General features: G+C 33.2%; 4 protein-coding genes, 1 non-coding gene and 1 pseudogene across 6 annotated transcripts; 4 read left to right on the forward strand and 2 right to left on the reverse strand.

Annotated features, from left to right (window-relative positions):
* The first annotated feature begins 1,502 nt into the window (after window positions 1-1,502).
* On the forward strand, window positions 1,503-2,580 carry LOC110667340 (fasciclin-like arabinogalactan protein 12). The gene has a single exon (XM_021828148.2). It carries the CDS (start codon window positions 1,594-1,596, stop codon window positions 2,401-2,403), a length of 810 nt encoding a protein of 269 aa, XP_021683840.2. The 5' UTR covers window positions 1,503-1,593; the 3' UTR covers window positions 2,404-2,580.
* Window positions 2,581-4,055: 1,475 nt separating this feature from the next.
* LOC110667341 (fasciclin-like arabinogalactan protein 12) lies at window positions 4,056-5,305 on the forward strand. Its single transcript, XM_021828149.2, has one exon. The coding sequence runs from the start codon at window positions 4,154-4,156 to the stop codon at window positions 4,961-4,963; it is 810 nt and encodes a 269-aa protein (XP_021683841.2). The 5' UTR covers window positions 4,056-4,153; the 3' UTR covers window positions 4,964-5,305.
* Window positions 5,306-8,331: 3,026 nt separating this feature from the next.
* Window positions 8,332-9,358, forward strand: LOC110667344 (fasciclin-like arabinogalactan protein 12). Its single transcript, XM_021828152.2, has one exon. The coding sequence runs from the start codon at window positions 8,440-8,442 to the stop codon at window positions 9,193-9,195; it is 756 nt and encodes a 251-aa protein (XP_021683844.2). The 5' UTR covers window positions 8,332-8,439; the 3' UTR covers window positions 9,196-9,358.
* A 2,212-nt stretch (window positions 9,359-11,570) lies between these two features.
* Window positions 11,571-12,698, forward strand: LOC110667342 (fasciclin-like arabinogalactan protein 12; annotated as a pseudogene).
* Window positions 12,699-19,635: 6,937 nt separating this feature from the next.
* Window positions 19,636-22,884, reverse strand: LOC110667323 (zinc finger protein BALDIBIS). Of its 2 annotated transcripts, XM_021828131.2 has the most exons (4): window positions 21,925-22,884; window positions 21,433-21,829; window positions 20,109-21,185; window positions 19,636-20,020 (listed from the first exon to the last, which is right to left on the reverse strand). In XM_021828131.2, the coding sequence occupies exons 1-3, from the start codon at window positions 22,055-22,057 to the stop codon at window positions 20,123-20,125; spliced, it is 1,593 nt and encodes a 530-aa protein (XP_021683823.2). In that variant the 5' UTR covers window positions 22,058-22,884; the 3' UTR covers window positions 19,636-20,020; window positions 20,109-20,122. The 2 variants fall into 2 exon arrangements, with proteins under 2 accessions (XP_021683823.2, XP_057998503.1); XM_058142520.1 differs by having other exon boundaries at window positions 19,636-21,185; window positions 21,925-22,883.
* A 33,683-nt stretch (window positions 22,885-56,567) lies between these two features.
* LOC131169856 (small nucleolar RNA R71) lies at window positions 56,568-56,673 on the reverse strand. Its single transcript, XR_009140787.1, has one exon. It is a non-coding gene; the product is annotated as a small nucleolar RNA R71 (small nucleolar RNA).
* Window positions 56,674-72,089: the final 15,416 nt, after the last annotated feature.

Raw genomic sequence — 72,089 nt, forward strand, 5'->3', positions numbered from 1 at the left:
TTATAAATTCTATATTTTTTTAAATGATTTATGAATATTTAAATGTGTATTTTTCCTTATTTTATACAAGCATGAAAATTATTTTTGTTTGTATATTGTACTTTTATTATGTTAGTACACCACTAAATAGAAATGCTTAACATGATAGTTTCTCCTCGCGTAGGTTCAGGCGATAGGACCTAGTAGACTTTGGACAAGGATTTTAAACTGATCTGCAATAGTAGTCATTGTCACCTCCGCACATCATTCTGATAGAGATTATTGGCCCACAGTAGTGCAAGATCATGCGTATTGTAATTAAACACAAAGTTTGTAATTAAATTTTGAGATGTATGTAAATGTGCACACTTGGTAAATGAATGTAACGAAGGAAATTGATGTATAGAAATGGATGAGAATAGATAAGGAGATATAAGTTGTGATTTTTGAAATTGTTATAAATTTGAGATTTTTCAATATGGATAATTTTAACAAGACAATTCTTTAATAGGTAGAATATTAAAAATACAGGGAAACTCTTATAGTTTCCATTTAAAATTTCCTTAATCTAAATTATGATAGAATTAAATTGATCACCAATTGAATAAGATAAAATTAGGTGTTTTGGCACATAATATGACATTCCTTTGCTCGGCTACATTGTAGATTGGATAAGGGGGTGTTATATGTCTGGTAAAAATAGCAATTGGTTTAGCTATTAAATGTAAAAATATTTATATCATTTTGTTAATCCTGGTCAAAACTCTTTCTCAATATCTAAATACTACTATAAATACTATGTCATTAAATATTATAAATAAGAGAAGTAGTGTTTTGACTATGATAAAAACACTAAACATTACCTTAAAAAGCCATTGCCAAACAAAGCCTTAAATTAAAAGAAAAAAAATTAACTTTCAATAATGAATTCACATATCTGTTGTTAGTATGTTGCTAACAACTTTTAGTGATAATATTTTTAATAATTTTAAAATTTTAATTTTGAACATTATAATTAATTTATCACTATCGTTAAAAGTTTTAACGATGAATTTATAATTATTCTATCGCTAATTAAAATTATTACTGGCAAAATTTTGATTTGAATTTAACTAAGATTTGACATATTTCATTTGCCATCAACATTAAAGTTGCCCACTACCTTTTTTTTTCCTTTATTCTATTTATGAAAACGAAATTTGACTACTAAAAAAAATAAAAATAAAAATAAAAAAGCATGTATGTACTTCCGCTGAAGTGTCATAAGAGGCTCAATCAGTGATGGAGCCATCCTTCCAATTTGATGCATACAAATCCCATTGGCTTTATATTTACAGAGTTATTTGCTTTGGATAATTAAATTAAAACCCAACTGATTTTTTTTTTCGTGCTTTTGAAGCCAATTATAAAAATTAGTTGCAGGCAGCTCTATATTATGGGTACCTTCTACCTTTCCATGGCTGATTAAGGCAATGGATAGTAATGTAACTAATACATCTTCTCTCCATCACTATAAATAAAACCCCCCTTAAACCCCTCTCTGCACATCAAACCTCTCTTCACTTAACTTCCAAGCGATTTAAGCTTCATTCCCTAGCTAAAAACACTAGGAAAATGAAGCCACAATCCCTCTTTTCATTTTCACTTCTCATTCTCTTTTTCCACTCCAAAACTTTTGCCCAATCACCAGCTGCTGCTCCAGTACAAGCACCACCAGTAGCCCCGGTAAAGGCACCACCTGCACCCCCAGCACAATCACCATCCGGAGTACAAGTAGCCGCATCACCTGGCCCCCTTGACGTTGTAAAGATTCTTGGAAAGGCTAGCCACTTCACTGTGTTCGTCCGCTTATTGAAATCTACCCAAGTTGATAGAGAGTTATTCTTGCAGCTCAACAACACCAACAATGGAGCAACCATCTTCGCACCAAGTGATGGTGCATTTTCAGGCCTCAAAGGAGGCACCCTCAATTCCCTAACCGATGGAGACAAGATAGAGTTAGTGAAGTTTCACATAGTACCTACGTTCATATCAACTTCCCAATTCCAGACTGTGAGTAACCCTGTAAGGACATTGGCCGGAGCAGGTAACCGGTTTGCGCTTAATGTGACCACCGCAGGGAATTTAGTGAACATAACTACAGGACTCACCAATACAACGATATCTGGAACTGTGTACACTGATTCCCGGCTTGCTATTTATCAGGTTGACAGGGTGCTACTTCCTCTGGACATGTTCACTCCTAAGCCTCCATCTCCAGCTCCATCACCTGCACCGGCTCCAGAAAAGCCTACGAAGGCTCCCATTGTAGAGAGTCCTGTTGCTCCTAAGGATCTTTCTGGTGCAGTAAGCTTGATAGTGTATGATTATCTATTGTTCGAACACTTTGCAGTTGGTTTGGTTACTGCAATGGTTTCCCTCTGATCGAAGCTGGCCGGCTTGCATGGTTTCCTTTTTTCTGTGTTTCATGATTCTGGGGAATTGGGTGATTGAGTGAGTGTTTTTGAATAATTGCAATTTTGCTCTGGAGTTCTTGTAGAATCCTTCATAAATGAAAAATCGATCATGATATTATTTTTATCGTGGAAAAAAATATATAAATTTTGATTTAACAGTGTTAAAATTATTTAATTTAAATTTTAATAATAAAATCAAAATAAATAACAAAATAAAATCCAATATAAATAAATTTTTATCTAAGCTCGTATCTCACTGCTTGGAAAATGATTTCAGTATAATATTGAATTAAATTAAAATTTATTAGTAATTAAATAAAAAAAATGTGGGGATTTAAGCTGCGAAACTCAATCAAGTTATAAAAGTTGGGTCTCTCTCACATCAAATGAATGGAAGATTTGTGCCTAAATAAATTAACTTTTCGAAAGAAAAATGTAACATCATTTCTTATGGATTGATGGCTAAGAGGAAAATGCATGAGACGCACAAGTGCGAGCTGCTGAATGTGATTGCCCACGACAACAAGCCTTTATATAAAATTAATATCGACTAACCAAAAATGGAAAATTCTAAACATTTTACAAAAATAAAAATTCATAGGAATATGTTTTCAATTATTTAGCCAAATGCGCAATTCATCATAGTTGTTTTGAATTACATAATTAAGCATCTGTAAATTATATATATATATATATATATATAAAATTAAAAGACCTAACATCATTGATTCAATTATATGAATCACAAATCTATATTCATGCAAAATACTCTAAGATCTCCACTATAATTATTTCACTAATTTACTATATAATCACTTAATTAATATGAACTATATAGATTATTCGCAGTTTAAATGTATACTTTATTTATAGAAATAAATTATTACAAAAATATATTGCAGTTAAATTTGCACATATATAAATGCACCTACTTGTCCTTTTGTTACGCCTTATAAAAGACTTGTAATACTCTTATATCAAAGTTTTGACTAAAATATGAATGTATTCGTGTACGTAACTTTTAAGAAAAGTTGCATAATATTTTAATTTTAACATTTCATAAGATAATTTTTATCAATAAATTATATTTAGGAAGGAGAAGTTGATAAATATGCCTAGTTTTACTCAACTAGATAAAATAAAAAGAGTAATTTTGATCAATTGAATAAATTCAAAATTTATTTAATTTGAATTGTCAAAATTGAAATTCTTGAATTAAATTATGATTTCCCTAAAAGGTTCGGATATTTTGTAATTAGGCCTTAAAACAATGAACATAATCGTTACTAATGATTGGATTAATGGCACTTTCTTTAGTTAAGCCATCACAGAAGAAGGCTCAATGATTAACAAATAATGCATTTCTCCTCCACAATCTTTTAGATTTTCATTTACCCTACACACACCCACTTGTAAAATCTCTCAGGCCTATTGGTTTTTCCTGCCTTTTCAAGCAAAATCACTACTGCAGCATATGTAACTCTCTCTCCATTGATACCCCACCTTTTTGCTCTCAGACAAGGTACTAGCTATAGCAACCAAGTACCTGTAACTACAAATTATGCATTGCACCTAATTAACTTCACCCATCTTCCCTGCCATTATATAAACCTCCTCTATCTCCATTTCCCACATCAAGAATTTTTCAAGCAGAACTAGAAATTACAGTTTAGCATAGCTAGTTCACAGCAACAGCACAGCCCAAAAGCACCTCAAACATGAAGGAACAGTCCCTCTTCTCATTTTCATTGCTCCTTCTCTTCCTCCACTGCTCCAAAATCCTAGCCCAATCACCTGCTGCAGCTCCTGCCCCAGCAAAAGCACCTGCTGCAACCCCTCCTCCTCCACCACCTGCAGCTGCTGCGCCTGCACCCGCTCTAGTCCCGGTAATGCCATCAAAAGGCCCTCTCAACGTTGTCAAAGTCCTTCAAAAGGCTGGTCACTTCAACTTCTTCGTCCGCCTCATAAAAACCACCCAGGAAGATATCCAGTTATTTTCCCAGCTCAACGACTCAAGTGATGGGGTAACCATCTTTGCGCCAACTGATGGCGCATTTTCAAGCATCATCAAATCAGGCACACTTAACTCCCTATCTGATCAAGAAAAGATCGAGTTAGTGCAGTTTCATATAATTCCAAGATTCCTGTCGACTTCCCAGTTCCAGACTGTGAGTAACCCTTTAAAAACACTTTCAGGATCTGGCAATCGATATGCCCTCAATGTGACAACCACTGAAAATTTAGTGAATATAAGCACAGGACTTACCAATACAAGTGTATCAGCAATTGTGTACACAGATGGGAAGGTTGCCATTTACCAGGTTGACAAGGTGCTGCTCCCTCTAGACCTTTTCGCCCCTAAGCCTCCTGCTCCGGCACCAGCACCCCCAAAGGCTAAAAAAGATGGAGGAGCAGAGAGTCCTGTGGTTCCTAAGGATATTTCTGGTGCAGTACTAAGCTGTATTGTGCACGATAATTTGGTGATCCTAGGGGTAATTGGCGTGGTTGGTGCAATATTTTCTTTGTGACACAAAAGAATTCTAGCGAGGTACCAACGGGCGGGTTCAGTTCTTCAATGGTGTCTAATTTTGCTGGGGTTGGGATGAACGGTGGTGGTGATCAACAGGGTGAGTGTGCTTTGAATAATTGCCATTTCCTTTTTTTTTTTTTTTTTTCCTCAACCACATTTGTATCCTTCTGAGTTTGTGAATAATTTTGGGGGATTTTTTTTTTTTTTTTGTTTCCTTGCTTTCCCCTTTGGCTTTTGTGTATTTTGTGAATTTTGTAACACAATTCGAAATTTTCATGTATTGATGTATTTTGCCATTAATATTCATGATTATATATATACCATTGTTTATTTCTCTATAGATGGTTGTTAAATATCATCTTCCAATTCTTATTAATCAAAAAAATATTCCAAAAAAGTTAAGTGGTTGAGATATGATAGTATAGATGTTTATATTATTATATAAAAATTAAAAGAAATATTCAAAAAATATTCCAATTGTTATTTATGTTAATATGTCTCGTAGATACTACCACATTAGGGAAATGTGTTACATTATTAATCGGAATTCAAATATACAAGATATGTAGTATGATCTATCTATTAAATATATTAATTTTACATATTTATGTTTTAAATATACGGTGGATTAAGTCTAAGAAAAAAATATCATTTCATATATATATTTTTAGAAGAACACAGTCACTAATTTTATTAATTACTTTAATTATAAAATATAGAATTAATTTATAAAATATTATGAAAATATAGAGATAATATTTTCTGTCTTTTTTTATGGATTCATCATTAATTCATTTTATATAGAGATAGATATGATAGTAGAGATGTTTATATTATTATATAAAAATTAAAACAAATATAACGATGGAATGTCCATTGTTAATTTAGTATGATACCATATATATGTATTTTGCAATTCCTAATGACTAATTATAGTTCTTTTTAGCGCAATTCAATCAACTCACTCGGCATGTATAATTTTATTTGTCAGAATTTCTGCTTATTCATAAATTTTTATTAAAAAAATATTAGCATATATCAATATTTTTGTATTATATTAAATAATACACTTTAAAAAATTATGAGATCCCGAATTCAAAAAGTAATTAAAACTAATTATAAAAATAAAAGAAAAATTAGTACGCTTAAAAGACCAATAAACAATAACATGGGTCAAATATCAAAACCCAATTCTTATGGGCTTTAATCTTTTGAGTTCATCAATCCAAATTTTCTGCGAAATTGGCCCCTAGGCTTTTTTGTGAGGGTAAGCTTGTAGGCTGGGCTTTATTGCTGCAGAATTTTTTTTTATTCAGATTATATCTACGGTGAATAAAAGTTTATAGAGATATAAATGAATCGAGTTGAGTAAGTTTTAAAGAGTTCAAATTTGATTCATCAAATTTTTCAAACTTGAACCGAATATTTATAAGTTCAAGGTTGACTTGTTTAGAAAACGAGCTCTAAACTAATTGAGCCAAATTGAGTTTTTTTTTATCGAATTGAATCTTGAATAGCTCGACTCATTTATAAAGTAAATTTTAGATTTATGATTATAAAGTGTAATTTTGATTAGCTTATATTAAAAAAAAAACTTAATTTTCATAAAAATTAAATTTAAATTATAAATAATTATATTTAATAAATACATTTTATATATTAATTATATCATAATTTTAAATAATATATTATTTTTAAAATATTTTTAAATAAAATAATAAATATTTATAATATAATGAAATATAATAATTAATATAAATATTTTTATAAATTAATATGTTCACGGGCCTATTTAATGAGCTCGCTCGTGAGCTAGCTCACGAACCTATAAATGAGTTAACTCATGAGTTTTAACGAGTCGAATACTACTAAATTCGAACTCGGCTCATTCATTAAGTGAATCTAAAGATTGAGATTAAACTCCACTTATTTTCTAAACAAGTCAAACCGAGCCAAGTTCAAACAGTTCACAAATGGCTTGCTTTGTTTAATCCCTAGCCCTAAAAAAGTATGTTACCAAATCTTAAATTTCATGTTTTTGTTTCCTGAATCCCCATCATTTACTTCTCTCAACAGTTGGCTTATTAGTTGTCCCCGAATCACATATTTCTATTGATTGGATTATCTGATGTTGACAATGGAAGGAACCTTGCACTTTTACTAGCACAAGTTCCAATTTTATTCATACAAATCTTTGCTCCTGCAACAAACTTCAAATTCATCCCCTGTGTTTCCCTGCTTTTTGAAGCAAACAAGTTGCTGCAACAGTATCATATTGTACCCCTTTCTCCATTAATGCCCTTCACCTTTTGAAAGAAAGATTAAGGTAACAACAACTATGTTTTCTGCAGCCAGCATTGCACATTACACCCCACTTCATAACCAAGTTGCTTCAACTCTGTTTCTTTTTTCTTTTTTCCTAATATTTATAACAAATGTATCAATAATTAATTTATAACAACATTTACCGAAAATCTTATTTTATTCTTTTTTATAACAATTATAAATATTGCTATAAACAAATTTATATTAATATTTACCATATATATAATAAAAAATACTGGGATAAATATCACATGTACTTACTCAACTTTATAAGCATTTTCATAAAAATTATTGAATTTTAATTTTTTTTCCCAAAATTCACTAAATTTTAATTTTTTTATAAAATTCACTAAATTTTAATTTTTTTTATAAAATTCACTAAATTTTAATTTGATTTTATAAAAATTACTATGATCAGAAATTAAAGGTTTCTAAATTTACCTGCTGACCTATCAATTATTTTATAAATAAAGTTACTTTATTTTATTAGTTTCTTTAAAAAAAAAAGTAAGATGGATAAAATGCATCTAGTTATCCCTTTTGCTGTCAAACTCCTTATTTTTTTTTTTCGTTTATTCTCCACTAGCAACAACTAATTAGGTAATTTTATTGGTAAAATAGTAAAAAAGTTGGTAGATTAACTTGAAACCTTTAATTTTTTGTTACGATGACTTTTATGAAATTAAATTAAAAGAAATTAAAATTTAATGGCATTTATAAAAAAATACTCATAAAATTGAATAATCGTATATGATAATTACCTAAAAATATCACAAGAATAAAAAATAGAGTAACTTATAGAGTTATTTAACCTTGGGTTTTCTTTTTTTTTTCAACATATGCATAAAATGTTACCTTGAAAATGCCACTATATCTTGTTTTTGTTGTAGTGTATATGCTCCACCTTTTGAAGTAAGACAAGTTGCCAGCATCTATAGTTTTTTTGCAAACTATTAAAGATGGAAAAGGTACTACTAGCAATGTGTTATTCTAACCAAAAATTGCACATAACACCTAATTTCATCCTCATAAAAACCCTCCCTAACCCCTCTTTACACATCAAACACTTGTGCAATTGAGCAATTTAGGCCACACGTTCTCCAATTTTGCACACTTTCTTCAAGCAATTTAGGCCGCCGCCACCAAAAAATGCAGCAATCTATTTTCTCACTCACACTTCTCCTTCTCTTCTTCCATTGCACCAACACACTTTCCCAATCACCAGCCTCTGCACCAGTAGCTGCTCCAGCACAGGCACCATCACACCATCCATCACACCGCCCACACAGCTCCTCGCCGCCGCCTGGCCCGACAGACGTCATCCAAATCCTCCTGAAGGCCGGCCACTTCATAACCTTCATCCGCCTAATAAAGGCTACACATGTGGATTTTCAGTTAACTTCCCAACTCAACAGCTCAACTGATGGTATCACCGTTTTTGCCCCAACTGATACTGCATTTACAAACCTTAAAGCAGGTGCTCTGGACTCTCTGAACGACAAAGAAAAGTTGGCGTTTGTGCAGTTTCATATATTACCAAGATTTCTCTCAATTTCTGACTTCCAGACTCTGAGTAACCCAGTAAAGACACTGGCTGGATCCGATGATCGTTACCCAGTGAACATATCCACTACTGATAGTTCAGTGAGTATAAGCACAGGACTCACAAAAACAAGCATAGCTAACACCGTATACACTGATAAACAAGTTGCTATTTATGAGATTGACAAGGTTCTACTCCCTAAACTCCTTTTTCCTCCGGCAACGGCTCCAGCGCCGGCGAAGTCAGCAGAGACTCCGGAAATTAATCCTAAGGATGCATCTAGTGCAATGAGCTCTGTTTTACATTATAATGGGGCGCTGGTACTTGGAGTTGTCTTAGCTGCTGCAATGTTATTTCTTTGACACTTAAAGAATCGTGGGGTGGGAGAGGGTGTTTAATTTTCTCTTGGTATATTATATTGAGCGATGGTGGTCATCGACGACGTGAGTTCGTGCTTTTCCAATAATTTCTCTTATGTATCATTGCTGTTTCTGATTAAGATTGAATCGGAAGCTTTGAACTTTCTCTTCTTCTTTTTTTTTCTCTCTTTTGCAACATTTAAAGAAAAAAAAATATAAATAGAACACGATAGATCACTATTAAAATTATGATAATTTTAATAAAATTTTTATAATAATAAAATAACACGCATACTCCACGATACATATGAGATGATCGAAAGAAATGATAATTTTAATAAAATTTTTATAATAATAAAATAACACGCATACTCCACAATACATATGAGATGATCGAAAGAAATCAGAATTGTAGGAATGATTATAATGCATGTAACAGAGCTTTTCATTTTGAAAGCGAAAGAAGAAATTAAGAAATACACAATCTGAAATTCAAATGTCTTCACTTACTATAAATCAAATTAGAATGTGCTGAACATTGTCATTTTCTTTCACTTTTTATTTATTTTTAACTTATTTTTTTAGAATGTTTTTAAAATTTACATTTAAAATATAATTTTCTAAATTCCTATAGCATTAAGTCAGCTTAATTATTTTCAAAATTCGAATGGACTATAAAAAAAATTAAATTGATTTTCAAGCAAACTCCAATATTGATATGATGTAATAAAAACTTTTAAAATAATTTTATAGTACTCACTAATAACATTAAATTCCAATAAAAATTAATACTCTCATCTTTATTAATCGTTGAAATCCTATCAAAAATCAAGCACTAGCTAGAGAAATCACCGAATGGGTTTTGTATCCGAAGAAAATTTTGTTGTATGAACATGTAAAAGAACTAAATACAGGGCCATATGGCATTATTTGGAAGATGGTAGAGGCCCAAGAGAGATGGGCCGCGAGAGGTCAGTTGGATTTGGATGTTTAAGGCCATTTTTCAATTTTTTTAACCGACTTTCAATGAAATTTAAGCCTTATTTAATTTAAAATACTCTATTTTTCATAAATATATTTTTAAGAAATACACTTATAAGAAATCTTTCTTGAGAAATATATATATATATATATATATATATATATATATATATATATTTTTAATATATAAATTAATTTTTCATAAAATAATTTACTTTTAAATTATAAAAAATAATAATATCCGTAAAATAATTTAAAATATAATAAATTAAAAAATAAATTAATAAATCTATTACACTTAATTAAAAAATTACAACTTATTAAATTTTACATAAATAAATTATTTTTTTTGCATAATAGAAATACACTACGTTATTTTTCACACAGTTGATTTGATAATATAAATAAATAAGACTAATTTTCACACTTTTCAAAAAATTTTACGAGTTTACGGAGCTTGAATTTCAAGATTCAGTAATATTAAGCTATAAAGCTAATTGGTTGATTTTTGTCTCTTACCTTTCTTGAGGACAAAAAGAAAAGCAGCTCTCAACACCGACCATACATGTTAAAGTAAGCTGCCACCTTCATTGTAACCAATGGATATTGTGATGTTTCGCAGAATTAATGGGACAGCAAAGTTAGACCCCCACCAACATTTATCCCTTATATGGAAAAATTTTATCTACTTTATCAAAATTGTGAATTAAAAAAGTCGGTTTTAATTTAATAATATTGAAAAATTATATTTAATATTATAATTTTAAATTTAAATTCTAATAAAAAATCAAATATATATATACATATCACAGTTTCAAATTTGGATGAATATCATATAAATAAAAATGTAAAGAGATACCCTTCACCTTTCTGGTTAAAAAATTAAAATTTCTATATATTAACGTGCATATTGTAATATGATGTAATCGTTTACATTGTTCAAGGTGGATCCATCTTTTTAATCAATAATTTTAGGAGTTTCAACTTAATTTATGATCTCTTTGCAATTAATGTTGTTTATCTAATGTTGTTTATCTACTTCTTATTTAAGTTTTTTTTAAGCAAGAAATATTATTATTTAACTTTGTAGAGAAAGCTAAGTTAAACCCTAACCAATAGGTCTTCTTTAAAAAATCAACTTAAGGTGAAAAAAATCTGACAAAAATATAAACACCAAAAACAACAAACAAAACAGAAAACAAATTAAAAAGTCTTAAAGATCCATTAGTCTTAATTCTTATTAAGTTTTTATTCAGGATTTTCATATTAATTATATTAATTATCATTTAGAAGTGGAATTATAACCATTAGTCTTAATTATTATTCAAATTAAGATTGAAGTTGTCCAACAGTTATGTGTACTAGCGCGCCCATACCTAGGAGCATCATTACTACTGAATTCCACAGATGGGGCATGTGAGAGAGTTGAGAAATTTTTTTCATGGGCAGCATTTAGCTATGATTTCTCTGCTACTGCAAAGCATCGTGAGAATAACGCTATTGCAAGTTTTGTCAGTTATGGTAAAGGCATATTGAAATCTTTACCTTTCTTGTCCCTGCTACTCTAAGCAAACTAGTTGCTACTCTATCTCTCTCTCTCCCATTGATTCTTCACTTGTTCTTTAATAAAAAAAAATTAGGGAACTATCCACCAAATTTTTCCTTATAATTTTGCATATTATACCTAACTCATCCCTCCCAACATAATAAAAACCATCCCTACCCATGAAAATACACTTGTGCAAAGTCTATTTCTCAAGAAATTAAACACTGCAAAGATGAAGCAACAATTTCTCTTCTCATTGTCACTTTTTATTTTCTTCTTGTTCTATTGCACTACTACCCTAGCTCAGTCACCTTCTCCGGCTCCGGGGCCGCCACGAGGCCCTACTAATGTCATAAAAATCCTCAAGAAGGCCGGCCAGTTCAAGTCCTTCATCCGTCTCTTGAAAACCACCCAACTGGATAGCAACTTAAACTCAAATAGTGGAGTTGGTGCAGTTTCACATTGTCCCAACATTTATCTCTACTTCCCAGTCCGATACTGTGACTAACCATTTGAAGACGCATGCTGGATCAGGTGGTAGGTTTCAGCTTAACGTGACAACAAGTGGGAATTTAGTGAATATAACTACAGGGCTCATCAATACAACCATCTCTGACACTGTGTACACAGATGACCATCTCGCTATATATAAAGTGGATAAGGTGCTACTTCCTTTGGACATATTTACCCCTAAGCCTCCGGCACCAGCGCCAGCGCTGGCAACAACAAAGACTAAGGCAGAGAGTCCTGATGAGGAAGATGATGATGATATCCATCATAAGAATACTTCTGGTACAGTAAGTTCTGTTACTAGGAGTAATTTGTGTAGTTTCTGCAACATTTTCTTTGTGACAAGTTTGGCGTGGTGTATGATTTTGCTTAGTTGGAATGGAGGGTGGTGATGTGATGAAAGATGATTAAGAGGTTTTGAAGAAAAAGCAATTTGTATGATTAATCAAAGGTTGTGATTGAGATTGAATTTCAAAGTTATAAAATCTGATTCGCATTATTGTTAGAATTTCTATTAAAAAAATATCTTATTATGAATTATTAATTATTAAAAATTAATTTAAAGTTAAATTTAATTTTAAAATAATTAAATAATCTTTTTTAAAATTACCTTTTTTAATAAAATTTAAAATTATATTTTTTAAAAAATATTTTTTATATTTTTCAACCTCAATTCCAAACAGGTCTATAATTATTTTTTATTTTGTATTCTTTGTGGTATGTGAACATAAATTAATTATTCCAACAAAAGATCTAATATAGTGTGGATAATATAGATGGTCAATCATTTTTTCCACTTTTCAAATCAGTTTCCTATTGCACCACTTGATGCACAACATTTAAACAACTTGTTGCTTTTCAAATTCTAAGTGGGGAACAGACAAAGACGTACATTGTGCTCAACAGTAGTGCAAGATACATGAAAAGAAAAAAAATAATTGAGCTAATTAATAAAAAAAAATCCAATGTACCTCTCACGGCCCATCTTACACATCTTGTTGAATATAAAATCAAATGGGAATCTTCTGAGTTAATTTAGAAAAAAAAAAAATTAAAACTGCCCTTCTTTATTATTGGCTGCAAAGCAATTTTTTGTCCATCAAGAGTGAGTGACAAGGAAAAGAGAGAGAGAGAGAGGAAAAAAAGAAAGAGAAAAGTCTTCTCTGGGCCAATATGAAAGCTATAAGGTGGCAAATTTTATCCACACAAGCCACCTATGAGATTAATTTAGAAAGAAATTTAGTTTCCGGCACTTTACGAAAAATGTGTAATGAGAAGTTGATTTTTGAAGACAATTTTAGCTGTGATTTGCTTTGAATAAGACATTATAAAGTGGGAAGGTGCTTTTCATGTGGTACCATTTAATTTCATTCAAATTTGATGAATGGAACATTTTTAACCTACTAATTGATTAAATTTGACATAATCATTTATATTGAAGCTATTTTTCATTATAATTATTAGGTTAATCCAATTCATAAATATATAATCTTCTTTTCCTCTTATATATAATTTGATTTTTGATTAATTATCCTGAAGATTATCTTGAAGTTTCTAGGATTTTTCATTGAAAAAAAAAAGAAATAAATTTCTTTATTTTTAGTCAAGAATTAAATAAATTTAAAATTAATTTTTGGGTCAAATAAGAATAGAAATTTCAAATTAAAGCCAAATAGAGTTGGTTAATCCAAAGTGGTAGGAAGAGAAATATAGATAAGAGAGACAAAATTAAGAAGAGAGAGAGAGAGAGATAAGGGGAGCTAGAGAGAAGGAGACAAATGATCAAGGATATTATAAGCCTCCAAAATGGTTTAACAAGAGTGTGTTGCCTAATTTAATAAAAAGATTTTAAAAATTGCCATGAGGCTTACTCTTTGTTTCATCTTTATTTTAATATTTTTATGTAAATAAATTAATTTATCTTATTAAAATCAACATTTTATTGAAATATTTTTGAATTTAAATTAATAAAATTTTATTTTATACTTAAAAAATTTATGAAAAAATAATATTTTTTTAATTAAATTTTGAATTAGATTAGAAAAAGGAGAATTATTTTTTTTAAAAAAAATTATTTTACATAGATAATTATTCATTAGAAAATTTTTTATGAAATTAAGACATTTATTTTTAAAAATATTTCTTATATTTAAAATTTAAGAATTTTAACAATAATAATTTTGAAATTGGCATATGATATATGCGTTTTTTTTTTTACTTTATTTATCGTTTTATTAATATATGACAATTAATTTAAAAAATAATAAAAAACAATCTATTAAAACTCACTTCACAATTTTTAATTAAATAAAACTATATCGATGACTATTAAAAATATTATATATTAACATTTAAAATAAAATTAACTTTTATTTAAATATTTTTGAATTTCAACTATTAATTCTTATCTTATACTAAACAAATATAATTATCAAAAAATAATTTTTTTATTTAAATTTTCAATTAGATTACAAAATGGATGAATTATTTTATAAAAAACATTATATTAATATATATATATGTGACAATTAATTTAAAAAAATAAAAAATAATCTATTAATCAACTTATTTTAAAATTGAATGATATATTATTAAATATAAATTATATTAATTATTATTAAAAAATTTATATATTAATATTTAAAAATTTTATATTAATAAAATTTTATAATATATATATATATAATCATGTTATTACAATAAAATAATAAATAACTCGCACAATACATGGAGAAAACAATTAATTTTTCAAAGATTGACTAACCATAAAAGGCTTTAAAAATGGACAAAAGAACTACTTAATAAACGAAATGAAATTTTAGGGTCACCATTTGATTTTATTAGAGAATATTCTGTTTTAAACATAAAATATTAATGTGAATAATACACATTTATAATTATTCAAAAAGAAGAAGTTATGCATAAAATTGTTCATATATTTCTAAATACTACTACTACTACTACTACTAATAATAATAATAATAATAATAATAATAATAATAATAATAATAATAATAATAATAATAAAATTATTATTTAGTTCTTTTATTTTAATAAAATTAATTATTTAATTTTTTATTTAGAAAAATACAGTAGCTAATCTTTATATTTTTATTCTGTCTACTCTTTAGTCTTTTTATTCATTTTAAATTAAGTTTTCTGTTAATTAATGTATTCTAAAAGATAAAGAAATTACCATTATAGAGACTAAAAAGTTTGATGCATAAAAAATAGATGAACTATACAATTATATTTTTCAAATTACAATAAATAAATAAAATTCAAATTAAAGTCTAAAATGATCAAAGGAGTAAAGAGTGAATGCTGAACAAAAATATAGGAACTAATCAATACACTTTTCAAAATAGGATAATCAAATATTAAATAATAATTTTTTAATAATTATTAATATTAATAATGCATTACTAACTTCAAAAGTCTGAAATAAGAAAATTATTTTCTAAAGAGAAAATTAAATGTGGAATCTTTGATATAAAAATGATTAAGCTATATGAAAATGAAATTCTTCAATCAAATCATAAAGTCATAATCTCAAATTATTGAGAATACCTTTTTGAATTAGCAATAGAAACGAATCAAATTAATAATGTAACTAACACTAATACTAAATTTAAAAAGCCATTCAAATACCTAAAATTAATTGCACTTTTAATGAAAATTCTATAATAATAATATAAAAGGCGAAAATAATACTAATGGCAAATTCAGAAATTACTCCTTATGCTAATCATATCATCCCAGTTAACCCATGATAAGCTTTGGATTCACCCATTTTTCTTCTTTGGATTGACACTTGACAAGAATTCATCATGGCAAAAAAATCAGCTTAGTAGAAAAAATCAGGTAATTTCCAAAAAGAAAGATTATCAATCGGGTCAATGATAATATATAGTAATTCAGATATTAAAATTGCAATCACTTAATTTCACTTAGTGTTGATGGTAGTGATGTTGTGTCTTAAAAACCAAAGCGATCTCTAGTGGGTCGAATCCCTTTGATCCAATCCACTGGAGATCGGATCTAACAAGGAGATTTGATACTAACTATAATGTGTGAAATCCGAATATAGGGAGACTAGAGGGACTACTTGGATGAACTAATTTAAATGGATTTCGGACAAGTAAGAATGAGTTTGGAAAAATATGGACAAGAAAGGCTGTTAAAACAATAAGAGGAATATTCGTTGGGAATCACGTTGATAAGGTATGTTTTTACAGCGTATGAAAGCATACAACTTGGCACTAATTATCAGAATCTCAAGAATCATGATAGTATGTCTACTATCATCATATAAATAGGCTCTTAACGCCTACCCAAGTAAGTTACTCATTTTATACAACTATTACTCTATTATGTTATTTTCAGAATACCCTCTTTGAATTACTTTTTAATTAATTTGAGAGTCAGAGTAGCTGTTACCAGGACCTCACTTTCTCTTTAGTTTTAGGCAATTCAGAATTCAATCACAATCATCGGGTGATCCAAAAATACCAGACAACATTAATGATAATTTATTATTTTGCAAAGAATTAGCATAGTCAACATGAGTCAGCAAAGATTTAAGTTTAAAAGTGCATGCTGCATGGCTGTAACAAAATTTTATATAACTAATTAATATTTATGGATTATTAGGTTTCATATATAACTTAATCAAAATAACAAATCTTAATGAGTTATTTATTAATAATTAAAAAAATGAGTGATAAAAATAATAAATTACCGTTAATTTTGCAATTTCTTAGGAACCATACCTAGCTATGTCTGTCAACTTTTCTGTGCTTGTTCACTGTGTCTTCCTATGAATTACGGATATCAAGTTTAAAAAGAAAAAGCTGTAGTTATGATCACTGGGCAACATAAAAATTTAAATAGTTGTGACATTTTCAATTTTGATCATCCCCATAAAGAATCAACAAAATTTCTGATATATGAGTAGACAAATTCCAACTGATTCTATTTCTATCAGTTTTAAAACATTGACATCAGCCTGACTATTTTTGAATTTTGTTTCATTATATATATATATATATATATATATATATATATATATATATATATATATATATATATGTGTCCTCTTCTCCATAGCGAATCTTTCTTGTCTCCTATTTTATTCTCTCATAAATTTTAAAAACACCCACCATGAACGACAAGAATTATCACTGAGCTTCAAAGTTTGGTGAGAGACAGGCAAACTATTTTACATTTAATAGGAAACATTTGCAGAAACTCCACTATGCTACTTCAAGCACTAATTTTTTGAGCATGTCAAATTCTTAATGAAGAAATTATTTAAACATATATATGTACAAGCTATAAATTAGGAGTTTATTTAATATTGTTGTTTGAGTTTGGTGTTAAGAAATATTATATCAAAATGCTTGGATAAATTATCTAGACTATATCTTAATTTAAGGATATGAAATAATAAGGTATTTAAATTTTAATTTTTAACATAAGATTCACTAACTTTTAATTTTAATAATATAAAATCATCTAATAACTTTCAGCATAGTTGATTTCTACATTATCTATGCTGACATAATATTTATCAAATTGAAAATTTATATTTTTATGGATTGATAGTTTCGGATAAACAGATTTTAGGTTATTAAAGTGTCAAATTATATAATTTGAATTGTTAGAATTATTGATAAATAGAGAACAAAATTAATTTTTTCCCTAGTAAGAGTCAAATTAATAGAAAAAAAAAATATACATTTTAATATAACAAATGTTATTTTAGCAAAAATAACTTAAAAGCTGGCTATTGAATATCACAAAAGAGGTTTTATGTCACTTAAATTAAATATTAGGAGTTTTGTGTTACAAATTAAAGTTTAAATACCTTACCATTACATGATCTTAAGTTAAGGTAGCACTTATGTAATTTATCCCAAAATTTTATTAAAAACATTTAAAGTAAATGTATTTTATTCAAATAAAACAAGAAATTAAGCAACTTTCTCAAATTGATTTTTTTTTCCAACAATAGTTAAAAGCTAAATTTTCTAAAATACATTTTTAAATTAATTAATTTGTAGCTATACACGTTTATACTCTGTTTGGCAATATTAATTATTATAGTAGTTGTCAATTGTTTTAGTAGTTATCAATTATTTTATTAGCTATTAGACTGATAGTGGTTAACTGTTTATATAATAATTTGAGGTAGAAGTATTCAGTGAAAATAGCTATTAGATTAGCTGTTAAATGTGAAAATAGTTGTATCATCTAATGAACTCCGATCAAAACGCTCCATTAACATCTAAGTTAGGAAGGGTAATTTTTTGTGAATTACTCTCTAATCTCTAAATACTAATATAAATACTATATCACTTAACAATATAAATAAGAGAGTTAATATTTTAACTATGATCAAAACACTAAACATAGGCTAATATATAATGGCTCATAATAAATTAATAATATTAAAATTAAAACCTTAATTAACAATTCATTTTATATTTTAAAAATAAATTAATTAAAAAATGAAAATTGTTTGGGATAGAGCTAGTGCGTACTTGCTTCTCCATCTCATTATCATCATCATCATCCCTAGCTTGAAAGTCTTTGAGGACATGCATTTTGTTGCAATATTCGATCATTATTTCAGTGATTTCACTGAAAAATCATAGATTCTTCTTGCGCGGCAAAATCCATAAGACTGTACTAATATTCCAAAAGCTTAGCATTCTATTTTTAGCATTATTCGCCCATCAGAATAATTGATTGATACACTTTAATTATTCACTATAATTATAATAATAGACTAATAGTTCAAAAGCAATTATTCATTCTGAATAATTGACAAAATTCGTATTCACTTATTTAAAAAATCATTTTTCAATACATTTCTTATATAAAAATTAAAAACTTTTAATAATGATACTTTAAGTCACTGACATATATCTTTTTTTTTTTTTTTTTTTACTTTACTCATTGTTTTATTGGTAAATAGGTATGCCAATTAATTTAAGAATAATAAAAAATATAAAATATAAGAAATATATTAAATTATATTATTAAAATAAAATAATAAATAATTCACAAAAGACGGAGTGTAACCACTAGTTCCCCATCAAAGACAAGAAAGCCTCAAATATTCTTTAATTGGCTACTTCTTCTATTTCTCATATAATTTAATTTTGATAAAATAAGTAAAATATAATATCAAATAAAATAATTTATTTTTATAAGCAATTTGTCAATTTGACATTAATATATAAATGAGTGAGATATTTATACATATTCTTTAATTAATTTACACATATTATATATTTAAATTCTGACATGATTTTATCTTCTTTCTCTTAGAGTCATCTGATAATATATATATATATATATATATGACTAAATCACAGGCAATAATTGAGTGCAATACATACGAAAATTAACCCTTTATTTAGTCTAGTGTTAAAAAGAATCAGAGCCATCACAGTAGAGGGTGCTCTGAATCCTGTGATCTGTGATCATCTGAGTAGCAGAATTTTTTTTTTTTTTTCAAAAAAGTTAAGAGAGAAAAAAGAAACAGGAGAGAAGCTACAAACTACATACATGGAGGGTCCCAGCAGCCTCCCTTGATCGATTGCCATATCTGTCTCTTTCTGTTAAGTCTCTTCCAACATGCAGTGGCGCCCACGTCCCTGACCACTCACAAGTCTCTCAATTCAAACTCGACCGAGTTCACTCGCTTGCTTCCATGGAGTGCAACTCGGTACTCAGTCCCTTCATCAGTTTTGTTTGTTTTTCACCTAATATTCTACAACGCTGTATAGAAAAAAAAAAAAAAAAAAAAAAAAAACCTAGCTAAGCTAGGTAGCTTCATAATTCGGGTATAATACAGCAGCAATCTTACCTTCTGAAATTGGATTAACTTAGCGATATATGCCCAGAACTATATTGGCTCAAATCCATCACTGAACTCATCGATGCAAATTTCGCTAGCTCTTGTTGCAAGAATGGTCTGCGTGTTTCACCTCCTACACCAAGAAAGTCTCTGGTTAAACTTCCCTCCACTTCACTGGAGCTCCCATGGTTTTGCTTCCTATTTGATTGCATCATTAAATGATTCAAGTTCTTCGTGGCATTATTAGTACCCAAGATTGACCTCGAGTTCGAATCACCCACAAACGGGGCTGGAGTTGAAGGAGAAAGTGAATTTGCTAGTTCGTTAAAGTTCTCTGCAGCTTGATTTGGTTGCCTGCTCAGAAACTTGCGGGTTTCAGGACTTTTGCTTTGGTCATAAGAATGGAAGTTGGACGCATTTGAGAGAGATGGTGAATTCATCAGTGAAATTCCATTGCCGGTACTGAATGCCGGGTTGCTCCTTGTAGATCCCATTTGGGCTGCTTTCTGTAAAAGTGCAGTAGCTGACATGTGAGCTGAGTTTCTTTGTTGCTGATGCTGGTTACTTGAATACAAAGAAGTTATAGATTCAGATAAATCTCCTTTGTTCCCTTCTTCCTCTTTTAGTCCTCGTGGCAATGCCGACATAGAGAGATTGCTGCCACCTGTAAACGGTGCTTCTTGGTACTTACCGAGCCACTGAGATTGTGATGATGCTGAACCAAACGTATTCATCTGTGGTGTTTGAACCAATTCAGGCAAGCAAGCTGAGTTGGGTGCCAAGAAGGCATTAGAATTAATTGGGTTCATCTGAGGATTGGCATGGTCTAGCCATATTGGAAGCCTTGGCTTTTGCCCATCAACAATGCTAAGATCACCCACCAGCTCGGATCCAGGGGCAAATTCAGGTCTAAACACTGATGAAAATTGAGATATCCCAGTGGATTGATGGTGATTACTATTAGGAGCTCCATTGATCAAATCGCTTCTAAAGTTTGCATTAATGGCTGCTGAAACTGAAGTGAATCGTGCACTTTCTTCTGCTAAAGCATCACAGAAGGCTCTGTGGGTGATGAAGCTATCCTTCCTGTTTGATAAGCACAAACCTCGTTTCAACAATTTGTTGTGTATTTATAGATAATAAAAGACCCTTTTGGTCTGACCTTATTAAATTTCAGTGCATCATATATATATTTAATAAAACCCCTCATTAAAGTCTACCTGTGAGTGCATTGATTTCTTCAACAAACTAATCATATAAAACGGAGAATATTTTACATACCAAACAAAGAATCAAGAGGGAGAGAGAGATTTGAAATCTACAATCAAATAACCTGGAGAAGAGGGTGCCACAGTCACATCTGTACTCTCTGGTGCCACAGATCTTGCTATGAGCTTTCCAATCTGATTGAACTGCGTATTTCTTTGAACATTTCTCGCACTTCCACTTCTTCTCTCCATGCTTTCTGCTATAATGCTTCTTTATTCCTGTGAGGTCACCTAGGGCTCTCGATGGATCGTGGTGCACACAGCTCTTTTCAGGGCAGATATACACCTTTTTGCGAACCTCTTTGGTTGATCTTTGCTTGAGCTTCCATGGGAGATTGTGGCCTCTTCTGTGAAGTTGAAGATTTTGGTCTCTCTGGAAACCCTTGTTGCAGATTTCGCAAATGAATCTGTTTGTTGCCATGAGAGATTTCGGTGATAAAGCTATAACTTCTGCATCTGGATCTGCTTGAAACAAGTAAATAAAACCCAGAAAGAAAATTTATAACTTTGAAACAATCATGCAGAAATATATATAGGTGAAGAGAATTTAAGCTTGCCTGGTGTTCCTGGTAAATTTCTCTTCTTCTTTACAAGATTTGCAGTAGGGTTAGGGTTAGGGTTTGGAGTTTGTTCTCGAAGAACAAAGCCTCTGATGGAAGAGGGAACAGAAAACCCATCTTCAGACATCATTGTAATGGGTATCCAGAAGTCGAGAGTAAGTGGGTTTGTGTCCTAAAACTAGCTAAAAGAGAAGAAATAACTGAGGGAGAGAGTAGAGCAGTAGCTACATAATTAAACCAAGAAAATAAAAACAAAAGCTTCACTGCTCAACATAATTCCAACAAATCTCTTAAAAATTCTTCCCCTTTTAAAAGAAAGAATTCAAATTTAGACTTGTCTCCAATTCCATAAATTGCATCCTTACCTTAACTCAATACTCATGCTTAGCTTTGCTTGAAGCCAAGACAAATACACCAAACAAAAAATACAGTGATAACTATAGATAGAATATTTCTCTCTCTCTCTCTCTCTCTCTCTCTCTCTCTCTCTCCTTATCTAACACGGCTCCTCTCCAAGTCAGTCATCCATAGACTCAACTGGACCACCACGTACGTCTATAATATATTTGCAAAAATAATCAAAGTGTTGAATTGTCTAACGACCTATCATAGATATTTAAATTCTGAAAATTTTATTTAAATTTTGAAAATTATTTTAATTCTGACACGAATTTAAAAATTTTTAAAAGGACCCAGCTAGCAATATAATATTATAATTATATATGCGTTGAAGCATGGTGAAGAAAAGGCAAAAAGAAGAAATATGTTTATGTAAAAAACAAAACAAAAGAAGGGGTAAAGATCAAATAAAAGTGGGATTTGATAAAGGAGCTTGTCATGTGTAGTGGAGGATACAGAGAAAGAGAAGAGAAAAGTGAGTTGCCTTTACAGCCAGCAAGAGATCAAAGAGATTAAAATGATTATGCTATAATTGTTTCAGAGGCTACAAGGGAGATTGAGAGAGAAGAGACAGAATGAAGAAGAAAGAAAGAAAATAATTTAAAAAAGAAAATAATGAGAATGCAGCCCGTGAGAGGTGAGTGGCTAGCTAGAAGAGTGGACCCACACAAAAGACTGGCAGAGAGAGAGATGATAATAGAAAGACAAGAGAAGACTGGTACCGTTTGATTTGTCGACTAGCTAACCCACGAGACACTCACCACTCACTATACTCACATCACATTTCTCTGGAAATTTGTTCCTTCAAGCCCCCACCCCTGGAAGTGGCTGCTACATTACACATTTTGGAGAATCTTTTTCTCTTCTTCTCTTTTCATTTCTTTTTTTTTTTCCTTGTCTTTATAAAAAAGAAAGAATATTGTGAGTTGACTCGGTCGTCATTTGATCTTTTATGTCTATGTCTATTATTACTTAGCTGCGTCTCACTTGACTCGGTTGCCCTTTTCCGTGGGGTGCTTGAAAGACTTGCTACTTCTTTCTTAAGTGGGGTTACTAGTTGCAACGCAGAATATGAGTCGGTTATAACATTATTAATTGAGTTGTTAGGAAAAAAAATCACATTTGATATGATGCAAGAAAAATTTTTGTTTAAACAAGATTTATCATGAATTCAAGACAAAAACATATGGGACTAATGTGTTTACCGGATGATATTATACATTTTATATCTTGGATATATAGTAAATCAGATCTAGATAAAAAAAATTTATGATGTTAATAAGGTAATCGTTAAGATGATGACACATATTTTCTCATAAAGGTTCAATAGTACGCTTGTGTTTGAACTAATGATTTGAAATTCTTGTGTGTATTGGTTTTATCATGGGTGGGTGCAGTATTTGTAGTACAAGAAGGTCAATAGATTATTATTAGGAATATGTAAGTGTTTAGCTAGGAAAATACAAGAGACTTAAGCATACAAACAACAACTAAAGAGAAAGATGTATACAAGTTGGTTAAGGAACGTTATCTTAGTTGAACAATAGAGAAGGATATGCCTAACACACTACAAGAAAATACAAGTATTAAAGACGGATTTAGTGATGGATCGAAATTCTATCACAAAAAAAATTGGTTAGAGACAAATCTGTTGTTTATCGTCACTGATACTTCACTAATTAACTCGAAGCGACTATTAGTGGTGAGTTTGGTACCATCTATAATGCCCTTGCTCCAACCACTACAAGAATTGTCCGCTTTGGCCCACCTCATCCTGAGCCTCACGATTTTGTCCCATAGGTGGAATGGAAAACTTCCCAGGAAGTCACCCATCCTAGGATTTCTTTCAAGCAAGCATGCTTAACCTCGAAGTTCTTCCAACTCTCAAGGCCATTCCACCAAAAGGTGCTTCTAGTGATTAGTTTCCTTCATTTCAATGTATGATTCGGATCATTCCTGCCCCCTATTTTGTCAAGGTCTCAAGTGAGGCCCCGCCTCCAGCCATAGATTATTTCCATTTGCCGCACGGAGTGTTATAGAGGTGATGTGCTAGGTGAAGGAGCGGAAGCGTGAAAAACACAAGATTATACCATTGAATTCAAAAATTTTCACCTAGGGTCACATGCACCATGCAAGATTTATTTTTATCTATTTGATTTCAATGATAAACAACATATTAAAACTCTTTTAATATGTTTTTGGATCTGTATTTGCCATTTAAGATTTTAAAATTAATCAGATTAATTTTAGAACCCTAGATTAAATCAAGAACGATTACACTAACCTCTTGATGCGCTGCAAATGTCGCCTTTGAGTTTCGTCTTCAGGACAGATGTTGTTGTCCCTGTAGTTTGTCCACACCAAGAACACCTATGGCAGCCCTTGAACAGCTTCTATAGCCTTTTCTATTAATTAGAAATTCAAGTTACGCCTTTTAAGAGATTAGAGATGTAACAGGACACTAGAAACAATTTCTAGTGTTCTTAATTCAAGAGATTGATGGCTAATCTCTTTGAATTGATGAGAGATGAAGAGAAATAGCTGGAGAGGCTCAAAGTGGCGTGACAATTGAGAGGAGAGGCTGCTGGTTATGTTTTCTTTTCATAACCACACTTAAATAGCTAGGTTAACACATTAAACCCTAGCCACATGTCACCTTTTGATTAGCTCTAGGTTTAAGTGACCCAATCACATTGTGCCAAGTGTCAAACCTATATTTAATCTTGATTTTAATCATCTTACATGATTAAAAACATTTGGCAAGCTTATGTGTTATGCCATGTGTCACCATCTCATGGTGCCACGTGTCACAATCGTGAAATGACCAAAATGCCCTGTGTCTTAATTTTGAGTTCTTAACCCAAAATAATTATTTTCTTCTTCTAATTAATTTATATCAAATATAAATTAATTAATTAATCTCTATTAATTAATTTCTCATCAATTAAATTCATATTTAAACACTTTAAATATAAATTTAATTTATACTACACATCCAATAATCTAGATTTGGTTTCAAGTCATGCTAGGGACTTTGCAATTTAATTGCAAACCAAATCTATTTAATTAATCAATTAAACTCTTTAATTAATTAATTAAATCATATTTAAATAGGTGATAACTTGTGTATGTGTGTGACTTACTAGGCTCATCACTAATTGGCAATGAGACATGATATCAACTCTTAATATCGTCAGAACTCTTTCTTACCATAAATGATTTCTCTAAATCATTTTATGAACCTCATAGACCATGGTTAACACCTAGCATAGCATGCCATGGCCACCCAATTAGTGATAAGGTTTACCTTAAATGAACCTATAATCATATGTTACCATGCACTAGAATCTCTCTGTTACAAAATCCCAACTCAAGCCGAGTCATGGTTTATGTCAAACTCCATTTGCTATGAATATTATGTTCTCTTTTAATTCCAGTTCTTGATTAAAAGATTTTTCTCATCGTAAACTCTTTTCTCGAATAAATCTATCTGTCTGGCCAGAACTTGAAACATCAAGAACAATTAAATGAACATAGGATTTTATCTCTATTTACTTAGAGGAACAGATTCCATCTTGATCAACACCTACCTCCATATATAACTAGCAGAGCCAACACATGCCCATATACCCATACATAGTACAAGTATGAAAGCGATCAAACTCAAACTACCTATATACAAGATAACTGTGCTATCTCGAGTCTAAAGATTATATGCATCGATATGATTTATGACAAAACATTGACAAGAGTAAACTCCATGTGCTTGTCATAAGTGTCACTGGTTCGGCCTACTTATCATTTATAAGTGCCTATCAAGTTTGTTATATGGCATGAGACTCACCATTCCATCTTATTTATATCTCATATAAATAACTTGGGAACAAACATGAATACAATCTTTCTGGATAAGTCATGTCCTTATTATGAAGTATCCTCGATTGTGAACCTATTTATGATACTTTGTGCTAGAAATATTGTCACTCATATTCTTAACAACTTAAGAATAATATTTCTAACAAAATATCAATGGACCTTTTCTATTACACATAAATATATTATGTAAACGGAAAAGTGGAAATGCCTTTTATTATTAAAATATGTACAAGATACATACTAAATGATATGCTCTAGGGCATACTACTAACAATCTCCCACTAGCACTAGAGCCATTCATTACAATACCTTAGACCTATCTTCTCAAGATGTCGGTCTAACTGAACTTGTGACAAAAGCTTAGTGAATGGATCAGCTGATTTTTTTTTTTCAGCTGATGTTATTTTTCTGCATGGCTATATCGCCTTGCCCAACTATATATCTGATAATGTGGTAGTGCCTTTCTATGTGTTTGGATTTTGGGTGAGACCTTAGTTCCTTAGCCTGTATGACTGTTCCATTATTGTCACAGTGTAATGGAACTGCTGACTCAATGGAAGGAACTACTGTAAGTTCTGTCACGAACTTCTTTATCCAAGCGACTTCTTTGCAAAGATCGATGCGAGAATATACTCGACCTCGATGAGTGGAATCTGCAGTCGTGCTCTGTTTGGAACTCTTCCAACTGACTACACCTCCATTACAAATGAACACATATCCAGAGGTAGACTTTCTATCATCGATATCTGATTGAAAATCAGAATCAGTATAACCATCCAATTGCAAGTCTCCACCTCCACAAATCAAGAATAAATCCTTAGTTCTTCTCAAGTACTTAAGGATATTCTTGACAGCTATCTAGTGTTCCAAACCTGGATTGGATTGATACCTGCTAGTCAAACTAACAGCATATGCGATATCCGGCCTAGTACACAACATTGCATACATTAAACTTCCAATAGCCGAAGCATATGGAATCCTGGCCATCTTATCTCTTTCTTCAGGTGTCTTTGGAGACATCTCTTTAGAAAGGTGGATACCATGTCTCACTGGTAACAATCCTCTCTTGAAATCAAGCATGTTAAACCTCTTTAACACCTTTTCCAAGTATAGACTTTGGGATAAACCAATTATTCTTTTCGCTCTATCTCTATAGATGCGAATCCCAAGAATATAGGTTGCCTCCCCTAAGTCTTTCATGGAGAATGTATTTGACAACCATACCTTTATAGTCGTCAACATACCTGTATCATTACCCATCAACAGTATGTCATCCACATATAAGACAAGGAAAGTGATAGCACTGTCACTAACCTTCTTATATACACATGGCTCATCCTCATTTTTGATAAAACCAAAGGATTTAATGGCTTCATCAAAACGGATGTTCCAACTCCTCGAAGCTTGTTTCAACCCATAAATGGATCGCTTTAGCTTGCATACCTTGGAACCATCTTGGGATTCAAATCCCTTAGATTGTTCCATGAAAATGTTTTCTTCAATGCATCCATTGAGAAAAGTTTGACATCCATCCGCCCAATCTCATAATCATAGTATGCATTTATTGCTAATAAAATCCTAATTGATTTAAGCATGGCAACAAAGCAGAAAGTCTCCTCATAGTCTATTCCTTGCCTTTGGCGAAACCCTTCGCTACTAGCCTTGCCTTATAGATCTCTACCTTTCCATCGTAACCAATTTTCTTCTTGAAAACCCCTTTGGTCCCTTTAGGTACAATACCTTCCCGATGGTCAACTAGATACCAAACTTCAGTCTTATACATTGATTCAATCTCGGATTTCATATCATCAATCCATATTGATGATTCTTTATCTGATATAGCTTCTTCATAGGTAAGTGGATCATCTCCATGATCTACTTCTTCATGAGTAGACAACTCTTGTTCTTCTTCATGAAGAAAACCATATCTCAGTGGGTGAGATACCACAGTTGTTCTACGAGGAACAGTGTAGATGTTTCATCAATGGGTATTGGTTGACTAGATGGATCTATATCCATCCGATGCTGGTTGGTCAGAATTCTCCAATTCTAACTCTATTTGCATTCCTTTGCCTAATTCTTGAAAAAACTATTGTTCAAGAAATGTGGCATCTCTACTTATCACAACCTTTAGTGAATTAGGCAAATAAAAATAATATCCAAAACTATCTTTTGGATATCCAACAAATCGACCTATTTCTGATCTGGTCTCCAATTTATCAGTGTTCAGCTTTTTGATATAATCTGGACAACCCCAAATCTTAACATACTTAAGACTTGGTTTTTTTCCTTGCGATATCTCATAAGGTGTGGAAGAATGTGATTTTGATGTATTCCTATTCAGAATATACAATTCTGATTATAATTCAAATCCCCAAAAGGAGATTGGCATATCAATATAGCTCATCATACTACGTACCATATCCAATAGGGTACGATTTCTCCTTCGATACACCATTCAGTGTGGCGTTCTGGAGGAGTCACCGAGAAACAATGCCATGCTCTCTCAAGTATTCATCAAATTCAATACTCAAATATTCACCTCCACGATCTGATCGAAGAGCTTTAATACTTTTTCCTGTTTGATTTTCTACTTCAGATTTAAATTCCTTAAACTTTTCAAAGGATTCATGTTTGTATTTCATCAAATACAAATACCCAAACCTTGATTTATCATCAGTAAAGGTAATAAAATAATGAAAGCCCCCTCTAGCCATTTCTTTAAACGGACCACATACATCACTATGTATTAGTTCCAAAATATTTTCAGCTCTTAGCCCTTGTCCAACAAAGGGTGATCTAGTCATTTTGCCTTGAAGGCAAGATTCACAAGTTAGAGTAGGCTCAGAGCCCAATGAGGATAGAATCCCCATTTTCTCCAATTTTGCAATCCTATCTTCTGCAACATGACATAACCTTAAGTGCCAAATATATTTTGAACTTGAGTTGGTTTTCACCATGGCATTGTATTCATTCAGATTACTATACTGCGCGGTGGAAACACTTTCTTCGGCAATGGAAACACTTTCCTATTGGCAATGGAAACACTTTCCTGTTGGCAATGGAAACACTTTCCTGTTGGCAGTGGAAACACTTTCCTTTGCCTTCATCAGCTTTAGTCTTCCTTTTCTGTTTAGCTATTTTCTTGGAAGGACCAGGAATCTGAGATTTCTTTTTCTTATTGCGCTTCTTCTTGTTGGACTTTCCAGTAGAAGAAGATGCAATCAAAGCTACCTCTTTTCCTTTATTGCCAGCATATTCTTTTGGGCAATAACCAGCATGTTGAGTAATTCACTAAGGTGCATTCTGTTTAGTCATATGGAAATTTGTCACAAAATTCCCAAAAGACTCGGGAAGGGATCAAGGATCAAATCCGTTTGTAGTTGGAAATCCATGTTGAAGTCAAGATATTCCAACTGCTCAATCACCGAATCATCTTGTGGACATGATCCCCAACATTCATCCCTCGACATCCTCATACGGAATAACTGTTTAGATATCTCATACCTAGCATTCCTGCTGTGCTCACCATACAACTCTTGTAGGTGAAGGAGGATCTCACTCGCACTGCATGTTCTCATGTTGCTTCAGAACTCATTACTCATAGAAGCAAGCATGTAACACTTAGCTCTCATATCATGCTCCTTCCACTTGTCCAAAGTTTCATGTTCCTCTTGTGTGGCCTCTGGAGGTAAGGGACCAGAACATTTGAATCTAGAACATATCCTATATGTTCAAGGTTGAGACAAGTTACAAATTTCTTAGCCAATCAAGCAGTTAGGTCCTGTCAACTGTTGTGATCAAGTATGCTTGCAAGGATATTGGATGGTGGTGGTTGTTTTGTGCTCATTATTAAAATAAAATTAATTGCAGAAAATAACCAGATTAATTAGTAAATGTATCATGTAATTAACCAAAATAAATAAGGTCTTTTAATCAAATTGGTACTCCCACTAACTTACCCAAACCTACACTTCCACAATAGAAAACTTAAATCCACGTTTGATGGATTTCTAGTGTGTGATTGAATTCTTATAATTATATTGATCATCCTCATGTACATCCATTATTGGATTTACAATAAACTATAAGTGAGCAACTCCTTGCCCATCACATCTCATGTGAGGTTCAATCCTTTACCTAGCCCCTAATGCTCAAAATCTCAGGTACATCCATTATTGACTTATCTTGCATTAGTTAAGTTGATCCCATTGAGTCAGTAATTATGCAAATAATTTTAATGTCCTCAGGTACATCCAATATTGGCCACCAAACCATTTACATATTTACAACATCTCATGCTTAACAATTATTCTTAAGAAAATCTCTTAAATTAATTGCATCTCATGCAACTATTTAAAATTTCTTAAAATAATTGTCCCAATGGAGGGCTTATGTTATAATTACTTTAATTATAGCATTTCCAACTTAATCATTTGTTTGGAAGATTTTATAGCCATCCTAATTACTATTAAGGTCTCACTTTGCACATTATCCATTTAGCATGCATATATCATATAATTGCATACATTCCCATACATCTCATGCATTCATGGATAAGCGAAATATGGTATGATCATGGACTTTCTAAGGGATTCAATTCGAGCCACCAAGAATTGAATCAGGGCATTCCTAGGTGCATTTCATTCATTCATTTTACAAGAGTTGCTGAAGGAGTACATAATCAACACTTGATATTGAATTCCTCCCACGTCCCACCAATGCTCTTGACCTCCTTAAACTTCTTGCAATCCAATATTACATAGTAATCCTTGGCATACCAAGGCGAATTTACAAGAACTTAAATAAATGAAATTACAACCCAAAAATTATTACAAACTTAATAATACATGCCCAAAATAAATTAAAATAAATTAATTAATTTACAATCCCAAAGAAACATAAAAGAAATAAATCCAATCACATTGGTCTTTTATAGTCCATGATCATCCATCATGCATATCACTATTTAACAATTAAATAAAACATACATACTTAAATTAAATTGAATATCTCATATTCAACTTAAAAATCCAGATTTGAATATGATTCAAATAAATTTAAAAATTCAGATTTGAATCTCATTCAAACAAATTTAAAAATTCAGATTTGAATCACATTCAAACAACTTCAAAAATTCAGATTTGAATCACATTCAAACATTTTTAAAAATCAGATTTGAATCACATTCAAATATTTCTTAAAAATCAGATCTGAATTTTATTGAATCAATTTAAAAAATCAGATTTAAATATGATTCAAACAACTTTAAAAATTCAGATTTGAATCACATTCAAACAACTTTTAAAATTCAGATTTGAATCACATTCAAACAATTTTAAAATTCTGATTTGAATCATAATTTAATTGTGTGATTAAAACAACTAATTAAACACTTTAATTAGTCAAAGAATAGGCCTTAGATCATACAACAATTGCAGAATTAAAAGCCAAACCTTGAATCACCCATGGAACCATTGTTGCCGCCACCAATGGTGGCTTCTCCATGTGTGACGCCACATCTCATGATCCAACCAGCAATGAATCTCTTGATCTCATGATCAAACACACAATTAAATTATATAATCAACAATCTAAATGGCAAATATAGTGGCTCTGATACCAATTGAAGGAGCGGAAGCGTGAAAAACACAAGATTATACCATTGAATTCAAAAATTTTCACCTAGGGTCACATGCACCATGCAAGATTTATTTTTATCTATTTGATTTCAATGATAAACAACATATTAAAACTCTTTTAATATGTTTTTGGATCTGTATTTGCCATTTAAGATTTTAAAATTAATCAGATTAATTTTAGAACCCTAGATTAAATCAAGAACGATTACACTAACCTCTTGATGCACTGCAGCGTGTCTGCGCCTTTGAGATTCGTCTTGAGGACACGGATGTTGTCCCTCTAGCTTGTCCACACCAAGAACACCTATGGCAGCCCTTGAACAGCTTCTAAAGCCTTTTCTATTAATTAGAAATTCAAGTTCTGCCTTTTAAGAGATTAGAGATTTGAAAAGGACACTAGAAATAATTTCTAGTGTTCTTAATTCAAGAGATTGATGGCTAATCTCTTTGAATTGATGAGAGATGAAGAGAAATAGCTGGAGAGGCTCAAAGTGGCGTGACAATTGAGAGGAGAGGCTGCTGGTTATGTTTTCTTTTCATAACCACACTTAAATAGCTAGGTTAACACATTAAACCCTAGCCACATGTCACCTTTTGATTAGCTCTAGGTTTAAGTGACCCAATCACATTGTGCCAAGTGTCAAACCTATATTTAATCTTGATTTTAATCATCTTACATGATTAATAAACATTTGGAATGCTTATGTGTTATGCCTTGTATCTTCTTCTCATGGTGCCTCGTGTGACTCTGTGAATTGACCTATATGCGCCTGTGTCTTAATTTTGAGTTCTTAACCCAAAATAATTATTTTCTTCTTCTAATTAATTTATATCAAATATAAATTAATTAATTAATCTCTATTAATTAATTTCTCATCAATTAAATTCATATTTAAACACTTTAAATATAAATTTAATTTATACTACACATCCAATAATCTAGATTTGGTTTCAAGTCATGCTAGGGACTTTGCAATTTAATTGCAAACCAAATCTATTTAATTAATCAATTAAACTCTTTAATTAATTAATTAAATCATATTTAAATAGGTGATAACTTGTGTATGTGTGTGACTTACTAGGCTCATCACTACTTGGCAATGAGACATGATATCAACACTGAATATCATCGAACTCTTTCTTACCATAAATGATTTCTCTAAATCATTTTATGAACCTCATAGACCATGGTTAACACCTAGCATAGCATGCCATGGCCACCCAATTAGTGATAAGGTTTACCTTAAATGAACCTATAATCATATGTTACCATGCACTAGAATCTCTCTGTTATAAAATCCCAACTCAAGCTGGAGTTATGGTTTATGTCAAACTCCATTTGCTATGAATATTATGTTCTCTTTTAATTCCAGTTCTTGATTAAAAGATTTTTCTCATCATAAACTCTTTTCAATAAATCTATCTGTCTGCCAGAACTTGAAACATCAAGAACAATTAAATGAACATAGGATTTTATCTCTATTTACTTAGAGGAACAGATTCCATCTTGATCAACACCTACCTCCATATATAACTAGCAGGAGCCAACACATGCCCATATACCCATACATAGTACAAGTATGAAAGCAGTATCAAACTCAAACTACCTATATACAAGATAAGCTGCTATCTCGTGTCTAAAGATTATATGCAGATATGATTTATGACAAAACATTGACAAGAGTAAACTCCATGTGCTTGTCATAAGTGTCACTGGTTCGGCCTACTTATCATTTATAAGTGCCTATCAAGTTTGTTATATGGCATGAGACTCACCATTCCATCTTATTTATATCTCATATAAATAACTTGGGAACAAACATGAATACAATCTTTCTGGATAAGTCATGTCCTTATTATGAAGTATCCTCGATTGTGAACCTATTTATGATACTTTGTGCTAGAAATATTGTCACTCATATTCTTAACAACTTAAGAATAATATTTCTAACAAAATATCAATGGACCTTTTCTATTACACATAAATATATTATGTAAACGGAAAAGTGGAAATGCCTTTTATTATTAAAATATGTACAAGATACATACTAAATGATATGCTCTAGGGCATACTACTAACACTAGGCAATAAGTTATTTGGAGAAGGACTATTTGGTGAAGAGAAGGATAGTTAGGAGAAGTAACATTGGAAGGAGAAGACATACCTGAAGGAGCCGTAGCAAACAAATAAGCATTAGTGGCATGGTGGACAGCATGCCATGGAGTAAGAATAGGTTGCAAGTTTGAAGGTTTTGAGTTAACATGTTGATAAGGGAAGAATTGGTCCTTAAACTTTGCATGTTTGACCAAGTAAATGCAATGAGAAGAAAGGCCTAAACATCTATTGCATTGTGGGCGGGGCTTGGTCCTAAAACTTATCCTTGAGAGATTTGAGCCTTGAAACTGCAAAACTTTTGAGCTTCAAAGATGTGTGTGGAAGATTAAGGTGAGACCTCCTTTAAATGAAGTTAGGATAGAGCTTATCCTTATCTCGTGTCAAAAGATGAAGTTTAATTAATTCATTTAGCATTTCTTGATTGGTTCAAACTATATCATTAGGCTACATGACACAATTTTAATTAGTTACTAATCGTGTATCCTAATTTAAAGAAGTTGAAATGATTTAATTGATTGGAAATAATTTAATTAATAGATGTTATCCTTTGCTGAATAACAAGGGAGGTCCTAATGAAGTTTTCTAAAATCTTACTCCATCAGGTTGTTTATCTATAGAATCTACACATGTTAATCTAGTTGAGTAGAGATAGAATAGTGTTAATTACTTATGGAAGCTTGTATGGGATTGGGAATTAAGGTCTATAAAGGATTTGTGCTTTCTTGTGGCTGGTGATTCATGGAAAGCTTCTTACTAATGAAGAAAGATGGGGAAGACATTTGGCAGCAGACAACAACACTATGGGCATTATATTATAGTAAAATAGAAAAATTTTTACTTAGACTTGGTCTATTGCGAATATCTAAGACAAAACATGTACAGTAGGATCCATATATAAAATTAGTGACACCCACATATTTATGTGTTGTGTGTTGCAGAAACATATAAACTACAATTGACTATAGTCATTTACTCTTGAAATATGTCTTTCTCCACCTTAAGCCGAAACTTTTTTCTTAATGGAACTACAATAGACAATAGTCTTTTCCTCTTGGACTATGCCTTTTATTTACTTTAGGCTGAAGCCTTTCTATCTCCATGGGACTACAAATTTAGGCCAAAACCTCTCTCCCTCTATGTGACTGTAATAGGCAGGTGCCACTCTCCTCAATGGGCAAAAGACACTCTCCTCAATGGGCAAGGGCCACTCTCCTTAATGGGCAAGAAATCACTCCCTCAATGGACTGAAAAGCTACTTTTTCATCAATGGGCAAGAGTCCTCTCTTCAATGAGCGCCAAATAATCTCTTCACAATACTCCTATTTAATAGTGTTAGTCCCCTCTGTCCTAATTTAATTAGGAATTGATACGGTGTGTCCGCAAGTGCACGGGTCACAGTAGTATAGTTTTTTAAAAAAATGATATCGATCCCACAGGGAATTGTGCTTAAATTGGAAATAAAAGTATAAGCTAATTAGAGTGACAAATTTTAAGGATGTAAAATGAAATTTGGAATTAAAATTGGTATTTAAGGAATTAATGCTAAATCAAACAATTAACTAAAATTAATTAAACTAGATTACCAAAAATTAATGTGGAATTTCTATTTATGAAATTTGAGAGGAATTAAATCTAAATTCAATAAAAATAAAAATAAAGTGATTCTAGAGGTTGGATTTAAATTGGATTTAAATTGAAATTGCTATTTATGAGATTTGGAGGATTTAAATCTAAATTCAATGAAAATTAAATTTGATTCTAGAGATTGGATTGTCAATATTGTTTGCATGTGATTTTTCCCTAATTTAGCCAAACACATGAGAATTGCAATTTTGAGGGAAATCAATTCTTAAATTTTTGAAACCTTTTTCAAGCATCTCAAAATTGGTTTTCATTAAATCAAACCCTATTTTCACGGTATTTCAAACCTAACAAAAACCCATTTAAAGCTCTAATTGATTTTTGGAAAGTTCCCCTTAATCTTCTTAGCTTATTTCTAACACCAAGAAAATAAAGTTTATTGCAAGATTATCCATCCCCAATATTCACTTTTCAGTCCATCTATTAAGGATTAAAACTTAACTTAATGAGGGCCCATTCATCAAGCAAGGCAATAAGCACACAAGCAATAAATCAAAATATAACAATCTTCATTTAAATGGCCAAATCAGTTCAAAACCACAAAACAAATCAATATTTACAAACCCATCTCTAGAATCTCAATCAACTACTCACAAATCATTGTTTAAAGACAAACCCAAATGAAGAAATGAAGAAATAATGGAAATGTAAGCTAAAGGGGTAGAAAAACCCAGCAAATTTGCACAAAGGTGCACGTGATCTGCAAAAGAATGCAGAAAGTGCTCCTCCTTCTCTCTTTCTAACTTTTCCGAATTTGCCTCCCTTGCTCTCTATGCCAAGATAATGATAAAATGAGGATTTATATAGGCTAAGGGTCTGCCCTAGAATGGGTAAAAGGGGGAAGGTTCCAGAGAAAGTGAGGTAAAAAGCTGGAGTAACGGAAATGCCACGTCAATTATTTCCAGTAAAAATGACACAAGCCGAGTCAGTTGTGTCGCGGGTTGTGTTGCTCTCGGCGTGAATATCTGACGATCGACACAACCTGCGACATAAGCTAATTCGGTTGTGCTGCAGGTTGTGTAGCTCTCGGCCATTTTTTTTACTCAACTTCAAAATTTTTGCAATTCGACTTTAATCTCCTCCAAATGGCTACTCTGATCAAAATTCATCAAATTTCTCCAGATTTAACCTACAAAACAAATAAATTCCAAAAATTAAACTAAGAAATGTGAAAATTGTAAAATTGACTAAATATATACTAATATCTAAAATAATAGCTATGAATAAGGGTAAATTATGTGCAAAAATTACACCTAAATGATGATCTAAAATGCATGCATCAGGAATCTAACTCAATAATATAATAGAAAATCTACTCTATCTAGGAAATAATCCTCAACCTATTGAAAAATATTTTTCCTACTCAAATTAGGACAAAAGGTATCTTCCAAATCCATTAGGATTTTTAGTCATAAATATAACAATCTCTACCTTGACTTAAAATCTATCAAACATGTATATCACAAATTTTTTGGGTGTCTTCATTCATCAAATCTCCATGCTTAAGCTTAAACCCTTCAAATCTTCAATATCTTCAATTTTCATCTTCTGTGTAACTTGCTTTTTAAAAAAAAAAAAAAAATCTTCGTGTCATCAATTGTCTTGATTTTGCATTAAGAGCTGCACATTGATTTCAACTCTTTTTCTTGAGCTTTTATCATCACTGCCTCGACATTCATCCTTACTAAGATCATCCCTAAGCTTTGATAACAATTATTGTGCACCACAGAAGCATATAAACTATAAAGAAATAAATCATACAAACACAATAATAATATTTACGTGATTTACCCTCTCAATATTTGGCCACATCCACAGGCACGTCATCTTCCACTATCTTCAAAATGATCATCAATTACAAACTCAAAGTTAACTACCCATTATCTCAATTACACTCAATAGAACCCTCACAACAAACTGCTCATAGTAAATATATTAGTTAGTCTCTCTCATTCTCCTCTAGATATAATGTAATATATTTATTACTTTAACTATATTATACAACAATATGGGCAAAAGTCTCTCACCAATTGATAATAATTCATTTCTCTTGAATTCTATGTCTTTTCTTTATCTTAAGCCAAAATCTCTCTCTCTATAGGATTGCAATCTTAGGCTGAAGTCTCTCCCTCCATGGAACTGCAGTAGGCAAGTTTCAGTCTCCTAAATAAGCAAAAACCTTTTCTTCCTTGAGCAAAAGCCACTTTTTTCAAAAGGCAAAAGTTACTATTCTCAATGAGCAAAAGCTACGCTCCTCAAGAGGCAAGAGCTACTCTCCTCAATTAGCAAAAGTCTCTGCTTCAATGGACTGAAAACCACTCTTTCATCAGTGGGCAAGAGGCCCTCTCTTCAATGATGAAAGCCAAATAACCTCTCCACAATACCCCTCTTTATGGTGTTAGTCCTCTTTGTCCTAATCTAATTTGAAATCCAACTCAATTTAGAAATAACACTATAATAGGAAATCTACTCTATCTAAAAAATAATCCTTCATCCTATTGATAAATATTTCTCTTACTCAAATTAGAAAAAAAAAAATCTTCCAAATTCAATATTATTTTTAGTCATAAATCTAACATTATGTTTTGAATCCATAACAAACTAAGTTTAATTAAGTTTTACTTAGCAAAACAATTTTTCATGTTCCGAGGGATTGTCCTAATGTTCACATGGTTTGAAGGAGAATCGTAACCAATTCATGAATAGCTAGCGATGGGGATTGTGGATGTTGTCCAACAAATTAAAACTATAACCATGGATGTAGGTTACGTACCAATTAAACAAGGACTGTTCATATAATATTTTATATACAGATAGATGAATTTGGTTTCAAATTTTAATGGGGCGGTGGTAACTAAAGCATAATATATAATCAATCCTAGACAAGTAGCTTTCAGAAGTTCAAATGTCCATTGAGTCCATTTTTATATGTGATGCACCAACCGACCCGTTTATGCTTTCTTTTCGTCCTTGCCTCGCACTTTTGAAAAGGAGACCACCTTGTTTGTGGAAATAAACGTTTTTCTTGCTAAGATATTTCAGATATTGATTGATTTCACTGCATATAGTATGGTATAATATTTAAATATTAAATAAAACTGAGACGAAAAAAACTATATAATTGATCTTAATTAATTAAGATTTAATTATTATTATTATTATTATTATTATTATTATTATTATTATTATTATTATTTATGAGCTGTGGCGGCCGGAGCATATGGAAGTGATAGAGGGAGAGGGAATATTCTCTCATTGGTGAAGTTGGGCCACTGAATATGGGATCCAAACCCCAAGTCTTAACTGTAGGAGTTCGCAACTGGGCTGCCCATATCTACAGATCAGATCGTAGCATATTCATACTTCCTTCAAATTGAAAGGACAAATTTTTTTTTAATGTGATGGTCTACTTTTATATAAAATAGTCAAGTAAAATATTATCAGATTAATCTTAGAAAAATTTAGCGATTAAAGTTCAAATATAATTGCTAAAGTAGAGTAAATAATTTAATAAATTAACAATTGATAAATTAATAAATAAAATCAATCCAATATCAATGAAACTCCAATCTATTAAGCGGGATTAAAATCTTATGTTTTGATACAATGTAACTAAATATGTAATGGAATTATAATTAGATTGCATGCATGTTTTATTATATAAGAAAGTTTTAATTTAGTAAAATAATAATTATATTATGTAGTTAATTATATTTTAATTAAATTGTTTTAAAAATTTATATTTTGAATGTATTCATGATCATCACATAAAAAAATATATGTAATTATGATTAATTATTTTTATTTTTATTTTTTTGTCATTAGCATCATTGGCCACCACGAACACCATCATAGTATCGGTCACTGGCTGACTTCGAATTCGAATTGATGACTCTGATTTGTAGAGGTAATGAACAAGAATCAAATTGCAAAAGGTCAATTTAGTTCTGTTCCTGATAGTTGCGATTATAATTTCTATTTTATTTGAATTGAGGTATTTCAAAAGTTAAAATTTTCTTCAGTTGGACTGAATAGTTACTAATTTTGATCCGATTCACAATCCTAAGGGAAGAAGAATAGAACCCGATGCTTAGTATTCTCAATTTTAATCAAGTTCAAGCCCTTAAACTGTTGACCAATTATGGCAACCACCACCACCACCAAATTGACCGATTCCAATTCAATTTAAAACTAATTTTAGTCAATCTAATTTATGTAAAATTACTTGTAAAAATAGAATGATAAGAACTTGATTTCTTTACTTGATTTGCTGGGGGTATTAATAGGTACAAGATGAGCTTTTAGTTACAACAGAATCCTATAAACAAGTAACTTAAATTTGAACGAGTGTATCTAATTTGTTACATCATAAATTATTTGAATTAGTCAAGGTGATTGAGATTTATCTTTTATCTGATCTTTTTCTTGAACTTGAATCTAAGACAGGGATATCTTTAACACTCCCCCGCAAGATTAAGGAACCATTCTGGAGACCAATCTTGGACCGTTGAGTTGGAATTACTGCTTGGACAATGGTTTAGTTAGAAAATCAGCAAGCTTATCTTTAGAGGAAATGTGGGAGACTCGAAGATCACCTCTTTGAACTAAATCTCTGACAAAATGAATATTAATTTCCAGATGCTTCATTTTAGAACGTAGTACTGGATTTTGACATGTATACATAGTGGAGATATTGTCACAATAGATTGTAGGAGGTGGAATCGAGTAGCCAAGTTCTTGAAGAAGTGACTTAACCCATTGTACTTCGATAACAGTTGTAGCTACAGCTTTATATTCTGCTTAAGCAGACGATCGAGCGACGGTCTATTGCTTTTTGGAACTCCAACTGATTGGAACTTGACCAAAAAATAAGATAAATCCAGAAGTTGAAGTTCTATCTGATGATCACCTACCCAATCTGCAGCCAAGAAGGCATGAAATACAAGATGAGATTGAGGTGTAATGTGAATGCCAAAATCAATAGTGAACTTGAGATATCTGAGTAAACGTTTTAAGGCTAGCCAATGTGTAACACCCTAGGCAAATCCCACATCGACAAAACACGAGAGAAATGCTGGGTTTATAAGTTAGCGGTTCGTAACTCCTAGTGACGCGTTTTAAAACCGTGAGGGCTTCGGCCCAGAGCGGACAATATCACTAGTGGGCCAGGCCGTTACATTTGTGGTATCAGAGCCGCTCCGCGTACAACCTTGAGCGATGGTGGGGCAAACCTCAGCGAGAGACACTGAGTCCCATAAGGGGGGTGGATTGTAACACCCTAGGCAAATCCCACATCGGCAAAACACGGGAGAGATGCTGGGTTTATAAATTGGTGGTTCGTAACTCCTAGTGACGCGTTTTAAAACCGTGAGGGCTTCGGCCCAGAGGGGACAACATCACTAGTGGGTCGGGCCGTTACACAATGAGATTGATTCAGGCAATGCATAAACTGTGAAAGTTTATTCACAATGAAAGCTATATCAGGCCGTGTAAGGCTTAAATACTGGAGACCGCCAACCAATCGACGATAAGAAGTAGAATTAACAGCTTGTTCATGAGGATTTAATTTGACCAGATGAGAGGCTGTGGCAATAGGAGTGGATACTTCTTTAGCACCATCCATTTGAGCATGTTGAAGAAGCTTCTGCACATAATGATGTTGAGAAAGAAAGATACCCTTAGATGTTTTATGAACATCAACACCGAGAAAAAGAGACAGCTGATGGGGATCCTTTAAGGAAAATTTTTCTCCAAGTGCATGAATAAAACAAGAGATGAAGGATGGGTTGTTACCTATCACAATTAGATCATCGACATACACCAAGAAATAGCAGCAAATAGAGTTTTGATGAAAGATAAATAAAGAATGATCACTTTTAGATGGCTGAAAACCAAATTGTAACATGAAGGAACCCAGAGCTTGATACCAAGCTCTAGGTGCTTGCTTGAGACCATAAAGTGCCTTGAGTAATTTGCACACATGATGAGGTTTTTCTAGATTAGTAAAGCCTGGTGGTTGTTGTATAAATACATCTTCTTGCAAAAGACCGTGTAAGAATGCGTTGTTCACGTCTAATTACAGCAAAAGCCAAGAATTCATCACAACCAAAGTAAGAACAACAATAAGGAAAAGTATTTTATAGGAAAAGGACATGACGTGACACTATATATTTGTGGGAGTTAAAGTCATAACAAATATAGGCACTTTGATGAAGGGAGTAACCAAGGAAGATACAAGGTATAGATTTAACATCAAATTTTGATTTCATGTAAGGACGGAGACAAAGGTAGCAGAGGCATCCAAATACCCATAGGGACTGATAATTAGGGGGTCGATTAAAGAGCTTTTAATATGGGGAAGAGAACTGGAGAATTGGTGTGGGAGGACGATTAATAAGGTATGCTGCTGTTTGAAAGGCAAAAGACCAAAAAGAGGGAGGAAGAGAGGCAGTTTGCAGCAACGTTAGACCAGTTTCAACTAGGTGTCGATGACGACGTTTGGCAGCCCCATTGTGCTGCGGTGTGTGAGGAGGTGTTTGAAGGTGATTTATACCACATGACTCAAAGTATTTTTTGAGAGCAATATATTCTCCACCCCCATCTGTGTAAATGGATTTAATTTTGACATTAAAGGTGTTTTCAACAAGTTTTTGAAATGTAGGAAAAAGATTGTAGACATCAAATTTTTCTTTTAATGGAAAAAACCAGATATATTTTGTATAATGATCCACAAATATAATGTAATAATGAAAACCATCTTGAGATTGCACAGGAGTAGAGCCCCATAAATCTGAATATACAAGTTCAAGAGGACGAGTGCTTGTTAAGGATGAAATACCAAAGGATAACCTATGACTCTTATTACATTTGCAAGGATTACCAACAGCCTCTTTTACTGAAGACACAGGAAGAGCACACTTAGACAAGATAAAATTAAAAATTGTAGAATTGGGATGACCAAGACATTGATGCCAAGAAGTTGGTGAAGGACGAACATTGAGGCAAACAGGATACTTTGAGACGCTGGAGGAATTGAGCTTGTATAAGGATTGATCAAGTTGGCCTTTGGACAGAATCTCCCCCGTGAATTGATCCTTCACAAGAAAATAATCAGAGAAAAATTCAATTGACACCTAATTAGAATCACAAAATTGAGACACTGAAATGAGATTAGTTTTGGCAGAAGGTACATAAAGAACATTAGAAAGGTGGCACAATTTGGTGGGAAAGGAGATAGTACTAGAACCAACATGAGAGATTGACAAACCTGACCCATCTGTGAGATGCAACTCATCACTTCCATCATATGGTGAGTGGAGAGAGAGATTTCTCAAATCATTTGTGATGTGATGAGATGCTCCAGTTTCTAGCAACCATTGTTGATCAGAACCTGAATTTGCATTAGAATAATGTGCTTGTGGATTCTGAGAGAATTAGTCTCGGAAATAATCTCAAGCTCTAAAGCATTATTTGAAATTGTGGCCAAATTTGTCACAAAACTGATATTGGACTTTTGCTTGGGTACCTGAGCTTGAATGTGAGAATAGGGCATGGAAGAGTGTTGCCGTGATGAAGGAGTCTGAGACTTAAAGCTGGAGGAAGTCTCGTGAAAACCAGAATTGTTAGTTGACTAAAAATTGTTGATAGACTTATTGAAATTACCTTGTTTTTGCTAGAAAGAATGCTTGATGTTATTGCCTTTGCGAGTATAATTGGCTATCATTGGAGTGGAATCAAAACTAGGATCGATTTGCTTAAGAGACAGCTCATGAGCCAATAGTTTGTCTTGAAGTTCATCAAATGTAATTACTGTATCCCTAGCATGAATGGCTGCAGCAATGTCACAAAATTCAGACCCAACTCCTCCGAGAACATGCTCCACAAGATCGACATCAGTTATAGGACTACCACATAGAGAGAGTTCCTCCGCAATCGACTTGACAGTTTGTAGATATTCAGCAACAGGGTGTGAATCTCGCTTTGTTCTGGATAATTTTTCCCGCGATGATAGAATTCTAGTGGCTAACTTGTTTGCAAAGGCTACTTGAAGTTTGGTCCATGCCTCCGCTGAGGTCTTGGCATCTACAATTGTATTCATCACATAAAATGTTACCGAAGCAATTATGGCTGCCAAGATTAATTCATCCCGACAATCCCAAAATTCATAATCAGGATTTGAAACTTGTTGACCCTCCTTTTCAATGGAGGCAGAAGGAGGTTTAATGGTGCCAAGAACATAACCCATGGGATTATGCCCTCGACATAACCCATGAGATTATGCCCTCGAAGTAAAGGAGTAATTTGAGCTCTCCATGTAGAGTGGTTTTGAGGGGTAAGCTTTAATGGTAATTGGGAACCATTGATAGCAACCAATGATTTGCCAAAGGAGTGAGTAATATTACTTGTGCTAGTGGAAGTCATGATGAAAAAATTCAATTATATGTGAATTGGATCACTGCTCTGATACCATGTAAAATTACTTGTAAAAATAGAATGATCAGAACTTGATTTCTTTACTTGATATGTTGAGGTATTAATAGGTACAAGATGAGCTTTTAGTTACAACAGAATCCTATAAACAAGTAACTTAAATTTGAACGAGTGTATCTAATTTGTTATATCATAAATTATTTGAATTAGTTAAGGTGATTGAGATTTATCCTTTATCTGATCGTTTTCCTGAGCTTAAATCTAAGACAGGGATATCCTTAACAATTTAAACCAATTTCAATTTTCGATTGAACCAATCTAAATTTCGATACTGAACCAAATTATGACCAAGTCTAATTATAGTTACAATAATTCAAAAATTATATATACTCTACCTAATTTCATCTCCTCTTTTTCCCTGTCATTTCCTTTCATTCTTTCCTCCTTCCTTTTCATTCTTAATAACGTAGGTTTAGAGATATCAATACCCAAAGGTTTTGTTGTTTAATTCATCATTCACATTGCATGGATTGTAAACCAAAGTAAAATAAAATTGCATGTAGCAAGTTGATGTCTTATTTGAAATCTGAATTTTCGATCTTTCAAAGATGGTTCAGTTTTCGTTCGTAACAACAAAGCATACTCGATCGATCTTGATCCACAGATGAAAGACAAAAAGACCACATAGGATTCGATACTACATTCCCATTAAGACAAGACGCCTCTTATCGATTCAAACAAGGTTTCTAAAACTATCATTTGCTATACTTTTACAAGCTTCCAACCCTAAATTAATTATCTGTTGTCTTCATCCATAAATACCTTAGCTACTTTTACACTTGGGTATCATGGGTTAACCTCAAATAAACAAGGTTTCTTTCCTCTATCATTGCATGACAAAGTGAACAATAACCTATTCTTTCCTATTGAGAGACGACGCTTTTTTATTGCTGTCGATAATATATTTAATATGCTGATACTTTCTATTAATATCGAAAAAAAATATCGCTATAAACTTTTTTTTTTTTGTTATAGTGACATCAAATGCCATGCATTTATGATTTTTAATTAATGAAAATTTAAAATTAACTAATTAACCAAGCAAATTATAAATTTTTATCAAGATTATTTCAGTTTATATATTTAAATGGGTTAAAATGGGTTGTCTCATGTATCATGCTTAATATACGTGTTCAGATTAAGATTGAAAATTTTAACATGGTAAATAATTAATCGAGTCGAGTTAGGGTTAATGATTTTTTATATTTAAAAATTGATATGACACTTTTATCAATAACATAATACTAAATCACCACTTTTATCTCAAATTCTAACACTTCAATGTCAAGTTAATCGATTATTTATTTATAAATCCAGCCCAATAGATAACAGTAATAATTTAGTTGAGATTGGTTTCTACTCAAAATTTCCTTCGAATCCCAAATTTACCTTCAAACAAAATCAAGGGAAACACCTTTCACACATACTTATACAAGTAAATCAAGTGGTAAATTGAAGGTATGAATATAATTATTGAGGAAAAATGTTTGCTTATCAAAAGAAAATTTGAAGGTTTAATTTGAAAATGAATTTAATTAAATCTGAATTTTTGAACAAGGCGAAGCAAGTAGCCTCTAGCTGTTTTACAACATAATAATGATATAAAACAAGATCCAAATAAAAGATATTGCATGTGAACTGCAAAATTAAGAAATAAAGATACAGAAATTAATTAAACCCTAATTGTAGGGGAAACAACCTTATAATAAATGGCTGATTTTCTAATTTTTTCCACAGCTTACTGCAGAGAAAATAGACTAAATTTAACTTAATTTCAAAAACTAATTTTAAAGGAGATTTGTCTAAATCTTATATTTAGCTCAAATACCTTATCCTAAATTAATGTGGGATAACACTTATGGATTGCTCTTTTTGCATAAATTATTGATCACTTGTGTGTGATATCATCTCCATAGGACTTTGTGCTACGTATAAACCTAAGTCATGCAAAGAATAATGCCAAGAAGAGGATGGATCTTTCTTTTTCTACCTGCTCTTTACGTCCAACCTCCTACCAAATTTCTGGTTTACGAGGTGTATTGTTACTGTGGTTGGACCTCCGATGTCTTAGTCATGCATTCTCTTTATATATATATATATATATAATTAGAGGTTTAGAACCATCTCAATATATAATTCTAGATTTATTAATCTTTTCTGTCAGAATCTTCTGAAAACTCAAAGAGGTAAGTCCAATTTGTAGAACCAATAGAGAAAACAAAAGAGATGAAAATGCATGTGTACGTAGTTTTCATGACAAGTAATTAAAATATTATTGGTTGGCATTTCGGTGGAAGCCTCTAATTTCATGTTCTTCCAACGCGTGAAATGTTAAGTTCCCCATAAATGTCAAAATAAAGAACCATTGTTATATATAAAATTGTTAAATAAGCAACTCATTATAATAGGTGGTAAATAGGTAAATTGTGTGTTAGGGTCATATTTAGAATTATGACTCAAAATTCTAGTAGAATTTAGAGAAACCTTTTTTTAATTTGAGTAGGAGAATTTTTCCTTAATGGGATAGAGGAATATTTCCTATATAGTAGAACTCTTATTTTAGTATTATTCATAAATTAAGTGGGATTCTTAATCAGATTAGGATTGAGGGGATTAACACTATAAATAGAAGAATGGCGTAAATGTTATTTGGCTTTCAATTCATAAAGCGAGGCTATCACCCACTGCAGAGAGGGGCTTTGTCAATTGCTGAAGATTAGGCTTTACTCATTGATGAGTGACTCCTGCTCATTGCAATCCCATGGAAGGAAAAAGGTTTCGGCGTAAGGTGAAGAAATGACATAGAATTCAAAAGGAATGAATTCTTGTTCATTAATGAGAAGGCTCTTGCCTACATAGTTGAAGACATCCTTTGTGGTGTAGTGTTATAATAGTAAATATATTGAGTTATGTCTAGAGGAGACTGAGAGGGACTAGCTAATATATTTACTATGAGCAGTTTGATGTAGTATGAGTTCTCTTAGGTGTAATTGGGTTTATAGGTAGTATAGTTTTGAGCTTGTAATGATGATTTATTATTATTGATAGTGTAAGATGACATGCCCATGGATGTAACCCTATGTAAAAAGGGTGAACTACGTAAATATTAGTGTTTTGTATGTTTACTTTATTTTTTTTACAGTTTACACGCTTACACGATGTACAATAAATATATTTCTTATGAATTTGTATATTACAGATAATTTCGAGTCATAATATTAATTTTATTTAAATAATTAATTTAAAAATAAAATTTATCCATTTTTAAAGCATTTCTCCATTTAATTTTCAACTAACAAAATGCAAAGATAGATGGAAATATTTTCAACAGGCGCATAATTTTAAAATGTATGCACGATTACACAATTACATAGTATAAAAAAGAGAAGAAAAATAACAGGAAAATTTATGTAGTTTAATCATAAGGTCTACGTTCATAGGCAAGACGAGAGAAACAGTTTAGAGCAAGATACAATTACTCAGAAATCTTAAATCCTAACCCCAGTGTGTTTCTCTAATATCTCACAATTCCACCGTAAATGGTGGAATATTACAATATTGAATTTGCTCATACCCTCTGCTACCACTACAGATCTCATTTTTTATTTTAATTAGGTCGCAATGCAAAACTTTCGAGTCAAGCTTTCATAAAAACATATACAAAATTTAAGCCACATAAAAATAACAACAACAAAGGTATTTTTTTTTATTTGATTTATACAGGAATTAATTAAAAATCTAGTTTAAGAGACTTCTGCTAAGTCTCTTTCTTCAAAGGTAATCATTTTAATTACCATCAGACTGTAACTAGAAGAGAGTTGGGAAGAAAAACAAATTTCGCAGTGTAATCTATAATGATGTAACACCTTAAATTTTTAAATAATTATTTTATATGTAATATATAATTTTTGACTGGTTTGATGAGCCTAGGAGAGGCAATATGATGTTGTTGTGATGTGATCCTGAGGCAGTTGGATGTAAAAGTGTTGTTTGAGTTGCCTTGTAGGTTTGGTAGGTCCTAGGTACAGGAGAAATTTTATCCATTTTTTGGCATAAATTTAGGATGTCTTTGACTCTTTAACTTTCTTGTTTTGTTTTAATATTAATAAATTCATGGATATAATTATTTAGGTAATCCGGTTTAACTCTTCTCCTCCGCCCAGCCACCTCAGTAATCTCTGGTTAATCTGTGAGTAAATATATATATATATATATATAAGTGACACACGGGTGTGTAAGTGCTCCAAATTATTCTTTGTGCGAATATTGTTTGAATTTAATTGAATATGTTAGTATTTTGTTGCATTTCATCCTTAGGGATGCATTAGTCTTAGGTAGTTGTAGAAATTATATTTAAAATCAATATTTTACTCTATGAGTCGAACGCTCACTCCTGTTCACCCTATTTTTCTAGGTTACAGGAGGATAAACTTCTTGTGATTAATTTGTTTCCTTCCTCGCAGGTCTCTTAGCAGCAATATCAGTATTTCTTAGTATTAATTAAAAATCTAAAGCTTCGCATATGCTAAAAGTATTTTATTTAGCTTGAGACTGTAGTAGTTTATTTATTTTAAAATTGTAAACCAATTTAAGCATGTGTGGATATATGGAATGGGTATGTATCTTGGATGAGGGAGCTGAGCTCCCATTTGATTAAATTGCTATGTTGAGGATTGTGAGGGTGAGCTGAGCTCCCCAAATTGATATATTTTGTGATTATAGGTCCAGTGAGCTAAAAACTCCCCGTTGAATGGTCTAATTTATGGCCGGACTCTGTCTGTTTGTCTTTTTGAAATTGGACTACAGTGATGGGCCTTAGGTTTGGACTTGGAATAACTAGGCTTACTATGGGCTTTGGGGGCCTTATGCTGACCCAAGTCCTAGTGCCGATCCAGCGCATAATTTGAGTCGTGACAAAGTTGGTATCAGAGCTTAGGCTTTAGATTCACAACAAAGTGTATACCTAGAGTTGTCATATGTGGAGTATAAGATCATGTTTTGTCTTCTTTTGTAATTCCTTATTTCTAGATTCTGCGTTATTTCTTGAGTAGCATAAGAGTGCTTTAGTTTAGTGGTTTAATTTTTGTGGTTTACATGGTGATGTGGATTAAAGTTAGCAAACGTGTTGAGGTTTGCCTTAGGAATACATACTCCAAAAATATATTTTGTTTCTATTATAGTAGGGCTAAATGGTGTGTCTATCTAATGCAAGAAATGAGTACATAAAATGAGTTATGACAGTGTAGCTGCCCTAAATAGGAGTGAAGGTATCACTGCTAACAATTGTCAGTAGATAGCCCAATCAGAGAAAGTTATAGTATCAGTGGGTTTGAGAGAGATAAAAGATTGGAAAACATGGTCTGTTGGGATGTACCGTAATAACTATGCAATATTCTCTATGTTTGTGCTGTAAGCTGCAGATTACAATACTGATATGAAATTATTGTATAGAGCTACATGCTTCCCTGTGATGTTCCATAATGAGGGTGTTTGCAAACGGCCTCTGTTTTGGTATAGTTATGCCAAAATAGAGTTTTACTTCTGCAGGAGAGTTTGGAACTCCTAGTTAGGGGTTTAAAACTCTTGAGCTAGAATATCGAAGGTTATAGTTGGGTGGTAACTAGAGTTAATGACTCAGTTACCCTAGCATGAGCTAGAATTATATCAAGAGTTGCCATAAGATTAGAGGTTTCAGTATAGTCACAAAGTAAAGGTAGCATTCACAGAGTGGGACCATTTGGTCTTAGGTATGGGATCTTAGTTTTGTCATTGCAGTGTAATTTTTGCCTAGAGTTTGATAAAAATAGTATTCTTTGTGTGATGATGAAATGTAGAGTGCGATTCTGTTTCCTAAAGTAGATCGAAGGTTACGAATAATGTTATAGCCTATGAAAAGATATTTTAGAAAAGTTTATAGTATGATTAGAGAGCTGATAGCCTTATGTAGTTGTGGCAATATAGTAGATATGGTACCTCTTTTACTGTCAGTTATGCTGCAGAGTATGGTAATGTCCTTCGAGAGAGACAGCATATTGTTACGGGTATTGGTGATGTACCGAATGGCATCCTAGGTGGGACTATATTATGTGATAGAAAGTTGTTGGCTCAGGTGTTCTCGAGGGGCATAAGTTTCACTGTAGGAAACATAAATGATCAAATCATGATGGACGTAAAGTCTTTGAATTTAATGATGGGTTTGGGTACCCAGTATCTTAAGTTTTGGCGAATTGAGTGGAAATGGGAAAATAGTATCCTTGTAGATCTCCTCCTTGAGGTAGTAGAGGGTAGCTTGTAGTCTAATAGATAGGAACAAAGGTTGCACAGTGAATGTGCGACTGCTAATCCTTGAGTTTCTTCTCAGCTTCTTACTGCTAAAGACAAGAGTATGCTCTAAGCAGAGGAAAGGGTAAGGGCAGTAGGTTAGCAAAGATAAATTATAGGATATTAGTAGATAGAAGTAGTGTAGAAAGGAAGGTTAACACAGTTAGTCCAAATGTAGCAGGAGAGATAACCTGAATGCTAGTGAAAGTACTAGCTAGAGTGGTCAAAAGACCAATTCTTAGTAACATCGAGATATATATGACCTAGTAGAGACAATGAAAAGATACAATTTTTTGACATGACAGTCAACTCAAGAAAGAGAACATAGTTAAAAAGTAAAATGGTCAAAGTTCATATTTGGGTAAGATAAAAAGGAGTTAGCTAAAAAACAAACTGAAAGGTTCAAATTATGATAAGATTAGAAAGAGTAGAGTTAAGATACAGAGGAGGCAAAATATAGTTCTAGAAAAGGTAAATGATGTAAACAGAAAAGTAAGGATAGAGAGCTTAGAAAAGGACAACATTAGGGAAAACCTTTTTCAAGATATAGAACCCCAAAGTGCAGAACTCAGAATAGATCATAATTGATGCAGTGTTAGGAGCTTGAACCTAGAGCTTAGAGTTGCAAGATTTGGATTAGACTTCGTCTGTTTTCTATCCCCAAGGTAGAATAAGGGGCAATGGGATAAGAAGCCTTGAGATTGTTGATAGTATGAGGAAAATTAAGTAAAGTATGCAACCAAAGCAGGTAGTAGCTATAGGGTGTGTAGTGTTAGTGATACATGCATTTTATATAGTCATTTAGGTTAAATTTCATAGTTATTTTATTGATTTGTTAGTAATTTTTAATTAACTTTACTGGTCATTTAGTTAATTTTTCATAATTGTTAATTTCTAAACTAATTTTTAATTTGTGGTTTTATTTTATAGAAAAAATGGTATTTTTGAGGGACTAAAAAGTAATTGTGCAAGTAGAGAGTGATTTCCAGATCCAAAAGTACTAAAATGAAGCTTGGAAATTGAAAAATGTGAAGTTGTCTCTGCACAACTTGTTACACAGGCAGTGCAATTTCTACATAGGAATCGAAAGAAATCTTGCACCTGCTGAAATCTGCACAACATACCGCATAACTTGTGCATTTTCACGCCTTCTCTTATGCAGTTTTACGGAAGGAATTTCAAATAGCTAAAACTTGCACGACCAGTCGCATAACTTGTGCAACTTCACGGAGAACACCTGAACCTATGGAAACTTGCATAACCAGCAGCATAACTTGTGCAACCCCCAATGCAGCTTCACGAAAAATGTCCCAATTGGCCAAAACTTGCATAACTTGTTGCATAACCTGTGCAGCTCGATTGTGCACTTTCGCAGAAGACTTCAAAACATGCAGGAACTTACACATGCAAGCTGCATAGCTTGTGCAACCTCACGAGAAGCCTCTAAAAATTGTCAGATTTGAGCAAGATCTTACATAACCTGTGCACATCTTCATAAATGAGCTGGAAAAGAGATTCTCCCATGTGAATTGTTACCTCACACACACCATTTTAGGGCTTTTGTCAAAGAATATAAATAGAGACTTTTTACCTCATTTAGCAGTGAGAAGTAAGGGGAAGAAAAATAGAGAAAGGAAGGAAAAGGATAGTAGCAGCCGCCACTTCCATTTTTGGACTGGAAAATTGGATTCTTCTTCTCTTCTTCACATTTTCTGCACTTCATCTATCAGGTTTCTTTAGTTTTAGTTTATTTTCATGATTTATTTCCTCTTTTACTTAGAATCTCTTGTATTAAACATGGATTGTGAGTAGTTTTATTTGATTAATGGAGTTTGGGATGTAATATTTGAGTTATTTTTGTGGATTTGAACTGAGTTAGTTCCAATTTAATAAAATTTATGAGGTTTAATCCATTTCTTGTATGCTTATTTATATACTTAATGAAGGACCCCATTAAATTATGTTCTTAATCCTTGGTTGAAGTACCGAAAGGAGAAAACTAAGTGATAGATAATGAAGAAATTAGACTTAATTAGCTTTGATCTAAAAATAGACTAAGGATTAAGAGGGATTAATAGATTGATTAAAGAACCTAATGGGTCTTGGTTAATTTTAACTAAACGAAAGTAAGATTAAGTTAATTAAGGTATTCTTTGTCTCACTCGAAAGAGATTTCAAAGGATTTTAGAATTGATCTCCTTTAAACCCATAGATTTGATAGATTGGGCTAGCTAGGGAAAATCCCAAATTGACTTGAATACGAACCCTTAACTTCGGAATCGTCTTTTATCAATTATTGCTTAGAATTTTATTTTTGAGTGTTTAGTTTAATCTCATTTTATTAATTTTCATTATTAATATTCTCAATTTCTTTATTTTGCGAATTATTAAATTAGTTATTGTTTGAATTGAATTTTGCATTTTCATACCTTATGCTTCGAATTCCCAAATTTCTTTTATTTGTTTGATTAAAATACAATTTTAACATACTTTATTTTACATCAGAAATTCAATTGCAAACACAACTCTCAATGGGATTGATATCGTTTTCTATACTACTTGAATGACCCATGTACTTGCGGTTGGAACACATCAAGTTTTTAGCGCCGTTGCCGGAGAGTTGTTTGTTTAAGATTGAATTCTTGATTATTTTAGTTATTTATAGTTTTTTATTTTTATATTATCTTTTCATTTTATATTTTGTTGTTCTTTTTAGGTATTTTTTGATATTTTATGAGAAGAGCTAAAAGCACAAGTGACACATCTCTATTGTTCAATCCTGAAATTGAGAAGTTTGTAAAGCCAACAAGAAAGAGACCAGAAGAAGAAAAGAAGCTTTGAGAGTAGCTGAAATTGAACCAGAAATGGCTGAAGAAAGAGTTAGAATTGGTGGTAATGTTGGAAATTGTCACACCTTACCCCTTTGTAAGGCATAACATGATCCCGTAGAATACCTAATGAACTACCGAACTTCACCTACCGATAACTCATTAAGTACCCCACAAGGGATTTTAAATAATTTTCTTACTTTTGACAAGTGGTGAGCATTTTCTAATAGGTATTTAAAACATATGATTAAAAGTAAATCTAATTAATATTTTTGGTCTATTTTAGTTTTTCGCAAATTTTATAAAAATTTTGACAGAGTTCTGTCTGTATTTTGAGAAACCAGTTCTTCAAATACCTGTAAAAAGCACTTCTAAAAGTTTTTCTCAACCACTAAAAGTTTTTCTCAACCACTACTTCAATTTCACAATCAAACTCAATCAATTTCACAATCATTTCAATAAATTTCTCAAGTTCAAAATTCAATAATCCTCAGCATACTAGCAATACATTTCATTTAAATTAAATAAAATAGTTGTACTCATATTTCATTAGAGATAATACAATTTATGTACATTCTTACAAAATTTACATCAAAAGAAATACAAACTAAACTTTATTACAAACTTCATACAAATTTTTGTACAAGCTGCTCAAGACCCATTTGCACGTCCATACATTTATATGCAATACATACATGAAAGAAATATTTACAATTAGTTGACTTTCGAAGGCTTAATAGGTATGGAAACTCAAACTTCACCCACATACCACATTTTGGTCACTAAACTTGTTGGTTTTGGTTGATTACTCAAATCCTAAGTCTTTTAGGCAAATTTGGTAAATTTCAGTTTTGGAGTCCTAAGTTGCACTGTTCCATTGGTCACTTTATTATTGTAATTTGGCAAAACTTTCTTCATAGAAAATGTTCCCCATTGTCTTAAGTTTATTCTCCTTTTTGAATCACCCCAATTGGAGTTTTGTAGCTCAAGTTATAGCCAAAATACAATTACTGTTCACGTGCACTGTTCATGCTACAATTTTGGTTCTGGCAGATTTTTGATCCAACTTCGTTCAATAATTTGATCAAGTTAAGTCCATAATTTGGTCTAATTTCCTTCATACGAAATGTTCTACTATGTCTTAGGTTTCCATCGGTTCAAGATTCACCTAAATCGTAGTTTTCTAGAGAGAGTTATAGCCATTGAAACCTTACTGTTCAAATGGCAATTCTGCAGTTTTGCAGGTTCAGTAACTCAACTTTGCTCAATAATTTGATTAGGTTAATGGCATAATTTGGGTTGGTGTTCTTCATGAAAGTTTTAGATCTATATCTTATCTAATTACTGGTAAAATTTCAGGTCATTTTGACCTTCCTAGCTCGAGTTATGACCAAATAAACAAATATTGTTCATTTGGTCAGTTTGTGCAGTGGCAGACTGCTCTTAACCAACTTTGGTCAATTGGTTCACTAGGTTTTGGTCAGTTTTTGGGCATGGTTCCTTAATGAAAATTGTGTCATTTTATGTCTATTTTCATCTCCAATTGGTGGCATATCAATTGGACTTGTAAAATTTCCGTTTTAGTCCTTCAAAGTTGGCTTGGTCATACTGCCAGCAGCATGACCATTTACCCTACGAATTTGACTTCCATTCTAACAATTCCCACACATCTCCTTTGGTCATTATTGACCATTTTTTCACTTCACAATAGGTCAAACATGCCATTTACTCATTTTTCCAAATTTTTCCTCAAAACCCTAGGCCTCCAAACCCTAATCACACTAAAATGTTGCATTTATTCACATTTATGCATTTCCATCTTACTACCATTCTCATGCAAGTTTATTAACACATTTAAATCCATCAAACCATACAAAATCATACTCCCCTTCAACAGGCCAAAATTTCAGTTTGGTCTATCCACATATTCTCATTTCATTTTACTAGTTTCTAAGCTCATTTCAACAAGTAATTATGCACTTAATCAACTAATTGGTAGTTAAGAGACTAACCTTTGCTTAGATCCTCAAATCTCAATCTTTTGTGCTCCTTTCTTTTCCTTGAATCCTCTTTCCTAGTTGCCCAAACAAAGTTTAGTTATGGTAGGACAATTTTCTATGGTTGGATTTTGGTTCTTCAAGCTCAAAAATGAGCTTTAATGGTGGTTTAAGTGAGGGAGAGGGTGAGGGAGAGAGAGTGACGTTTTGAAAAAGAAGAAAACTTGTGTTTAATTATTTTTTTTTCTTTTCTTTCTTTTTATCTATTTTGCTTATGGAAGACCACAAAATCTAATTTAATAAATTAATTTATTTATTTATTTATGGCATCATGCATGAGGTCATGCATGATGTCATCACCTTTTTACTTTTTTATTTTCCTCTCTTTTTTTTATTTTTCTATTAATTCTTTAATTTAATTCTCGATTCCGAAATTTTGTTTTCTCCATTTTTATTTGACAGTTAGGTCAGGAGTCAGCTCTCGGGGTCAATTGACCAAATTGCCCCTCGCCGGTTCATCCCGGTTTGCAATTAATTCCACATTTCTTCCGGCTCCCTGACCTAATTATTTGACTGGCTTAACAGTTCTTTTTCATGATTTTCTCTTTTCCACTGTGTTCATAAGGGTCCTAAGGACTGCAGCGTCACTTTTTACGGTTCGAAATTTGAGTTTAAAATGACTTCGCTGCGTTCTAGAAGGTCACCCATCGCCGTGACTCTACTGCTTAACTTCTTATGTTCTATTTTTCTTGTTTATACTTAACTAATTGGACATTACTAATTATTTGTGTTTGTGGCTTCTCCAGTTGTCTTAAGTATGGTTCTAATCCCCTTAATTATCCGGACCGACACCGGTCACCGGAACAGTGAAATATACCAGGCTATACAAATAGGGGTGTTACAGAAATAATAGAAATAATGAAAATGAAGCTCGAGGGTAAGAAGTAGTCAATGCTAATGTGCTTAGGGAAAGTATGATGGATCATGCATTCCCTCGCTTTGATGATTTGAGAGAAAACATTGCAAGACCAAGGATAGATGCAAACAGCTACAAGATGGATTTTGGGGTCCTTTAAATGATTCAGAATTCTCAATTTGGAGTTCATCCTTCAGAAAATCCACATACTCATCTTAAGAAATTTGCTATGATCTGTGACATACAAAAGCAACCTGGAGTATCTGATGATGCAGTAAGGTTAAAGTTATTTCCATTCTCTTTGAAGGATAAGGCATTAGATTGGCTTGATTCTCTACCGCACAATTCAATTACAAATTGAGAGCAAGTCACTAATGCATTTCTAGCACAATATTTTCCACCTGGAAAAACATAAGAATTAAGAAATCAAATGACAGCTTTTAGACTAAGAGAAGATGAGACTCTCTGAGTCATGGATGAGATGGAAGGAGTTGGAGAGACAATGTCCACATCATGCTATTCCAAAATGGATGATAAATCAGAATTTTTATACAAATGTCACTTCTTCTATTAGAGGAATTATTGATCCTCAAACAGTTGGAGAGTTCATTATGAAGCATGAAGATGAAGCTTATGAGCTTTTAGAGAAAATTGTAAAGAACACTCATCTTTGGAGTAGTCCAAGAGGGCCAGCTCCAACACAAAAAAGACAAGCCGTTGGAATGTATGATCTTGACTCATTCAATATGATCAATGCCAAATTTAATGCACTTACAAATGTCTTAGCAAAGAAGATGAAAGATTTAAACATGCTAGTCACTTCATCATCCTCTAGAAATCCTCAACAAGTTGCTTATGCAGAAGGAACTACCAGTTGTGGAGCAAATTATGATGAGCAAGCTATTTATGCAGGGAATTATGGGTAAAAACAAATGGGAAATCCTTATTCTCAAACATATAACCCACCTTGGAGGAATCATCCCAATTTTTCATGGGGGAATCAGCAAAATCAAGCTTCAACTCAAAACTTTCCACCACAACAATAAGGGCATCAATACCAATAGCCTAAGCAACCACCACCTAGTTTTCAACAAAGGAATGCAAATCCTCCAGCTCCACCTCGACAGCAAGAACAAGATTCTATCACAGAGGCTTTATTATAACAAATTCTTGCTAATCAAACTAAGCATGATGAAGAGATGAGAGAGATAAAGGCAAAGATGGAACAAATGCAAACACACAATAGGATGCTAGAGAATCAGATTACACAATAAGCAAGCTCTTCAAGTACTAAATATATAGGGAACCTTCCTAGTCAAGCAGAAAATCCAAGGGAGCAATGTCATGCCATCACACTGAGGAGTGGTAAAATAGTACATAATGAGAAGAGCGAAAAAGGTGAGAAGAGAGAAGATGAGGAAGATGTTGAAAGAGATGAAAAACAAGAAAGTGAAAAAGAACAAGGTTCAAGAAAAAGTAAAAAGGAGGTTGAAGAGAAAGAAGAGAAATAAATACCTCCAGAGCTTTACAAGCCACAGCTTCCCTTTCCACAGAGATTTCAAAAAGCTAAACTTGACAAGCAATTTGGGAAGTTCTTGGAAGTTTTGAAGGAGCTATATATAAATGTGCCTTTTATTGATACTCTTTCCCAAATGCATTCTTATGCTAAGTTTCTGAAAGAAATTCTCTCCAATAAGAGGAGACTTAAAGATTATAAGACTGTAGCCTTAACTGAGGAATGCAGTGCTATCCTCCAAAGCTCAAGGATCCAGGGAGTTTTTCAATTCCATGCCACATTGGAGAATCATGTTCTACAAAAGCTTTATGTGATTTAGGGGCTAGTGTCAGCCTTATGCCCCTCTCCATATATGAAAAGCCGAAGATGGGAGATCTTAAGTCAACCCACATTTCTCTTTAGCTAGCAGACAGTTCAATCAAGTATCTAGAAGGGATCTTGGAGAATGTCCCACTGAAGGTTGGAAAATTCTAAATTCCAGTTGACTTTATCATTTTGGACATGGAAGAGGATTCTCATATGCCAATCATTTCGGGGAGGTCTTTCCAGGCTACAGCCGGTGCTTTGATTGATGTGAAAGGTGAAAAGCTTACTCTTAGAGTGGGAGAGGATTAGTTAGTCTTCAACATTGGCAATGGCAAGAAGAAGCAACATGAAAATGTTGACTCTTGTTTGAGAATTGATATGGTTGATGAGTTAGTAAAAGAGCACTTTAGAAAGAGTTGTCCGAAGACTTCTCTTGAAAATTGTCTTGTCCATGAAGGGAGTATCAATGATGAAAATCCAAAAGTGGCTGCATCTGCACAACATTTGAAGAGTAATCCATCTTGTCCTATAGCACCAATCTTTCAAATTGAGCAAGTGGAGAAAAGTGAAGTCAAGCAACCATCTTTCAAAGAAAAAGATGCACCAAAGGTTGTCAAAAAAGAAATTATTGGATTTTTAGACAAAGCAACAGGGATCTTCTCATATGATGGAAAGAAGATGAAATATAAATTCATTGAAGCACCTGTTGGGAATAGAGGCAATAAATTTCAATTTCAACTATCATGAAACATAATAAGGGTCAAGCTAATGAGCTTGACTTAACGCTATTGGGAGGCACCCCAAGTTCTTTTTGTTCTGTTTTGGTTAATTTTATTTTATTTGTTTTGTTTTACTTAGTTTCAATCACCCGTAGATTCAATTTTTGACAATTGTCCAATTTTGCTTTATATAGATGGTTGTCAAATGAAAGATAAGAAAATGCAAATTGAGGGATTTTTCTATTCTTTTAATGTAACACCCCATTTGTATAGCCTGGTATATTTCATTATTCCGGTGACCGGTGTCGGTCCGGACAATTAAGGGGATTAGAACCATACTTAAGACAACTGGAGAAGCCATAAACACAAATAATTAATAATGTCCAATTAGTTAAGTATAAACAAGAAAAATAGAACATAAGAAGTTAAACGAGCCGAGAGTCACAGCAATGGGTGACCTTCTCGGGAACGACTGCGAAGTCGTTTTAAACTCAAATTTTGAACCGTAAAATGTGACGCTACGGTCCTTAGGACCATTATAAACACAGTGGAAAAGAGAAAATCACGAAAAAGGACTGTTAAGTCAGTCAAATAATTAGGTCAGGGAGTCGAAAGAAATATTGAATTATTTGCAAACCGGGTTAAACCGGCGAAGGGCAATTTGGTCAATTGACCCCGAGAGCTGACTCCTGACCTAACTGTCAAATAAAATCGGAGAAAAGAAAACTTTGGGATCGAGAATTAAATTAAAGAACTAATAGAAAAAAAAAAGAAGAGAAAATGAAAAAGTTAAAAAGGTGTAGGAAGATGACATCATGCATGATATCATGCATGATGCCATAAGTCATATAATTAATAAATTAATTAAATGAATTTTTGGGGTCTTCCATGAGACAAAATAAATAAAAGAAAGGAAAAAAAATTTCATTGTCTTCTTATTCCCTTCCAAGACGTTTTCTCTCTCCCTTAGCTCTCTCTCTCAAACTCCATTAGAGCTCTTAAGTCAAGCTTCATAAACCTTCAATCCCACCATAAAAACCTTACTCTCCAACATTAAATCTTGTAGTTAGACCTAGATAAGGAGCTTGACAACAAAAAGAAAAAGAAAGGAAGGAGTTTTGAAGAGGGAGAAATTCAAAAAAAAAATGTTAGTAAGCAAACTTGATGATTTTAGTTTGATTTTTACATTTTTAACTTATTGAACTTGTAAATAAATTTTAAATAAAAGAAAAATTTGTTAAGGGACCATGAGTGAAATTTGGCCAGCATGTGTATAGGGGTATATTTGCATGGTTTGATAGATTTAAATACATATGTGAGCTTGTTTGAGATGAAGAAACATGTATGTATGCATGGAATCAATCAAATGCAACAATTTAGTGTGGTTAGGGTTTGGATACTTAGGGTTTAGAGATCAAAAATGTGAAGAAGTGCTAAATGATGTCTTTGACATAGTTTAAGGAAAGAAATGGTCATTTGTGACCTAATTAAGTGTGTTAGAAGTGTTTGAATCAAAGTCAAATTTGGATTGGGTATGCACCATGACAAAAAGTCAACTTTGAGGGACCAAAAATGGAATTTTACAAGTGCAATGGATATGGGACCAATTGGGGATGAAAATAGGCACTAAATGACACAATTTTCATTTAGGAAGCCTGTCCAAAAAGTGACTAAAACCTAGTGAACAAAGTGGCCGAAGTCGGAAAATCGCAGGCTGTCTCTGCACAAACTGACCAAATGAACAGTGTTTGTTCATTTGGTCATAACTCGAGGTGGCAGGTCAAAATGACCTGAAATTTTACCAGTAATTAGATAAGATATAGATCTAAAACTTTTATGAAGAACACCAACCCAAATTATGCCATTAACCCAATCAAAATACTGAGCAAAGTTGGTGACCTGAATCTGCAGAACTGCAGATTGCCATATGAACAGTAAAGTTTCAATGGCTATAACTCTCTCTAGAAAACTCCGATTTAGGAGATTCTTCAACCGATGGAAACCTAAGACATAGTAGAACATTCTTGAACAGATACAGAGACTAGAGGAGCAGCAGACTGAGCTGCTGAGGTGTGAGGAGCTATCAGCTTAAAGTTTTCGGGTATAATTTATACCCTAACTGTAAATATTTCTTTTGATGTATGTATTGGATATAAATGTATGGACATGTAAATGGGTCTTGAGCAGCTTGTACAAAAATTTGTATGAAGTTTGTAATAAAGTTTAGTTTTTATTTCTTTTGATATAAATTTGTAAGGATGTGTATAAATTGTTTTGTCTTTAATGAAATATGAGTGGAACTATTTTATTTAATTTGAATGAAATGTATTGCTAGTATTTTGAGGATTATTGAATTTTGAACTTGAGAAATTGATTGAAATGGATTGAGTTTGATTGTGAAATTGAAGTAGTTGTTGAGAAAAATTTTTAGAAGTGCTTTTTACAGGTATTTGAAGAACTGTTTTCTCAAAATACAGAGGGAACTCTGTCAAAATTTTTATAAAATTTGCGGAAAAATAAAATGGACTAAAAATATTAACTAGATTTACTTTTAATCATATGTTTTAAATACCTATTAGAAAATGCTCACCACTTAACGAAAGTAAGAAAATTGTTTTAAAATCCCTTGTAGGGTACTTAATGAGTTATCGGTAGGCGAAGTGCGGTAGTTCATTAGGTATTCTACGGGATTATGTTATGCCTTACAGAGGGGTAAGGTGTGACATTTAATATGTGCTTATTAGGTTGCATAATTATGCAGCATATTTTAACTATAACATCCCAGACTTTTGGTGCTCTGAATAGTGCCATATTCAGTCAATAAATAGTACTATTCAAAGCCAGTTTGAGGACTAAAAATAAGATGAAAATAAATTAAAATAAGCAATATAAAAATCAAAGTAACCATCGGATTATGGACATAATGGTCATTATTGAAAAAGATAAACTATAACCTGATGAAGGGCATTTTGGTCATTTGAAACCTAGAGTTGACTTTTGACCTAAATATCCATTAAAATGAGTGACATTAAAAGTTTTGACAATCTATTGAAAACATGAAGCTATATGGAAAGTGAAGAGAGGACATAGGTGGAATTATTTGAAAAGTTAAAAATTAAATTACTTATAATTTAAATTAACTAAAATTATATGGATAAATATAGCCATAAGAAGACAAGATTGCATTAAATGAATTTCTTCTTCTTCTTCATCTTCACCTAGGCAGAACCACCATGGCAGAGAGCTTCTTCAATTTTCAAGCTTTCCAAGCTTGATTTTCCTCCCATTCTCACACTAAAACCCTTACTTATCTTCACTAAAAATTGATTCTACACCTTAAGGAAGCCATAGGCAGTAAGAAATTGAAGGAAATCTTGAAGTTTAGCAAGTTAAAGATTGGTCAACATAAGGTTAGTGCAAGATTATCCCTACCTCTCTTCTTTAATCATGGTAAGTATGTTAAAAGGAGTAGAAATTGTATGAAGAGACCCTGCCCAGAAACTGAACCTAACATGACCTAAAATTTGCTTCAATCCGGGTAACCACTTGCTGGACCTAGAAAAATGATCACATGAATAGTAAATGTTCAAATAGGCATAACTCACTCTAGGAAGATCAAAATGACTTGATTCTTGAACCAATAGAAAGGTTAGACATACGAGCACATTTTTCATGAAGAACACAGAGCCCAGTTCTGACTCTAACCCAACCAATTTGCTAGAAAAATTTAGGTTAACAATTCTGACCAGAAACTGAACCTGACCTGAAATTTTGGACTTTAACCTTACGCGACTAATTTTGGCAAAAATGTCATAACTTAGTTTACAAAACTGCAAATGCAGTGATTCTAAAGCTAAAATCTCCATAAGACCTATAACTATAATTTTGGTGTTTTGACCAAAACCCAAAACTGTCACGACCCAACCTATGGGCCGGACCGACACTAGGACCTGGGCTAGCCTAAAGCCCCCGAGACTCGTAGTGAGCCTAACTATTCCTCAACCTAACTCTAAGGCCCATTTGGGCCCAATTTTAAGAATTCAACCGGACAGAGTTCGACCATAAAATGGATCTTTCAACGAGGAGTTTTTTACTCACCTGACCTGTAAACACAATATATAATCAATTGGGGAGCTCAGCTCACCCTCCACATACTCAAATGTCATAAAAATAAATGGGAGCTCAGCTCCCTCATCCAGTCCAACATACATGCATATAATAAGTTTACAGGTCCAACATGGTAATTATATTACAGACCCAAATCAAATAAATATTTCTAACACATGTGAAAATTCTAGGAGTTAACAAAATTACACAAACATAAATAAACAACCTGCGAAAAAGAAAAGCAGGTTAACCACAATAATAATCCTCCTGTAGCCTGGAAAAATAATGAACAGAAGTGAGCGTTCGACTCAGAGAGTAAAATATCAATTTTAACCATAATCTCTATAGCTATCTAAAGCTAATACACCTTGTGAAGTGAAATGCAAAATCGTTATAATTTTCATACAAATCACATCAAAAAGGCAATTTAGAGCACTCACACACTCGATAATGTCAAACAATATATATATGGGAGCTGATCCCCTATACAGCCCTCTTAATCCAACCTGTGCCAGCGAAGAACTCAAGCTGGACTTTCGCTTAATAAACCAAATCGGGGTCCTAGCGAAGAACTCAAGCCATGTCTACCCCGAAGGACTGGGTCCCAGCGAAGATCTCAAGCCGTGTCTACTCGTCCTGTCCATAGCCAACACCATACCACACGCACGCCAACTCACGCACACTGCTCTAAATTACCACAACAACATCCATGGCACTTTAACAGTTGTGAATGCAACATAAAACGTGCCTAGAGTTTAACTACATAGATACATATTTATAAGTGATGCATAGGCATGCTTGAACATATAATAATATCGAAATTACAATTAAAATTAATATTTTACTCACAGACTTGACCGCAGTCACTGTGGTGGCTGGGCGGAGGAGAAAGGCTGTCCAGGCCCACCTAACAATTTTATTACATTTATTTAATACAATTGACTCAATACAAACCAAGAAAAAGACCAAAGATGTCATAAATCGCACCGAAAATCCAGCAGAGTCTCCCCTATACCTAGGACCTATCCAACCTGCAAAAAGAGTTTAAAACATACTTCTATATCCATAACTCAATCACATCACACAGCCCCTCCTGGGCCCATCCAAACAGTCATCAATCACAACATGTAAAATTATAGTTTAGTCCTCATAATTTAACCTTCTTGCAAAAACTACCCAAATGAGTTCTAAAAATTCTAAAATTTTTTCCCGCTGTCCTTAGCAACATTACTAAGCTAATGCAAAAAGAATCATAATTTTCTGAGCTACCACGAATATTTTATGAATTTTTTAATCCCATTCAAGCACTAGAAAATTAAGAAAAAGTAAGGTTCGGATTTATCTATGTCGATTCCGATCTCGGGAACACGTTCGGGATGTCTGAAAATGGTGGAGTAGCCAAAATCTCTACCTAATTTCGAGACTTTTTCGATAGCCTGTCTGTCTGACTGGAAATTCACAGACCCGGGCAACCGTCGAATTTTCGTGAATTGAAGGTACCTACACAAAGCCCACAACACGAGGGTTAGTATATAATTTTTACGAAATTTTCTAAGCTCATTTAATGCTCGAAAAAATACTACGAAGCTTCATAGGACCCACCGAAAAATGGTGTCGAAAAATTTTGAAATTTATATTGCCGCGAAGCTCTCGACAAGTGGAGCGCTCTGGTACTCTCGACTTTCTCGTGGGGTTCACGGTTTGCGAGAAATATATCCCAAAAGTCAAAATGGGTTAAAACTTCCCTGACAAAAATTGGGCAAATCGCTGGATGGATTTTGGTGTTCTTGGTGTCAACGGAAAGCTCTCGAAGTGTAGATGGTGTTTGACACAAGACCCGGCCCAATTGGTGGCCGGATCGGCCGAATTTCGATCGAGAAGCTGAAACGGCGCGCTGCGCGTCGGGTTGTCTTCGCGCGTGCTTTCCCGGCGTTCCAGGCGAGGTGGGGAGGTTGGGTGGTGGCGGCACGGCATGGGGAGGAGGGAGGAGAGAGAAAATTAGAGAGAGATGAAGAGAGGTCGGGGACGCGCGCGGAAGAAGAAGAAAAGGAGCTGGCCAGTTCGATTCGACCGGTCCGATCCGGTCCGGTTCGATTTGGCCGATCCGATTCAAGATACTAAATTTTGAATTTTTACTATGCCTTGGAACCGAAAACGAGGCTCAAAAATTTCGAAAAAATTCTAGAAAATTCAGAAAAATTCGTAGAGTCCAAATATATTTTTAGTTTTGCCACGTGGTCTTTAAATTAATTTTTAAAAATCATCAAAGTTTTATATTTTCGAAAAATCGAACCCGATTTCTAAAACCTGAAAAATCTCAAATAATTTCTCAAAATTTAAATAAAATAAAATATTAATATTTACCCACAAAATAATAAATTTAAAAATTAGGGGTGTTACATTCTTCCCCCCTTACAGAAAATTCGTCCTCGAATTTTACACAAGGCAGAATAAAGTATAGAATTACACATTGAATAGATAAGGGTACTTGCTATGCATGTGCTCTGACTCCCAGGTGCACTCTTTCACTGACTGGCTCCTCCACAAAACCTTAACCATAGGGATCTGTTTTTATCTTAGCTGCCTCACTTGGTAGTCCACTATGGCTACAGGTTGCTCCTCAAACGTCAAGTTTTCTTTCAGCTCTACTACATCCGGCTGTAGCACATGAGAAGGATCAGGTATGTATTTCCTGAGCATGGAGATGTGAAATACAGGATGAACATGAGAAAGGTTGGGTGGTAGCTCCAACCGGTAGGTAACTGCTCCAACTCTATCAGTAACCTCAAAAGGTCCAATATACCGAGGTGCTAACTTGCCCTTCTTTCCAAATCTCATTACTCCCTTCATCGGAGAAATGTTCAGAAATACATAATCGCCTACTGCAAACTCTACATCCCTCCGTCTGGGGTCTGCAAAACTCTTCTGTCTGCTGAAAGCTGTTTTCAATCGTTCCCTAATTAAAGGAACTATCTCTGAAGTGTACTGCACTAGGTCTACATCATGTACCTTTGCTTCTCCCATCTCCGTCCAACACAGAGGAGACTTACACTTTTTGCCATATAGTGCCTCATAGGGTGCCATCCCTATACTGGAATGATAACTGTTGTTGTAGGCAAACTCCACCAAAGGTAGCTGACCATCCCATTGACTTCCAAAATCCAAAACACTCATGCGAAGCATGTCTTCCAGTGTTTGGATTGTCCTTTCAGACTATCCGTCTGTCTGAGGGTGGAAAGCAGTACTAAAGTTCAACTGCGTGCCGAGTGCCTCCTGCAACTTTCTCCAAAACCGAGAAGTGAACTGGGGCCCTCTGTCAGATATTATGGAAGCCAGAACTCCATGCAATCTGACTATTTCTCGAATATAGAGCTGGGCGTACTGTGCAACAGAATATGTGGTCTTCACAGGCAAGAAATAAGCTGATTTAGTCAGACGGTCTATAATCACCCATATCGAATCATATCCCCGCGTAGTATGAGGCAACCCAGTCACAAAATTCATAGTAATCATTTCCCACTTCCATTCTGGGATAGGGAGCTCTTGCAACTTCCCTGACGGCCTCTGGTGTTCAAACTTCACCTTCTAACAAGTCAAGCACTTGGACACAAAATCTACCATGTCTCTCTTCATGCCATTCCACCAGTAACTATCTTTCACATCATGGTATATCTTGGTGGAGCCTGGGTGGACATTATACAGTGTATAGTGTGCCTTTCGCATGATTTCATTTCTGAGATTGTCCACATCGGGCACACATATCCTGGAACCTTGCATAAGGGCGCCATCATTGGCAAATCCAAACTCACCACCTTCACCCTGCTGTACTCTTTTTATGATCTTCATCAATTGTTGGTCTCTGTGCTGGAAAACTCTAACTCTGTCTCGCAAGTCTGGTCTCACTGAAAAATGAGCCAATAATGCCCCTTCATCTGAAAGATTTAAGATTAGACCTTGATCCATCAACTCATGTACTTCTTGAATCAACGGTCTCTTCTCCACTGATATGTGTGCCAAGTTGCCAGAAGATTTTCTACGCCAAGCTGCCAAAAGATTTTCTACCCAAAGCATCTGCTACTACATTTGCCTTCCCAGGGTGGTACTGGATGGTGCAATCATAGTCTTTCAGAAGCTCCATCCATCTCCTCTGTCTCAAGTTTAAATCCCTCTATTGGAAGATGTACTTCAAACTCTTATGGTCGGTGTATATCTCACACACTTCACCATACAGGTAGTGTCTCCAGATCTTTAGTGCAAAGACTACAGCCGCCATTTCCAAATCATGGGTGGGGTAGTTCTGCTCATGCCTCTTTAGCTGTCTTGAAGCATAAGCCACTACTTTTCCATTCTGCATCAAAACAAACTGTCACACCTTACCCCTCTATAAGGCATGACATGATCCCGTAAAATACCTAATGAACTACCGAACTTCACCTACCGATAATTCATTAAGTACACTACAAGGGATTTTAAAACCATTTTCTTACATTTTGGAAGAGGTGATCGTTTTGGTAGAAATTAAAATCATTTATTCAAGGCTTAAAAACTAGTAAAAATTTTTGTCCATTTTTGTTTTTCCACAAATTTTATAAAGATTTCGGCAGAGTGCCGTCTGTATTTTGAGAAAACAGTTCTTCAAATACCTGAGAAAAACACTTCCAATAAATTTTCCACAACTCCCAACCTTCAAATCATCTCAAGTCAACACAATTCAATTCATTTCACAATTCAACCAAAAATTTATCAACTCAAAATATTTCATAACTTCATTCACAGTACATATAGTATGAAATTCACAAATATAAATCTTAATTTACAAAAAGAAAATTCAAAAATAATATTATTACAATTTATTATACAACTGCTTAACTTTACATTGATACATAAAATATTACAATATTTATATCAAAATAACTACAAGGGTATAAAACAATACCCGTACAAAAAGACCAGTGTAGTCCTCAATATCAGTAGCAGTTCACTCTGCTGCTTTCTCCTTGCTCTTATCTGCGACAGCAAAATAAGCTATCGCTGAGTATAAAAATACTCAGTGGTGCACAATAAAAATTTTAAATATAATACATAAATCATTCATTGACAAAACACAATTTAAATATTTCTCAATCACATTTCACAAATTATCAAAACTCATAATAACACAATTTGGTCAAATAATTTAATAAACACAGTGTTGCCAAATCATACACAACTTAAGCCATGACACAAAATTTACGATCAATGCCGTGTTGTACACCACGACAAAGCAATCCATAACCCCACTAATTGAAATCAATGAGAGAGGTGGCTAGCTAGCTAATGAGTACTCATCCGATCTACAACCTCAACTGATAAACCAGAGAGGGAGGAAAAATAATCGATCTCACCCCATGAATGGAGGAGGAGTAATAAGGCACTGTCATGCTAAGTGTGAATCAAAAATCCATGTCAAACATTTTATTCAAATAATTCATGAAAAATCCGATAAATTTCCAAAGTCATTATTTCATTCACAAGGTGGCAACACAATTCATGATTAACATCAATTTTTCATAAATTATACTAAATTAATTTTTCAATGACAAAATGCTCAATTAAGGTTTATTGTGCACAAACCTGACGTGAGTCGCCTCTAGGCCTTGACTCAGTCTCTTAGACCTTCCAAGTCTTTTTCAGCTGAAACACACAGTTTCACAGTGTTTCAGTACCATAACTTAGCATAAATCCAAAAATAAATTCAAATTCACTTTTATCTAGTTTATATCTGTTAAACTCGACGTTCTTTAAATTTTGTATTTTGGGGTTACTATTCACTACACTATTCAAGTCAATTTGTTGACTTTCTAAGGCTTAATAGGCATGGGAATTCCAACTTCACCCACATACCACATTTTGGTCACCAAACTTGTTGGTTTTGGTTGTTTTCTCAAAACTTAGATCTTTTAGGCAAAATTGCCAATTTTCAGTTTTGGAGTCCTAAGTTGCACTGTTCCATTAGTTATTTTACTGTTGGAATTTGGCAAAACTTTCTTCATAGAAAATGTTCCCTAATGTCTTAAGTTTATTCTCCTTTTTGAATCACCCAAATTGGAGTTTTTTAGCTCAAATTATGGCCATTTGAACCATGGCTGCCGGATTGGATTCAACCCAGAATTCTGGGCAATTTTTGGTGTTGGCGATTTTGGGTCACCAACTTGGGGTGGCCAAATGACTTGGTTAATGGCATAATTTGGATTTGTGTTCTCATGAAAGTTTTAGGTCTATATCTCATCTAACCACTGGTAAAATTTCAGGTCATTTAGACTTGCATAGCTCAAGTTATGACTAAATGAACAAACACTGTTCATTTAGTCAGTTTATACAGGGCAGACTACAATTTTCCAACTTTGGTCAATTTGTTCACTAGGTTTTGGTCACTTTTTGGGCATGCTTCCTAAATAAAAATTGTGTCATTTAGGTCTATTTTCATTCCCAATTGGTCTCATACCAATTGGACTTGTAAAATTTCATTTTTGGCCCCTCAAAGGTAATTTGGTCATGCTACCAGCAGCATGACCATACTCAATCCGAATTTGGCTTTGATTCAAACACTTCTAACACACTTAATTAGGTCAAAAATGACCATTTCTCACTTCAAATTAGGTCAAAGACACCATTTAAAAGTTTTTCACATTTTTGTCTCTAACCCTAAGTGTCCCAAAACCCTAACTTACTAACTTGTTGCATTTAACCATATTTAATGCATTTAATCATAATTATTCAACACAATTAAGCTCACATACACTTTCAAATCCACCAAATTCATGCATACATACATCAAAACCTTAGTTGGCCAAAATTCAATTTTGTCCTTCACAATTATTTTCTTTTGAATTTAAGTTAAAATCTAAGTTAAATTAACTCAAAACATATGTTTTAAACTAAAAATTTCAATTTAAATTCTTACCTAACTTGAGCTTTCCAATCTTCTTAATTCCCCAATTTTTCTCTAATTTCTTTCTTCTACACTTCTTTTCAATACTCAAAATCAAGGTTTAACTTGAGGAACTAGGAAATTTATGGTAAAATTTAGGGTTTTGAAAGCTTAAATTTAAGCTCTCATGGAGGAACTTAGGGAGAGAAATGGGAGAAGTGAGTGTTCACGGAAACATGGAGAAGATGCTAGAAAAATAGCTTTTTAATTTTGTTTTTATGTATAATTATCCTTCTTTTTGACTTAGTCAAAATTTCAAGTAATTAGAATTTAATTATGAGGTCACGTGTGATGTCACACACATGATGTCATAAGGCAATTTTTTTTTTCTTTTTTCTTTTTCCTTTATTTTTCAATGGTTCTTTAATTTAATTTACTATTCCAAAATTTTCATTTCTCTGATTTTATTTGACAGTTAGGTCAGGAATCAGCTCTCGGGGTCAATCGACTAAATTGCCCCTCACCGGTTCAACCCGGTTTGTAAATAATTCAATATTTCTTCTGGCTCGCTGACCTAATTATTTGACTAGCTTAACAGTTCTTTTTCTTGATTTTCTCTTTTCCACTGTGTTCGTAATGGTCCTAAGGACCGCAGCGTCACATTTTACGGTTCGAAATTTGAGTTTAAAATGACTTCGTAGTCGTTCCCGAGAAGGTCACCCATCGCTGTGACCCTTGGCTCGTTTAACTTCTTATGTTCTGTTTTTCTTATTTATACTTAACTAATTAGCAATTACTAATTATTTGTACTTATGGCTTCTCTAGTTATCTTAAGTGTGGTTCTAATCCCCTTAATTGTCCCGATCGACTCCAGTCACCGGAACAGTAAAATATACCAGGCTATACAAATAAGGGTGTTACACACACCCTAAGCCAACTCTAGAGGCGTCACAGTACACAGTATATCCTTCACCACTCATCGGTAGTGTCAACACAGGGGCAATGGTTAGACACTCCTTAAGCTTCTGGAAACTCTCCTCATAGTCATCTGTCCAAATGAATGGAACATTCTTCCGAGTTAACTTAGTTAAGGGAGCTGCTATCCTGAAAAAATCCTGCACAAAATGCCTATAGTAGCCAGTTAGGCCCAGAAAACGTCGCACCTCAATGACTATTGTAGGGCTAAGCCAATCAGTTACAGTCTCAATTTTCTTGGGATCCACTTGAATGCCTTCATTAGAAACCATGTGTCCCAAGAATGAGATGCTTTCTAGCCAAAATTTACATTTTGAAAATTTGGCATATAGCTGGTGCTCCCTCAAAGTCTGCAACACCATCCTCAAATGCCACATGTGTTCTTTCTCGGTTCGAGAGTATACCAAAATGTCATCTATGAATACGATAACAAAACGGTCCAGGAATGGCTTGAATACCCTATTCATCAAGTCCATGAAGGCTGCTGGTGCATTAGTGAGTCCAAAAGACATCACCAAAAACTCATAATGACCATATCTTGTCCTGAATGTTGTCTTGGACACATCCTCATTCCTGATTCTCAACTGATGGTAGCTTGATCTCATGTCTATCTTGGAAAAGAATCTAGCTCCTTGGAGCTGATCAAACAGATCATCGATCCGAGGAAGTGGATACTTGTTCTTCACAGTCACCCTGTTCAGCTATCTATAGTCAATGCACAACCTCAATGACCCATCTTTCTTTCTCACAAATAGAACAGGAGCGCCCCAAGGTGAAGTACTTTGAGGTATGAAACCCTTGCCCAAAAGCTCCTATAATTGCTCCTTTAGCTCTTTCAATTCTGCTGGTGCCATCCTGTAAGGCGGCATTGATATGGGGTTTGTACTCGGAAGAAGATCAATGCAGAACTCTATTTCTCTTCCTGGTGGCAACCCTGGAAGCTCCTCAGGGAAGACATCCATGAATTCTCTGACAACAGGAACATTTCTCATGTTGACATCTTCTACAGATGTATCTCTCACCAATGCTAAATACCCATGACATCCACGCCTCAACATTTTTCTAGCACTAATTGCTGACACCAAATTATATGGAGCCATGCTCCTGTCACCATCAAAGTTACACTCTTCCACACCAGGTATGTGGAAATACACCTTTTTGTTCCTGCAGTCTAATGTGGCATAATGGGTTGTCAACCAATCCATTCCTAAGATTATATCGAAATTCATTACTGGTAGAGGAACCAAGTCTGCTGGGAGGATTCTTCCATCCACTACTACTGGACTACCCGGAAAAACCATGTCTACATCTATGTTGTCACTAAGCGGGGTAGCTACAGACAAAGGGCATTCTAAAGTTGTAGGGTTCCTACCCAATCTCATGGTAAACACTGGAGAGAAAAA

The sequence above is a fragment of the Hevea brasiliensis genome, chromosome 1, assembly GCF_030052815.1.
Source record: "Hevea brasiliensis isolate MT/VB/25A 57/8 chromosome 1, ASM3005281v1, whole genome shotgun sequence".
Taxonomy (NCBI): Eukaryota; Viridiplantae; Streptophyta; class Magnoliopsida; order Malpighiales; family Euphorbiaceae; genus Hevea; species Hevea brasiliensis.

What these genes read in the sequence shown, in the direction of transcription:
- LOC110667340 (XM_021828148.2), top strand. Translation starts at nt 1,594, where the DNA reads ATGAAGCCACAATCCCTCTTTTCATTTTCACTTCTCATTCTCTTTTTC.
- LOC110667341 (XM_021828149.2), top strand. Translation starts at nt 4,154, where the DNA reads ATGAAGGAACAGTCCCTCTTCTCATTTTCATTGCTCCTTCTCTTCCTC.
- LOC110667344 (XM_021828152.2), top strand. Translation starts at nt 8,440, where the DNA reads ATGCAGCAATCTATTTTCTCACTCACACTTCTCCTTCTCTTCTTCCAT.
- LOC110667323 (XM_021828131.2), bottom strand. Translation starts at nt 22,057, where the DNA reads ATGATGTCTGAAGATGGGTTTTCTGTTCCCTCTTCCATCAGAGGCTTT. An exon ending in AAATTTACCAGGAACACCAG is followed by an intron (nt 21,830 to 21,924) that starts GCAAGCTTAAAT and finishes TGTTTCAAGCAG; the next exon opens with ATCCAGATGCAGAAGTTATA. An exon ending in TGTGGCACCCTCTTCTCCAG is followed by an intron (nt 21,186 to 21,432) that starts GTTATTTGATTG and finishes CTTATCAAACAG; the next exon opens with GAAGGATAGCTTCATCACCC.